Source organism: Pelecanus crispus, chromosome 1 (assembly GCF_030463565.1).
Source record: "Pelecanus crispus isolate bPelCri1 chromosome 1, bPelCri1.pri, whole genome shotgun sequence".
Lineage (NCBI taxonomy): Eukaryota > Metazoa > Chordata > Aves > Pelecaniformes > Pelecanidae > Pelecanus > Pelecanus crispus.
Genome location: NC_134643.1, coordinates 224654328 through 224726416, shown reverse-complemented (window position 1 = coordinate 224726416; position 72089 = coordinate 224654328). Strand labels below are relative to the sequence as shown.

At 47.6% G+C, this 72089-nt stretch overlaps 1 protein-coding gene across 1 annotated transcript; it reads right to left on the bottom strand.

The window, feature by feature from the left end:
* Nucleotides 1–13861: 13861 nt before the first annotated feature.
* Nucleotides 13862–61200, bottom strand: MAP6 (microtubule associated protein 6). Its single transcript, XM_075727719.1, has 4 exons — nt 60491–61200; nt 28853–29066; nt 26951–27147; nt 13862–13931 (listed from the first exon to the last, which is right to left on the bottom strand). The coding sequence occupies exons 1-4, from the start codon at nt 61198–61200 to the stop codon at nt 13862–13864; spliced, it is 1191 nt and encodes a 396-aa protein (XP_075583834.1).
* Nucleotides 61201–72089: the final 10889 nt, after the last annotated feature.

The window sequence follows — 72089 nt, the reverse complement described above, 5'->3', positions numbered from 1 at the left end:
AACAGTTTGCTCAGAGAGGCTCTGGAATCTCCATCCTCAGAGGTGTTTGAAACCCAGCTAGACAATGACCTGATCAACCTTCTCCAGCTGACTCCACTTTGAGCAGGGGGTTTGGACTAGATCATCTCCAGAGGTCCCTGCCCACCTCAGCAATGATCTTAGAATCACAGAATAGAATCATAGAATCGATTAGGTTGGAAAAGACCTTTAAGATCATCCAGTCCAACAATTAACCTAACACTACCAAGTCCACCACTAAACCAGTTAAGGGGAGACTAATAAATTAATCTTTCCTGCCTTGGTGGCTGGATTATTTTTAATGAAAGTAAAAACTAGGAATCATTAAGATTGGAAAGGACCTCTAAGATCATCAGTCCAACCATCAACCCAACACCACCATGCCCACTAAACCATGTCCCAAAGTGCCACATCTACCCGTTTTTTGAACACTTCCAGGGATGGTGACTCCACCACCTCTCTGGGCAGCCTGTTCCAATGCTTAACTGCTCTTTCTATGAAGAAATTTTTCCTAATATCCAATCTAAAGCTCCCCTGGCGCAGCTTGAGCCCATTTCCTCTCATCCTATCGCTAACTACTTGGGAAATCTTAAAGGTATTTTCCAACCTAAATGATTCTATGATTCTATGATCTCTTTGGGAGAGGGTATAGGATACATCCATGGAGGGGAAAACAGGGTAAACAGGGCTGTTTCTCAGCAGCCCCTGGTGGGGGCTGGTGCTGCTGGCTAATTACTGCAGCTGCATGCAATATTTTTTGTCATCATTTTAAATGAAATCTTGTCACAGACTCCACACAGCCTGATGCTGTGGTTTTCTCATGAAAAACTCAGAATAATTATCAGTCTTAAACATTGACTAATTCTCATAACAACACCTCACGACAGAAAAAAAGGAACTAAGTCTGCTGCATATATATCACTGTTGAAGCAAAAAGGTCAAATAATACATCCAAGATGAGGCACGAAATGAATGGCAGAGTGAGGAACAGAGTTATGGGGTTTCTGGCTTCCAGGTCATACTTTGCATCATATTTATGGCGTTGGTGTTTCTTCAGAGTTAGGGGAAAAAAAGTACATTAATATGGGAGAAACACAACTGCAAGAATAAATGTTTTTCTGGGAATGAAGTGGAAAATGTGAAGAAGCTAGAGGAAGGGACCAACTTCTGCATTTTTGGTTTGACTTGAGGCTGGAAGTGCTGAAAATATCACAGGTGGGCTCAGGCTGTGCCAGCATTTCCAGAAATCTGCTGCCACCTCGGAGTCTGGGATCACAGAAGATTTTGGAAAAGAACCCAAATTGTTATCAAATGAGACGGCTGACATTTTAGCCAAAAATGTCAAACCTGCAATTTTCTGTTCCTTAATGGAGATAAATCTATTTTAGAGGGGAAAAAACATAGTGCCTGATCGATAAGGAGGTGGTGAATGGAGGGAGAAAGACTCTATTGCCAGTTATAGGCAAATACAGTATTTTTTAAAATCCCCTGTTCCTGGAGTCACATGAAATGCCCAGCTCCCATTTCTCATCATCTCACTCAGTGCACTTTTGTTTCTTGAGACAATCTTAAGAATTACACGGGAGGCCCCTGAAGACTTATATCAGCAACCCACACTTTCATGAGCAAAAAAGCCTCCAAACAAGTAGTTTTTACAGACAGTCTCCTGAGTTGGAGGGGACAAGGGTGTGAAGTTTAAGTTCCTGACAAGCTGTTGGGGAGCAGGGCAGTGAGCCCAGGGCAGAGAGGAGGAAAGGATAGAGACCTGCTCCAGCGTGAGGACACAGGGATGTCTCATCTGACCTGGCCAAGCCGGTGGCAGTGGTGATCTGCAGGCTGTCAGGAGCCAAACACTGGGAGGCTGTCCCTGTCCTTCGCATCCTGGCAAAGACCCACTGGGGACATGCTCAGTGCCACTCCTTGGCAGCAATTCTGCTGTCACCTCATTCCTTCACCTCAGCCCAGCACCCCAGCAGAAAGCTTGCTTTTATTTATCTATGATGATAGGATGGTTTGGGTTGGAAGGGACCTTTAAAGGTCACCTAGTCCAACCCCCCTTCCATGAGCAGGGACATCTTCAACTTAACTAGATCAGGTTGGCTCAGAGCCCTGTCCAACCTGACCTCAAACACTTCCTATCATAAGGCATCTACAGCTTCTCTGGGCAGCCTGTTCCCATGTCTCACCACCCTCATTGTAAAGAATTTCTTCCTTATATCCAGTCTAAATCTACCCTCTTGCAGTTTAAAACCATTGCCCCTTGTCTTGTCACTACAGATTTTGGTAAAAAGTCTGTCCCCATCTTTCTTACAAGCCCCTTTCAGCACTGCAAGGCTGCACTAAGGTCTCCCCGCAGCCTTCTCTTCTCCAGGCTGAACAACCCCAACTCCCCCAGCCTGGCCTCGGAGCAGAGGGGCTCCAGCCCTCGGATCATTTTGGTGGCCTCCTCTGGACCCGCTCCAACAGCTCCGTGTCCTCCTCGTGCTGAGGGCCCCAGAGCTGGGCGCAGGGCTGCAGGTGGGGTCTGCCCAGAGCGGAGCAGAGGGGCAGAATCCCCTCCCTCGCCCTGCTGGCCACGCTGCTGGGGATGCAGCCCAGGATGGGGTTGGCTTGCTGGGCTGCCAGTGCACATTGCCGGCTCATGTCCAGCTTTTATCCACCAGTACCCCAAAGTCCTTCTCTGTTTTCACTTTATTTTTTTGCCAGCTTTCCCGTCCTCTCCGTTCATAATCCACATCTTTGCAGAAAAGTAATCTTTGCTGCAAAATTGCCTTTCCCCATAGAGAAGGAAGAGGCAGGGAGACCATATCAGGGAATATTTCTTGTGATTTAGAGCATTATTATCACAGTTTCACATTTCCAAATGGAAACTTCATTTGTGGCACGAGTAGGGCTGTTGCCTATTTAAAATGCTGCCCAAGCCAAAGGTGCATTTCTATGTACACTCTTTACAGAGCCCCTTGAAAGCACTGGAGATGGCACCAGTTGGTACCTCCTCGTCCTGTGTTTGCTTGTCATGATTAAACGTGGCAGGATTTTTTTCCAAAGAGATCGGCCTCCATTCAGTTGCCTGGTGTTTCAGTAGTGCCCAACGTACCTATGTGCTGCCCAGATCTGTCCACTGAAAACAGCTGAGGAGCTGATCAGCCTTTCCAAAAATGAAGTCCCAACTGCACAGATATACTCTTGGCTTGCTTCACATTAGCACTAAAACAAAATCCAAACCACATCTTGTCGGGTGATTGAAGAACTCAAAGTTACAAATTGCAACTCATATATTTTTAAGCAGATTAAGAACACTACATTCATCCTTCTGATATAAAAAAATTTGCTTTTTTCCCTCCTTGCATTAGCAATTGATTGAGATATCTCCTTCCTCTGCACAGAGGAATAAGGTAGATGAGATGAACCAAGGGGGAAAATTCAGCCTAGGAAAATGTGGATGATATCTAGGAGCTTTTCAGCAAGAGCCAATAAGATATCTAAAATATTTTGGTTTGTAACAGAAGAGGACTGCCCAGAATCAAAACCTTCTCCACTTAGTGTCCACAATCAGAAATGCTAAAAAACAATGGCAAAAAGGAAAGCATGTACCTTCTATTATATATAGTGGCAAAGTAGGGGAGAAAAAGAATAAGAGAAGCTGAAGGCTGCAAGGAAAAATACACGATGACTGGGGAAAAGAGAGCAAAGAGGTGCTGCAATGGGAACGGAGGGATCCCAGCAATGGGTTGGAGCTGTCACTAAATAGAGATTAGAAATACATCTTGGATGCTGTATTTCCCCAGCATGACAATGACCAAATATTTCTATGTCATCAGCAACAACAGGAGATGTTAATCAATGATACAAGCAATCAACAGGTTTCAATCAGCAGATACCAGCTGCATGACCTGGCTGGTTTGAAATCTATGACTGCCTGTGGAGCTTTTGAGCAGAGATCCACAGAGACTGCTACAAGGCTTGATGCTCTTCAACATTTTTCTCAATGATCTGGAAATAAATATAAAATTATCACTGACATAACTCACAGACAACACAAAGACAGCCAGCACAAAAAATATGATGAATCACACAGAGCAATCTGGATCACTTGGGTCTGTAGAGCCAAAATGCATGCTAATAAAGCCAAAAGCTAAGCCAGAATCTGGGAAAATGCAGAAGGTTGTGGCCTGAGATCTGGAGATATCTTGAGAAGGGTTCTGAATAGGCTTTTGGGGTCACCAAGAGCAGGTAATTAGTGTGATCTCCTGGGGAAAAAGGGCTAGTGCCATCCTTCAAAAGAGGAAAGCATTGCCATCAAGAGAAGCTCCTAGAGATTCAGTGGGGCTATTTATTATCAGAAATAATAAAGCAATGCCTATTTAGTGTCAAGGGAGAAGAGCTTCGTGAGGTAAGTGGTAGTTTCCTCATCTCCTGGGGCATGAGATCAAGATGAGATGCCCTCCTGGATGAGCACGATTAACTCTGAGCTCTGTTCAGAGGATAACTGGGAAGGGTGGAAAAGCCTTGGCCACAGAGCCTGCCCAGAGAGGAATCATCTGACCACGCATTGCCATGGTGGGAATTGCAGGATCTTCCTATTTCTTCAAACCCACTAACCTATTTTTATTTCTGCATGACTGGAAAGCTGAACTATATGCATGGTCGCCCACACATCGCATTTCCTCCTTATGCAACTGTTCCAAAAACCAAGCCCCATCACACAAGGCAAAGGCAGGCTTGTCTTCTCCTGCCAGAGATACACCTTGTGCTACATATTGGGCAGGATGGAGGAGCTTTGCTGCTACTAGCCCAGAAAGGTGAGCTGAGGAATTAAAATGGTGTTAATTCAGTTTTGATGAAGGAACTAAGACCTGTTTTTTTGTTCTGTGTTTAATGGCTGGTCTGGGACATGACTGTCACACGCAGTCCCATCAGCTGGGTGGTGGCACCCATTTGCACAGAAGTATGGACCACACAGACCCCAGCTGGGCATAAGGGCTTGCAGGACTGGAGGTCTTTTGGATGACCAGACTAACAAGAAATGCTCCAAGACTGCTTGGAGCGGGGATCCCCTCTTGGGAGAAAATTCTAGCACTGAGGCACTTGCATCTAGGGCCTGTCATCTTGAGCGATGGAGTGCCACTACCATGATGTCCCATTAGGGACAGTGGAAGTCACTGAGTTGCTGTATTGGATAAAACTGGTCATCTCTCTAAGTGTCCTAGTGCTAATGGGGCCAGGTCTAGAAAAATCAGAGAAGAGGCAGCAAAAACACTGAAAGAATAACAGGGACAACATAGGCTCGCAGAAGGCCTGGAGTCTCTTTCAGAGAACAACCATGTTGAATGTTTCCTCATTTTGTGTTCTCCTACGGACAGGCTCAGTCTGTCCTTAAGAGGGAATGTACATCCATTTTCCTGCACTGCCAGCCAGCATGTCCTGCAGCAGAAATCTGATCAGAAGGTGACAGAACTGTTGGTCATGGTGGAGGTAGAAAAAAAGTGGTACGTTTCAGTGTAAGTCTCAGAGTCAGCAGAGCTGGGAGTTAAGTTTTCATGCAGAGAAATTTTAATGAGCTGGAGAAGGCCAGAACCTCAGGGTTCAAATTTGGTAATGGAGACACCAACTCAACCATAGATATTAGCAGTTAAACAGTGGCCTGGCCAGTAACAAGCACCCCCTCCCAGAAATAATTGATGAATGCACAAGGTTGGATGTTTGCACCAGTGCAGACATTATAAGGAGACAGATTTTTCTCCAATGATATTTCTTGCTTTGCATGTATATCTGAAATTATCTCACTGCAGGAGAAAGCTAGGGAGACTCCTTCTACCATGCATAACATGAAGTGACTTCAACATCTGAAGCATGCAAGTGGGATGCTCAAATGCTGTATATGAGCAGGGCTCTGCTGAAATTCAGGGGAGTATGGACAAGGATCTTCTTCCCTCACCGTTTCAATCCAAAATCCATATAGCTACACCGCGTATAAGGAATTATAAACATATAAACAAGAGGCAGGCTGGTTATTTCTCACAACTGGAAATCTAGCATCCTATTATTCTTTTGGTTTTAAGTAAAGGCTATGAGAGATTTCAGGCAGTTAGAAATCCAGCAGTAAAGAACTGGATTTTTTATGCTGGAAGAGAAGGTATTGCCCCTACTGTCCATTACAACACCCCTAATGACTGATGTCTGCTATTTCAGAGAAAACTGAAGGATAACAGTCTAGAAGGAACGTTTCAAAAATGGCCTATCATGATGGGAAGTGGCTTTCCAATGTCTATCCTGAAACCTTTAAACACAGTGTTTTAAAATAAAAAGCCTATCCTAATTAAAGTTAGAGCACATATTTTCATGTCTATACAGATATTTGTGAAGACTTCTAAGGTTTTGAGCCCAAAGTCTGCCTGGGAAAAGTGGTGGACACTCTGGAGAGGGTGGACAGATAAGGAGCACCAAGTCCTTCCCAAACTTTGAAGTACAGCTTCAGTTTAACCTTTTCCTTGGACTTTTCACTGGGAAATCAAGCGCATCATTTCCATTATGCCATGCAAATTAAGACAAATGAAAATGTCACTGAAGTAATTATGAATAATATCTGTGTAGCTAGACGGAAGCAGAAAACCTGTTAGTCACCCATTTCTGAGCTGCTGGGTTGCTTTCAGGAGGGAGAAAACCGCACATTTCTGAAGCCAGCGCTTACAGAAAGTATTTCTTGAGGTAAGACTAATGCTGGACTGAGATTCGGAGATGTGCTATAGTTGCACTATAGCAACTTGGGAAAGAGATTAAGTTCTTTCTGCTTCAGTTTTCTATTTGCAAAATAGCAAAAAAAGTATTTTGCTTTTCTACAGCATCAGGGCAGATGATCCAATATTGTGTTAACAGCTGCAGTCCAATCATCGTTTGGGGCTGGTGTGTGCATTTATTAAACAAAGATGCAATGAATCCACACTTTGCTCTTACAGAAAGGCTTTTTCCTCCATTTTTGTGCAATCTCTGATGCAATGCAAACTTTACACAAGAAATTACCAGACTTTTGCATATGCTTCTCTGGGGCACAGGATGCCAACATTGGAGATTCAACTCCCTGGACATCAGACATCTAAATATAAATTTAAATATTTGAGATGGTCATCCCTGGCTCGGCTCTCTAGAACACGATTCATCCAAGCTATTGTTACCATTTCCCTTAGGATGAGATGTGTTGTCTCCTGAAAGTGCCCATTTCTCTCCTTTGGCTGTGAAGGAGACTGGAGTGAACATCTCAGATGGTGAGGGCTCGTGTGCTTGGATAAATCCCTCCTTGCAATTTCCAGCCTGCTGCCCTTCCCTTCTGCTGCCTGTCTCCCAGGTCACTGCCTGGACCAGTGCCTGGGCCTGCTGCGCTGTCTGTCTCTCTTTCCACCTCCTTCTAGGGGAAGGTTGGACCAGTCTTCTTTTCAGGATATCTATAGTCACACTAATTCCAAATGAGGTTCAATAGATGCATTTTTTATAAACCTAGAAGAAGAATCTGAATCAAACATGGCTTTTGGTGATGCTCTCACCTCCTGGTTGCATCTACTTGTGCATGGGGGATGGAGACCAAAGCCCATGCGTACGTGGGGAAATGTGGTATAGCGGGTAGCGTGGATGGGAAAAGGCCATTTACACACTTCCCTGAGGACCATTTTCAAAACTTACTGAGAGCTTACATGCCCCTGAAAGTAGTGCAATTAGCATTTGAAGACCAATGGAGATTTTAGCTCTGTTCATATGACCTTGGCTCTGAAAAGACAATTCCATGTCATACACATCTCCTATGACAACCCGTGAGGATACTTACAGTTAAGCTGGATTTCTGGAGAACGTCCTTCTCCTCCTAAAATGCACCCACCCTAAACACCTTGCCATGGACTTTGTTTGCATTTTATTAGCTTGCCTTGGTTTGAGAAGCTTTCTGTTTTGTTACTGCTTTGGGTTTTGCTTCCTGGGTTGAATAGCTGGTTTATCATATTTCTGCTAGACAGGAACGAATAACTGAGTTCTTCTGTCATGATGCTAACTTCTACTGGACAATAATGGCTATTGTCAGTGCCCCGCATAATACATTAATGCTTAATACAAAAATAGTCCACCTTCAAAAACGTGCTGTTCTGGGATTTGTGATTGTGCGGCTTCATAAATATATTTTCATTGTTCTTCCCGAGGAAATATAAACAAGGAATAATTAATCAGAAATGAGATACACAGAAGACAGGGGAAAATCAATTATGTTTTCTTGAGCTGCCTTATTTAATGACTTCTATGAAGATTTATATATTCACATAATAAATACTGAGGAACCAGGCAAAAAAAGAGTCATTCCTTTCATGTTTACTTCCACACAAAAATATTCCTTTATGTTTTTCTCCTAGGGCAATTTAGGAAATTATTTTTGAAGGAACATTTATTTTTGCAGCTGCTAGACTCTGTTGGATTGTTAAATATCTCTGCTTCCATTGGTTTAAAAAAAAGTGATTACAGAGAAAAGCTTAAAGAGATGACTGGAGAATAAAGGATGAAAACACAAAAAATAATCCAATATCAGCTTTAATTTAATTATTTTTAATAACTTGTGAACTCTGGGTGCATGAGATAAAATGTTTAAATACTTGGGGATTTGGTACTTCTTTGAATGAGGCTCTCCTGAGCGATGGGCTCCAGCTGCCGAGCCTGGATCCAAGGCTGTTATTCCATTGGTCGGGATCACTGGGATCTGGCAGTTTGGTTTTGCTGAACATCAGGAAGGAACAAGCTGCATCCTTTGGATCCTAGTTTTGACATCCCCAGATCCTCTGCTGTGTTGTCATCCATATTCCTCCAAAGCCAAGGTTCAAAGCAATGCGATGGTGCTGTTTTACACCAGGATTTGGCCCACACACTTTCCTGCCATGTCAGCAGAAAATTAAGAGGACTTTGGTTGTACCTTACAACTGGTTCTGCCCATTAAAACACTGCATGTGTGCGTTTGACTCCTTAATTAACCCATCCTAAGGCACTGCAAGGGTCTGGACCAACAGCCTCAACTTGATTTGATGCAGCAGTTGTGATCCTGAGAAAATGTCCTCTCAAATTGTTCCTCTTCCAATAAAAGATAACACAGCTTCCAGCCTTGCCTCATAGCATCCCTAGATCACCAGGACTACAGCAGCTCTCCCACCACCATGAGTCCATGATATAGTGAGGGTCATAAGCCTCAGTTACATCTTGTGATCCATTTTGGACCACAGTGGGGAAATTTGCAGCTCAGGGAAGGTAAGTGATGGAGTGGTTTTGGCATCCCAAGATGTGTGAATATGACTTTTTGGGCAGGATATTTTGGGTATTGCTATTTTTGGTGTTTCATCTCCATGCTGGTTAGCTCTGAGCCAAAGGCCACCAGTGAGAGTATCGTGGTGGTTCATGTGACTCCTGATGCTTTACACTACAGGCAAAGTAAAGGCAGGTCCATTCCTTTCTCTTCTGATCCAGACCCCAAACAACAGCATCTTCCCAGCTATTTCAGCTTTCTCTTTCCCCTGAAACTTGTGGCTTATCTTGCACCAAAATACCATCTGAGGATAGTACCTTCCAGCCCATCTCTGTTCCATTACCTTAACATGGAAAAGCCATTTCAGGATGGTGATTTCATTATACATCATTGATGGGGGATAAATTATTAAAGCACATTCATAAAAAATGAAAGACATTTTACACAGAGGAGGAGTCCTGACAGTAACCTAGATATGTCACAAAACCTGATTGCCACCAAACAGGAAAACCTGCCCCTCGCCAGAGCAGAGGGGTAAACTATGAAAGATGCACAAGGGTAGAAGGAGACATGAAGTGACTGGAATGACAGAATGGGAGATAAACACATCAAAGTAAAGGAAACGAAAGAGAAAAGACAATGGAGGAAAGGGGGAGTGAACAGAGGTTAAATAATTCAGGTCAGGATTTTTAAGAGCCTTGAAGAAACAAGGGAACATAAGTCACGTAGGAATCGTTGTGGGGGGAAAACAACCCAAACCCATCACACTCTTCACAGCATTAAAAAGAGCTGTCGGATATGCTGTGCCATTTGGACAGACCTTGGCTGGTGTGAATGAGCAAGGACTCAGTACAACTAGGGGTATTTACACCCTTCTGAGGAAGCGACCCATAAATCGGAAGGGCAAATCCAACAGATGCAATACCAGCAGTTTCGGCCACTTTACACCATGGATGCTGTTGCCCTCAAATCCTAATTGAATCTCCCCTCAGCTCTGCCCTGGTCCTCAATGGATCTGTCTGGGAGCTCTCCCCAGCCACCAAGCTCTTTCAGTCACTGCTTCATTAAATGGAAATAACCCATCAGATAAGGAGTTTTGCAGCATTAATCCATGTTCATGCTGCCAGTGCCGCTGGTGGGCAAAGCATCTGCTGCGAACTTTACATGTCTCCTCTGGGACATGTAGTCCCTGGGCTATGCTTTTCCCTGAAAATCAGCAAAAGTTTTCAAAGCTGTGAAGCCCAGGACCTACAAAGGGTGAAATTGAGTCAGAAACACCCTCCTGAACACTTTCCTCTTCTTTGCCAGTACTGCTGCTCCTCTTCTCTAGGGGATACATCCTCCCTGAACCAGTTTTATTACGCAGCTCCTGGAAGGGGGAACAGAAAATTTTGCCTCCTGTCTCTATCTCCCTCCATTGCATTTAATTTCTGATCTGGAACTATTCCTTTTCTTTCCTTGCTCTAATTTCTGGTCTCCTGTGTTGCTCCTATTTTAGTCTTGGCTTTGCTTGCTTGCGGGATTCCCTTCTCAGCCTTACCGATTTACACCGCTGCCGATACAAAGCACAGCCAAAGCTGAAAGGGTGTACCAAGTATGCTACAGATAAAAGCAATCATGCAAAATTCTGCTGCATTGAATTAGTCTTGCTGGTGGGAGGATAATTCCTATTAATCACATCTATTACAGTAATACCTCAGGATAAGCGAAAGACAGGCAGAGCAGTGAATAGCACAAAATGAGGGAAACTCCCAGCCACAAATACTTTGCAATCTAAAAAGAGAAGCACGGTAGGAAATACATAATATGTCAGGTGGGCAATACGACATTTGGTAAATCAATTATTTTTGAGAGTGGGTGGAACCTGAGTGGGGCATATCAGGTAGAGGGAGAAAAGCTAAATGGAAAGAGAAGTAGAAGGAAGCAAAAGTCTGAGGATAGCAGCTGACACCAGGAGGAAGGGGAGGGAAATATTAGCAGTGGAGAACAGAATCTGTCAAGGTATAGAAATTATTACAATTTCTTAACGAGTAAATATTCCAGCTTGTGGCAAAATGAAAATTTTGGGCTAAGTGAAATCAGTGCATTGCATTTCTATATGAGATGAAATTTGGATTAGGTTTTTTTTTTTTTTTTTTGGTCGGTCTGCAATATCATACCCAGTCTGGTGGAAAAATTTGTGGTTATTTATGAGTTACATAAATTTTTTCTAAAGTGGGCATCTTCTGCCTTGATTTGGGTCAGTGTTTAAATTGACTCCACCATTTCAAAACTGACCTCTGTGAAATTTCACCTTTCTACTTCGGACACATTTCCCCGCAGTTTCCACAGGTGAAATGAAAGTTGGTGGCCACTTGTTCCTGCTCTCACCCTGTGCTGAGCCGCTTCAGGGAGCTGAAGAGGCAGGAAAACTGTCTGTATTTTGGTGAACGTTAGGGCTGGGTTTTCTGCCCCTCCAAGCCAGCTACCTGAAGATCAGATACTGATGGGAGAACAAGCCTTTTCTCTCATGTTTTCCACCATGGACGTCTGGATTACTACAAATAACTGCGTACAGATAAGATCCTTGGCTGGATCTATGCTGCCTTTTTTCCTCAGGTGCATCTGATTCAGAGCCAAGTGATGGGCTCTGAGACATCAGAGAGCAACAGCCAGACACCTGCCAGCTCCTGCTTCCCCAGGACACCAGCAGCTCCAGGGATGTGGAGCAAAACCTCCTGCAGGCCACCGACGTCTGGCGCTGGAGCTTTGGACTGAGCTCCTCTCTAATAATTGTGTGATCATGGTAATCATACACAAAAAAAGTTAATTACTTAATCATGTGTAACAAGGACCCTTCAGCTATTGAGCGAGGCACATACTTGGCGCAATTATTCCCAGGCATGTAATCTACTTCCCTTTGTATTGAGTATTTCATTAGTTACTATTCACATCTTCTCGCAGGTGCTTTGCAATGGTTCAGTGATTGGATTTACCCTCATTTCTTCTTGGCTTGTACAAACGCTGTCACTACAAATATTCCTCTGTATTTTATCCCTTTAACAAGGAGGTTCTTTCCAACCTTCCTGTTGCCAAAGAGAATTCACCACAATGTGAACATCAGGAGCATGAGGCAATTCCTGCTTTGCCTTCAAGGTCCTTTGGGTGGATCCCCATGTTTTTTGTCCTGTGTCTGTACAGCTTTTGGCACCCTTGGGATTTTGGTCATCACAGGGTGCCTTAGCAGTGGTATAATATGAATAGCAAATAGCAGTAGTAACCAAGTAGTAACCAAGGGTCTCTGCAAGTGAAGGAGATTGGATCTCCTAAAACATACACTCATTTTAAAGTTGATCCAGCCATTGCTGCAATCACTCTTGATTTACTCCTACACAGGACAGGAGTCTGTATAGGAGGAGTAGTTATATAGGAGGAGTATAAGGTATATCATGGACTTGCATTTTCACTTTGAAATACTTGCATGACTTCTCCAAGGCAGTTTCATTCTGAACTACACCCAGCAAACCATGCCCTCTGGTTTTGGAGGGCTTTGGAGCTCCATGGATGCTGTCCAGCTCTCCCCACCTCTGATGAAGTAGCAGCCTTGCATAAATAATTTGGGAAGGAAGAGCAGCCTTTTGCTTAAAGTTAGCACTTGCGGAAAGTAAAGCAAATCCCGGCTCTAAGTGTTATAACACTTCAGCCTAAACCTAGAACTATTTATTGGAGTGTGTCAGGCCAGTGCCTTGCTGGAACTGCAGTCTGGGTACTTCATGCACTTGGCTATCTATAGGGGACAGGCTGTAGGGCTGGACTGCATCTCCCATCATGTGCTGCATGTCATATGGACATAGAGAGCCTCACCCAGAAAAGACAGACATACAGAACAACCAGACCTGCTAATCTCATGAACCAGCTGCATTCCTCCTACAACATTTCCAGTTCCTACTTGACAATTTTTCAATCAAACATTTTTTGAAAAATGCTGAGAAGAAATACTAATTTGCCAGCACATTTTGGTGTCTCGTCCAGCATTTGCCCTAAACGGCAAATTGAACAAACTGAAAAAGGTCTGAGATGTTCTTGGCTATGACACAATGACAAGGGGATCTGCCAGATGTTGCACAAGGCCTACTTAACCTGGCGACGTCCAAATGTGAGTTCCTGACAGCAGTTAAGAATTTATAGTCATTAAACCTTCCAAGGATTTTTGAAAAGAGTTGCTGATCCTGTCAACTAGGCTTCCGGGATAATCTCAGAAATCCAGTATGAAACTTCCATGCATTATGGAAGTGAATCTGATCTCTCTATTGCCCATGTAAACTAGAAAGCCCATTGAAACCAGTGCCATTTCACAGCTATGAATAAAAGGAGAATTGGACCCATTTTTCTTTCTCTGACTTTACTGAATATAAATCAAGGCACAGACATGCTAACTGCATTACACAGATCCTGGTGACAGCGATTTCTCAGTGCCTGAGAGACAAGAGAAATTGTTGTTCAACTCTGATCATCAGCTTTATTGTATGCCAGCCAGACGATACACATTTCATGCAGACTATACGTTTGCTCCAACTGCTGCTCAGAAGAAAGTGGCCAACTTCATGTGCGTTGCTCCTGCACTAAGGTACTTGGTTCTTGGTCTGTAGCACCAGCGGTTTTTTCAGGGCTCCTGGAAGCAGAGAAAGAGCATCACTGCAAAGCTGTCAGAGCAATGGGCTGGAGCACAACAACAAAATGCCACCCCCAAGTTGGTATTTGCCCCGTGACAAGTGGCTCTGCAGAGCGCTCCCCAAGCAGCCCGCACTTGTTTGGTATGTCCTCAGGCTGGTGGGTGAACCTGGTCCTGGTCCAAAACCCACGGATGTCCACAAAATTGGGAACGCTGAGGCTCTTGACTTTTTGACCAGCCCCTGGTTCAACTGGGACCAGAATCAGGCCCACCCATCAGCTATGAAAAATGCTTGCCAATTGATTATAACCTGCATCGAACGAGCACCTCACTGTAAAATTGTCTCACAAAGAAGCAGTTTGTTTCCCTCAGGGCGGATGGTGAAAGCCCTGTAATGCAGGGGAGCCGGAGCTCTTGTGCTGCTCAGGAAGCACCTGGTGCCTGTTAAAACAACCAACAGGAAAGCAAGGCCAGCTAACACATGCTAACCCCCATTTGAGAGCACCCCTCCTCCTCAGTGTCCCCAGGAGACAGCAGGAGGTGATGGTGGTGGCACCAAGGCACTGAATCCCTGTTGGGACGAGCTCTGGGGCCAGCTCTGTCCCTGGGGTAAAACAGCAGAGCTGCATCAGCCTACGCACCAAGTTTTGATTATGCTTTCCATGTTATAGGCAAACTATAGCTCCTGTAGAGTGGATTTGGGGTAGTCTTGGATGGCAGCATAAGAGAACAAACCCTGGGAGTTAGGGTAGATGCTGCCAGGAGAAGCTCTGGACAGGTGCTGGAGGGAAGTTCAGGTCTAGTTGAAATGCAGAGGGAGAGATGGGGAATGAAAGGCCTGTAGGGAATGAGGGAATCAATCTTCATTAGGAGAGACAAAGAGAAGGAGGATCTCCAGGGATGAGAAGAGGTGTGTGATGGATGGGGAGGGATCTGTGAGGCCGCACAAAGCAGATGGAGAGGCAGGAGCAACCTGCTCAGCTTCAAAATGGGCACCTTTGCGCAGCAGTTGCATTAAGGGACTGTGGAAGTCCCCTTTGTCCCCCAGCCTGATGTTGGCTTTGTGTAGGGAATGGTTCCAGCCTGCAGGTTAAGGGAGGGAAGGAGAGGCTGACAGCAGGGCCAGGAGAAGAAATGCTAGTTACCATCTCCTTGGCCCATGAAACCAGCCCAACCCAGATATGTAAGACCATCCCTGCGTGAGAGGCTCATGGGGAAGGACCATGTGGAGAGCCCTCGCAGGACAGCTCTTGCTCAAATACTCACCCTCATCCTGCCCTTTGTGCTTACAGTGAAGAGACATTTGCTGCTGGAAGATGTTGGCAGAGGCTGACATGGCCTTTCCCCTGTGCCCCAATGTAGGAAAACTGCTGAGTCCTTCCAACCTGCCAGTTCCTATGGGAATGACGTGAACCCAGCACTGTAAATCAGGGATTAGGGGAAAATGCTGGGCAGGTCCTCTTTGGAAAGATGCCCCACTGTCAGGTCAGACCAGGTCCATGCTGCTCATGCACAGACATCTACTAGGACAGGACCTGTTGCCTGGTCTCTGGAGAAGGCTGCAGATGCCTGCACATCCTTGCCAGCAGCTACTCCAGATGCCAAGCCACCCCCTCCAAGCATATTTTCACATCTGGTCTAGTAAGGGAGGATGCAGTAACTATGGAGCCTGAGCTCAGGTCTTCTGTGCCAGTGCTCAAGTGATGCTCCCCGTTGTAGGTGGGTGAACGCCAGATTAATCCCACCTCTTCCCTGGGCTTGGTGTCCAACCCTGCTCTTGCTGTTGTCCTGCACTTCAGAATAGAGTTTGAAAGCCAAAATAATCCCTCCATGGAGGAACATAAACTGTTTGAAATCACCCTCCATCAACATTTCACCAGGGGAATTCACTCCTCTCAGCAGCCTTGGTGTGGTACCTCTCTGTTGAGGCAGCCATGAAAGCTGGTGCATGCTGTGCACGTTTGCATGGTGGATACGTCTTCATTTTAATCTGTTGGTTCTTTTCTCATGAGTGTGTGCATCCTTCAGCCATGTATTGCAGGCTGGCTATAAGACCCAGTCTCCTGGAGGAGAAAGAGGCTGTGTCCCATCCCCATCCCCTGGCTTCCTCTTTGTTTGCGTTGAATACAGTTAATTGTGTGATTGTCTCAGTAAAGCTCATTCCGAACCTGTTTTAAACTGGAAAGAGTGTGAGGGAGAGGTAATTACATTATTTCCCCCAGCAACTGGTATCCAGGGACAACACAGCATTGCACAGTCTCTCACCAGGAGAACAGCCTTGGCTGCTCTCTGCAGGGCTGCACAGTGAGGTCCAGCCCTGGGTGCCAGTCTTGGGAAGAGTGAGCTGGGAGGGTGAAAATTGAAGGGCTGAAAGGAAAGCCTGATCCTGAAAAGTAACAAGACCTAACACAGAAACAGCAACATTTGCAAATGATCTTTGTCTTAGCCAAGCGAGGAAAGAGTTTGGAGATGTTTGCTCTCACGAGGGCTGTCGGTGGCAAACCATTGCCTGGTGAAACTCATGTGTGCAGCAGAGGTTAATTATGTGACGTGACAAGGTGAGAAATGGAGAAGAGATGGACTGGAGGTGACAGATCATTACTCAGGTTACGGCTGAGAAAGAGTACAAAATTCAGCAGGGATTCATTTCCCAGAGGCAGCACCTGGTGTCTGGAAACAATGAAAGGATCACGACCACAAGCACACATAGCATGGTCTCCTCTTCGCTGGTCCTGGTGTACAGCAGGGAGCTGGGCTCTTGTGACTTGGGGTCTAAACTTGCCTCTGATGGTGATGGGCTCCAGCAATGTTATCCCGTTCTTCACACATGTGGAGGACCTGCTCACAGCTCACCCCTGTTCCTTTGCAGATTTGGGTCTTGGTGTTTTGGTGGCCTCATATCAAAACAGAGCTGATGATGTTTATCCTCCTCTGCAAAATTGTCTTCATTGAAAGCAGTTTAACTATCGGGGAGCTGTTATGAGTCTGTATAGACAGAGCCAACTCCAGGCACATGGAAAATTAAAAGCTGACTTCGAGAGCAACTAGAAGCACCAGGAATCCTCTCCTGATGGCTCAGGAACAGCAACACAACCCCAGGCACATCTAGCTGTGAATTTTGGCACTGAAGGTCCATTTTTTGGAAGAACCATGAAATATGGCCTTTCTTTCCCAGAGAATTCAGATGAGGGGAGAGCTCTCCTCTGTGGAGGAACTGATCTTTTGGTTAGGGCCCTCACCCAGGAGGACAGTGGCAGATTCATGTTCCTCAGAAGATACGAACTCATCAAGTCCTGGGCAAATGCAATTAACAACTAGGTTACAGGACATGGAGAGTTGCTTCTCTCTGCTGAATGCTTTATGGCCCTTTGTGCATCAAAGTTTGCTGTCTGTGATAACAGCGACAAAAATACAGGTCTTCTTTGTCCTGGCAAATGGCCTTAATGTTGTACTCAATATGTGGTCTCAGTTACATTCCTTGGAAAAGGCAACAGCATCAAATAGTGGGGCTAAAGCTGTAAGTTAGAGCAGGGAAATGAAGAATTTCAGCCTGGGTCTGTATCTAAGCAAGCAGAGGGGTTGCTATCGCTTGCATAGGTTGGGTGTGCCCTGGAAATGTGGACCAGTTTGGGGGCAGCAAGGGCTGAAGGAGAAGAAAGTGTCCGGTTGTGAAGTCTGACCTGATGTAGGCGTGAGCAGCAAGGAGCTCAGCATTTCAGAGTTTAAACAAATGTCCACCTGCAAAGCAGCAGTTATACAAAGCACTTACAAAGAGCTCTGCTAGCAGGAATTTAGATGTTGGAAGACTTCATTGTACCCCCAAGGTCAGCTAGGGACCCCAGTGGCATGCAGGAATATTGTCCCAAATACCATTCAGTCCCTAAAACTGTGCAGCTGAGATTTTTGGCTGCTGTCTTAGGTTGTTCTATAGCTTCTTCAGTCTTGGAGTCCAGAGTTTGGAGAAGGAGGTGTCAGCACTGTGAAAGCACGGCCGGTGGGCCATGGTGACACATGGGAAAGGAGACAGGGCATTACCTACACCAAGGGATCCTCTTTCCCACTGCTGCTTTCCAGTATCTACACTGAAATCCCTAGAGCCTGGAGATGTCAAGCACAACCCAGCTGCAGGTCTCACTTGTCCTAGATGAAATCTCCAGGCTCCTCACTGAGGAGGATTGGACCTCCCCACATATTTCATCTCTTCTGTCTGCTCTTGCACAGCACCACTGAAGGAAGCCCAGGGGACCGAGCACTGCTTGATCCTTCTCCCATCCATGTCCACCAACCAGCTTGAGTTTGGCCTTGAGTTAGGTCTTCAGACCTAACTTCTGCAGATGGCCCATGAAACCAGACTGATGGCCATGCTGTGAGCTCAGCTGCTCACTCAGCATGATAAGGAGTCTCTGCTTTCTGGCAGGGTGGTGTCACACCACTGGCAGTGAGGGTCACAGTAAGGATAGAGGACCTGAGCTGCTCCTGCATCTTTCCATATGTGTGTGGAGCAGAGCTGGGAAGAAGCGCCATCTCCATAGCTCCAGCCAGCACAAACCAAACTAGCATGTTCAGGCAACAAATTAGGACAAGGAAGGAGAAAGGATCCACCTGGGACTCAGTCGCAGTCGGGTCCCTGCTGTACTCACAGGTTGAAGGGACCATGGGCAGGTCTAGTCGAGCCTGGGATGGAGGAAGCAGGTGTTCAGGGCACCTTCTGAACCACAAGAAGCCTCCTGGGCATCCACCTCTGAAACATATCTTGCTGCTAAGCCAGCTTCTGCTTCTTCCCGAGAGGTGCATCTGCTTGGATTTCCACTGACACACTTCTGCCCACTGTGTTCTGTACTGCACTGGGAAATGCAGTTCCTTTAACATTGGCTGCTTCTGCTCTGGGCTACAAGATTTCTCCTTTATTCTCCCAAGTTGCTGCATTTGTTGAGCCACCTGGCAGCCCAGGACACCTCTGCATGAAGCTGGAGAAAGGCCAACCTCTTTATCAGATGCACCAGAATTGCAAAGGACAGAAGGTCATGCAGCTCTGAATATGCTGGGCTCCAACATAGACAACAAAGCTTGTCTCTGTGGCTGTAAAAAAGAAAGGAAAGTACCAGGGAACAAAAACATGAGCACAGCCACCCCAAAAGACTATGGATAGAGCTGTGGCAGCAAGACCGACTGCTGAACTGGCCACGAGGACAGACACACAGTGCACTTGCAGACACATCTACTGAAGCCACACCAAGAAACGAGAGAGAGAAAGGGCAGTTGGTAGGTGAGGTATTGTTTATTCTAAGCAGTAAGCGTTATGACACAGTACAGGCAAAGAAAAAGGCTTACAGTCCAAGAGAGACAAGACCGGACATGAGACAGTAACTCGGGGAGGATGGGAAGGAGAAGGTCCCTGGTAGAGTTGGGTATTTAGGATGACCTGGATAGGAAAGGTGCTGGAGGGGGAGAGATGGGCGAAAGCAAAGGGTTGGAGAAGCAGCTGTGGGACTGACACTGAAAAGCTGACAGGGAAGATGGAGGGAAAATGATTTTGAAGGCAAGAAGAAATAGTGGCGTGGCGGGTAGATGGGGTCTGGTGGGGTGGCGAGGGCATTGAAGACTGCATGGGAAGGAGCCAACAGGGACAGAGAAGTCTGATCAGCGATGAGACTTGGGGAGAGGGGAGGGAGCAGGGGCAATGGGACACTGCCCTGCGACTCCAAAGCACTAGCTATTTCATTAGATTAAAGGTGCCTTGCTGGCTCATGTCCCTGCTGATAAATCTCTTGGTTCCAAACAAGGTGGCCACAGCTGAACTGGTCCTCAGTTGGGTACTAACTCATGAACAAGGCCCAGGAGCAGGTCAGTCCAATGACCAAGGACTACTCTCAGGATTTCCCTACTGGCACCATCAAGTGCTCCCAGGTGCTGTTTAACCGATGAGGACAGACCTGCCTGCCACAGCCGTTGAGTGGTCAGCTCCCCTCCACCACGCACCGTGGAGGATGCTCCTCACCCTCGGTGGTGACCCGGCTCTCCAAACTTCTCTCAGAGCCAGGCAGGGCATGCAGGTCTCTGGCTCCCCAAGGAGATACGGGAATAGCTAGCTTTGCTCAGGGGCTTGAGGTTGCTGCGTGTCTTAGGCTAGGGTGGCGTGGAGGTGGGCAGATGACGACAAGGGGGTTTCAGAAATGTTTCCCCCTTTCCATCTGTCATACCACTGAACTGCTGGCATTGAAGGAACGGTTATTATTCCTCAGTGGTCTCACATATCGCTAAGATCTGTCACTACTCTTCACCCATCGTTTTTGTGGCGGCTGGTCCTTGCTGCCGGTTTCTGTGGAGAAGACTCCCTGCAGGGAAAGCTGGTGTTTTCGAAAGCATGAAGATGCCTTCAATCCATTAGCAGGCTTTTCTTTTATCCTTGGGCTCACAACTCCTGCACGTGACACTCATGATTAGGGAACTGTTTCCAAGGCACCCTGCAACAGAAATTAAGACTGTTTACAAGCAATCTCCATAGTTCACAATAAACCATCAGTCCTGAAGTACTCAGAGCTGTGTTACCCCTCATTGCAGACCTCTGAGCTTGTGAGTAGACCCAGTGGCATTAGTGGAATTGCTCCCAACCCAGAAAGCTCACATGAATAAGGGCAAATGGAAGTGGGCTGTCAAATCACCAGTTGGATCAAACTTACCATGACACTGCTGGAAACAGGGAGAGCTGAAGCCCATGTCTAACATCACGATATTTTCCAACTGTGCAAAAGATACTGTTCTTAGTGCTGAACGTGGCCATGTCATCACGTTCATACTAGGGAATTTCTTCTTCCTGTAGAGCTCCTCTTCTTTAGTTGATGTTGCCATTGCTGTTGGGGATGGTGGTTATTCCTCGGACGTTGTGAGGTACCAGCTATGACAGAGACATCTTCTTAAAAAGTCTCTTTCTCTCCTGCACTGGCACATCTCTAAATAAACCCTAAATCCAAAGGTTATTGTGACACAAGAGGCTGCATTTGTACAAGGGCTGACATGTCAGCTGATGAAATATCCGTACTCATCCTTTGACCTTACTTTACCAGTCAGGGCTGTAATAATGAAAACTGAGGTTTTCAAAGGAAGCTCAGAGATTTGGAAGTGGTAGAATCAGTGAATCTCAGTCCCATGCCCAAGGCACTTAAGTTCCCATCTGATGCAGGGGAACGGGATGGAGGGATGAAAAGCATCAGGCAGGAACCTCTTCATCCACCCATGCACAAGTCTTCGGGGGTGTGTGCTGAAGCCCTCAGCACATGATGTATTTGAAAGCAACTGATTAAAATCAGAAATATGCTGGCCACCCCTCATGGGGCTGCTCACACCCTGTGCAATCGAAGCGACACCTCTGCAAAGCCACACTCAAGACGCTCCGTTATTAAGAGCATGAGAAGCAGGCTTGACTCTTTTAAATTCAACATGCCAATATTTTCTCTCCCCTCCTTGTCCCCTCACCAGACACCAACACTGACAATTAGGACTATTTTTACTCCAGCCAGCCCCTCCACACTAAATGCTTTTATAAGACAAAGCATTTCATTTTTAGTAACCCACCTCTAGTGCTTTGCACAGGCATCGTTCTCACAACAACCCTTGGAAAAAGGTGGGCAGTGCCAGTCATTAATGACTTGGCTAAGATTAAGGAGTGAGTCGGTAGCAGCGGGTTCAGACAGCGATGGTTAAAGACCAGGGAGCCCAGGTCCCCATGCCTGTCATCAGCCCAGTAGGTCCTACTGTCTCTTAGAAACGCATCTTGCCCCTTTGGGTGTTTAGGCTTTGCAATGCTGAGGAAGTTCAGAGCGCAATAGGACAGCAAGGGCACATTTTCCAGCACTGAGTGTGGGCAGCTGGGTGGGACCAGATGGATCACCCATCCATGCTGCAGTATGGAACAGACCCCATACCTGTGTCACGGGAGAAACATTTTGTTGGCCAACATGGATTGTTACAGATAAGCCCCATCAACGACCAGTCTTTTAAGAATGAACATTTTCTCCAATACCAGCTGTGGAGGGGTGAAATGATAAATTCCCGGACCTGAAGCTCAGCTGAAACACTTTGAAGATCATATAGTTATGTGTGATCGATGAATGGATGAAGCTGGTGGGGAAGGGAGAGGGAAGGCAGGGTGATACGGCAGGACATCAGAAAGCAGCACTGTTAGCATGTAGTCACAGATGGAATAAATTCAGAAAGTGATTTCTAAACCAGGCAGGGATGAGAAATAGCACCCAGAAACGGTAAGGCAGAAAAGGGTCGGTGCTCCATGGAAGTCAGCAGAGCTATGTTGGAGGAAAGATTTCAAAATACAACCCCAATGCAGACAATTTTCCCCAGGTTGGTGGGGATGCTATTGGCATATTCATTAAAAGAGAAAACATGATTAAAAATAAAAATTGCAGGTAGGAGCTTACGGGCTAATTAAAAGAAAAAAGAGATGAAACTAAGATTAGGGTTCACCATTTAAAATAAAATTGTGCCCTCAGCCCTACCTTCTTCTCAACCATCATTTTCTCCAGATAGCAAACGCTTTCATTAATATAAAATCAGTGCTTTGCACTTCCACAGACACTGCCAAATGCCTGTTCAACGGTGGCTAGGCTTGCAGCACGCTGAAACTGCTCAACCCAAGAATTTGCCACCTCCTTTCAATAAGGATTCTTGACCCCTCTCATGGGCCTTTCAGGTGGTTTTGGGCCAAAGCAAAAGCTGTAGGCAGTTGGAAAAGGGTATGTGATTAAGTGACCTCATCCACAGCACCTCCCCTCCCTCCAGCTCTCCATGGGGCTCAGTTTCTGCTCCCTGATCCAGCGCAACGTGGACACGAGCAAGGTGCAGCAGCAGCCTGCGTGCAGGGCACTCGCCGCACCAACCCTCTGCTCGAGACGCCATATGTACAGAAAATAAAAGCAAACTACCTGCTCCGTCCACATGACTTCACTGTCCATCTTCACATTTGCAAACGCTTAGCTCTCGCGTCAGGCTAGTCTGAGGTTAGCAGCCATCTAAAGAGTCAGACTGTGACAGCTCAGTTGTCCCTACGGCAGGCATGGAAGTGGCGGCTCTAAGCAACACAAATCTGATTACAGTTGGAAGGGGTTTCTTTCACTTAACTGCGCTTCTTATCGAGAAAACAAGATCAAGGAGGTGGTATTCGTCTTTAGCATTTATTTATCATTGGAAAAAAAAAACCCTTTGAGCAAGCAAAGATCACAAGCACGTCACAATCAATTGGCTATACATTAATTTGTGTGTGTGTGTGTTTGTGTGTGTGTGTCATTCTCATTAGAACAGCAAGAATGAAAAAGCACCACGAGGAGGTGTGCTTAACACATTACAAGAGACAATTTGTGATATGCAACCAAACCCAGGCCACAAAATATTAATTAGACACTTCCTATCTGCCTCCAAGAGGCAAGAGTTTGTGGAATTCATGGGAGCCATGTTTTTACACTAGACGCGTTGCAAATGAAGAAGCAGGTGATCGGTGTGCAAAGCAGTCAGAAGACAGGAGCTCAGTCAGCAATTAGCACCATTTTGCAGAAAGGAGTAACAGTACAATACAGTGAAAATGAGAAAGCAAGCAATAGACAGCATAGGAACTTTCACAGGGTAAAAAGCAAAACATTTCTCTTTTTTTTACAAGGAAAGCAAAACATATTACAAATTAGCGGTGAAACAGAATCAGCATTGTGGTAGCTGGAAACACAGAACAGCAGAGCACTCTTTCCCAGTGGGATCGACAAGCTCAGAGTCCAAAGTGAACTTGAAACAGCAGAGATTTGGTCTCCTTTCTGATAAACCTGAGTGAGTCGGATGGGCATAAAGTCTGTGGAAGGTAGAGCAATGCAGGATTTCACCCTGAGGCCTGACTCTGCTGCACTTCCTGGCATTCAATGTAATGCTAAACTGTGTGCTTGGATGCTGAGGACCTGGTGCACATGGAGCAAAGGGCAGGATTTATCTCCCTATTTTCTTGCTGTCTGAGAGGGAGGTCCCCAGGCCCTACCAGTCTTCCAGGTTCTTTCTGCAAAGATTGAAACCTTCCAAGGATCATTCATCCCACCCAAAGAGAGGTGTCCAAAATAGGTAGTTCAATGGCCCTTGGAAAGTTCCTTCACTAGAGAGGGAATTTAGACCACTGGCTAGCACATCATACCTAGCTTTGTAGTTATGTGCCACCAAAAACTTCATGTATTAAGGAAACATAAGGCCAAATTCTGACCACTCACTGTGCATGTTTCATTCAAACACCGTGATGGATGCTCTTCATTGAGAAGAAGCAACCCTGAAGCCCTAGATGATGAGCAGTTGTTCCAGAGTCACGGAGATGCTTCGATTAGGTGGTCTGAGCATCTTAATGATGTTCCTTGGGCAAAATTTGGTTACCCTTTAAGTCAAGGGCTAAATTCCCATTGAATTCAAGGTGAAATGGTGGCAGGTGTGCTGTCTCTTTGAATGTGAAGCTTTGGGCCAAAAAATAATTGGAAGAATCGTTTGGCATGGTCTTTCCTTATGTACAGTGAGATTGGTGTGTTGGACTATTGGTAACTGTCTACGTGCCTTCCTGACATGTCCTGCCTGCTGTGACCCATCATCTTCACGGCTGTTGCTATATCCCATGATAGGAAAGGACATTACTGAGGAGTGTGAAGATAGATGAGGCATCTAAATGCCAAGGAATCACACCAAGTCTTGGAAGCTCAGGCTTCTCTGGCCAGTTGTCCCTTGGGCGACGGGGTGGGAAGAGCTGTGAGCGGCACTCCTCTCCACCAGCTCAATGCAAGCCTTTCGCTGAGCTGCTCTGGAGACAGAGCTGAGCTCTGCACTCAAGCGGTGCTGCAGGGGCTTCTGAGCACTCAGAAAAGCAATGGTCAATATGGACAGGTCAGCGTCTCCATGGAGCATGCACATCAAAAAATGCACCACATTCGCAAAGATTTCCACAGTTTTACTTCCTGGAGGATTTCCCTGGTTTCCTCCTAAACATTGGAGGTTTAAATATATATATTTCTATATATGAATATATATTTTCCACATACACAACCTGACTAGCTCATAGCACACAGTTCTAACACAGCTAAGCTTGGAAATACACCACTGAATTCAGAACACTACACTTATACTCAAAGCTTTAGGCTGTTAGCGCAAGGCAAACAGGACACATCACACAATACACTGAACTTGGCATTTATTCATTACTAAGGCCAGCAAATGTCACTATCTGTATACCGCAGAGCTTTCCTCCTCTTTGGAAACTTTCTCTCAGCCTTGTAGCCCACCAGTCATTTATGTTTCCAAAAGACCCAATTCTGATGGGGTGAGACCCCAGATATGGGTCTCCTCACTCTCCTGGCCCATCCCTTTTTCTGTTAGATAGTTTCACATTTCTAAAATATCCTAGCAGCAAGACTTGCCTCATTCAAACACCTCTACAGCAACACAGATCTGATACTCTCCTCTTACACCGCCTCTCTACCCTACTTCCCATCTCTCTCTTCGTTCTTCCCAATTGTCTGTTCTCTGAAAGTTTCAAGCTGGACTGTGCATTAGGATAGAAATATTGAGCTGCAAAAATAAAGACGAACCGTGCATCTTGACTTGCAGCTACTCTGCTACTGGAGAGTTTAACAGCTCGGTTTGGTGGGATCAAGATTAATCCTTGCATATTTAGGACCCAATCCAGGAGCTAGGCACGCAAATTTGGATTGGGACTGTACCTCTCCCAGCTCCCATTGACTCAATGGCCCAAATTTTGGGGTATGCAATGCCAGTCTGTTGGGCTAGTTCATACTCGCTGACCAATGGTCCCACTGTTTCTACAGCTTCCAAGCTGGTCTTGCTGGGCATGGGGATTTCATAGAGTAAGAGCACAATAAATAGGATTGAAACCCTGAGATCTTGCCTGGAGGGAGTCTGGGGATCCCAGCAACTGGTTTACGGCCCTCTTAGGATGCTTACGAGCCAACATGAACTCCAACAGCTGGTAGAATCAAAACAATGGGGGCTGACAGCTCTAGCCAACCTTGGTGACTTCTTTCTTTCTACCCCTTGGAAGGCCACGTCTGCAAACTAAACCTCTTTCTGAAACCTAGCTCTGTCTACTGGCACCCCAGAAGTGAAGAAAGCAGACCAAGATTCAAAACAAACCAGGAATAACAAAAAAGATCCATAACCTAGGGAAAACAATAGGGAAGAACAGCCTGCTGATAACCTAGTCTGACCTGCCACATGCTTGGGAAGTCTTCACTGCTCTCTGCGCCTTCCCTCACTCTTTTTTTTTTTTTAAATCAAGTCTTTTGAGTGGTGTTAATGGGTGAAGCTGCCTTGATGCAGCTAGAACTAACCCCCAGCTACCATGGGGGAAGAACAGGCCCTTTATTTGCATGGGATCTCTGTCCCTGTTGCTTCTTGGAGCAAAAGTCCCACTGGTGTCACCAGGGGAATTTGCTCTTGGCCACACCGATTCTAGCGGATTTATGGCCAATCCATGGCACCACAAATGAACCTCTGATCCTCTCTGCCTCCAAAACCTTTCACCTGCTGACACCAGTGGGAGATGACCAAACAACGGCCAACCTCAAAAGGGCCTCATGGGATGACAGCACAGCCTCCATGGCTCGACGGGCACTTCCGTGCCGTCAACATGTTGAAGGACCAAGCCTGAGGAAAGGGACAGGCTGTTGGATGCAATCACGGTTGATCCATCATCTTCATCTCCTACGACCCCACTTGTGCATTCCCACATCCCTCACTCTGTGCAGAGCCGTGTTGTGCAGGCAAAGCAGAACAACCTGACCTCAGAAACAAGGATTCCCTAATCCTCCTTGGAAATAAAACAGAAAAGCTTCTAATAGAATCAGAACAAAAAGCAGATTAGAAGCCTCTAATTAATTTTGTGGCCTTTATTTAATCAAAGGAAAAAGAAAGGAAAGAAAGAAAGAAAGGAAAGAAAGAAAAGGAAAAAAAAGAGAAAGAAAGGAAAGTGCAGTGACATTTACTCTTTTGCCTCAGCCAGTTTATTGTTCATCTCTTTACTTTTCTCCTTGTCCTCTGGCTTTGCTGTGTTGGAGGTCTCGGCGCTCTTTTTCTTGGCAGCCCGGCCAGATGCAATCTGCTTGTCTTTGGCCTTTTTCAGGGGTTTATGGCTTGTTGTGGTCTTTTTTGGTTTGGAAGGCTTTACGCTAGGCTTTTCCACCTGCATGGAGGGCGACATGCAAAACGACAACATAGAGATGGAGAGAGAGAGAGAGAAAGAGAGACACAAGGACAGGTAGGAAACAGGATTTAGATCAGAAACAGCATGAATGTTACTTATGTACTCAGCTACACCCTGCCCTCCAACTTCAAGAGGGGTTTTGCAAGCCCAGAGGGGATTGTCTCTCCCTGGATTTGAAGCAGAGAAATGATGCTCAGGACAATGAGGCTGGTACAAATCCCCACGACTCTTCCAGGACATGACTCCTCAGTGTGCTTGTCCCTAACAGATTGATACAATACATTGTTTGTGGTAGCTGGGGCATAGGACACCGAGTTGCACCTGAGCAAAGTCCACAACACCGTCTTGCATCCACTTGTTTCTACAGCCCCCAAAGTAGGGAGGACACTTTCAAAATTAAGGAGGAACAGAAGCCTTCAGCTCCTCCATGCTGGCCCTGACATCCCTCTGACACCTCACAAATCTAAGCACTTACAAACTCTGGGAAAGACTAAAACTGCACAGACTGACTCCATTTATATGCAGATCCTCCACTGCTACTAGAAAACAAGGCTGGAAGACATTTCAGCCCAGACCCTTCTCGAGACATGTCCTCCATCTAATCAAAGCCAAAAATGCTTACTGTCAAAATCTGTGAAGCACTCTGAATTAATTGCAGATGAAGAACTGGCTCTTACCATGTCGTTCCTGGGATAAAGTGTGATGTGGGGTGCCTATAGTTTTGGAGGGAGAAAGAGAAAGCTGCCTAGATAATCACCTGGGAAATGACAACACAAAAACCTCTTCAGTTGGGCCCTACCCTCACTTCTTTACAGCTTGATGTAGGGCAGTATTCTCTCCAAAGTACATCAACCTGTACTAGAGCCCATAAAATCACGGAATGGTTTGGGTTGGAAGGGACCTTAAAGATCATCTAGCCCACCCCCCCTGCAGTGAGCAGGGACAGCTTTAACCAGATTAGATTGCTCAAAGCCCTGTCCAACCTGGCCTTGAACACTGGAGGGGGCATCCACAACTTCTCTGGGCAACCTGTGCCAGTGCCTCACCACCCTCACAGTAAAGAATTTCTTCCTAATATCTAATCTAAATCTACAATCTACCCTCTTTCAGTTTAAAACTGTTACCCCTCACCCTATCCCTCCACTCCCTGATGAGTCCCTCTCCGTCTTTCCTGTAGGCCCCACTTAAGTACTGGAAGGCTGCTATAAGGTCTTCCTGGAGCCTTTTCCTCTAGGCTGAACAACCCCAACTCCCCCAGCCTGGCCTCGGAGCAGAGGGGCTCCAGCCCTCGGATCATTTTGGTGGCCTCCTCTGGCCCCGCTCCAACAGCTCCGTGTCCTCCTTGTGCTGAGGGCCCCAGAGCTGGGCGCAGGGCTGCAGGTGGGGTCTGCCCAGAGCGGAGCAGAGGGGCAGAATCCCCTCCCTCGCCCTGCTGGCCACGCTGCTGGGGATGCAGCCCAGGGTGGGGTTGGCTTGCTGGGCTGCCAGCGCACATTGCCGGTTCATGTTCAGTTTTTCATCCACCACCACCTCCAAGGTGGATCCCCAGAAGCACCCGCTGGCTGGAAATGAAGACGCTGCACAGGGGAATGACAGCAGGCAGCGTTCAGCCCAGCCTTACTGTGTTGGACATGTCCCACCAGGAGCAGTGACGGCCCTGGGTCCCTTCTGCCGCATTTCTCACCTTTGGCGGTTCTTTGTAGGGTTCGCTGTAGAGAGTGCGTATCCTTCTGCGCTCCAGGAATTTATTATCAGCTGGAGCAGGCTTACTGGTTTCCCCCTTGAACTGAGCGCTGTAACTGGTTTCATGGGTCATTTTCTCCTCTGGTGGTTTGTACTGGGCCTTCGCTTTTATAGCTTTCACAGGTTTGACATCTACCCAGGGTCTGAACTCGTTTCTGAAGATCAAAAAAGAAAGTGGTTCAGGAATTAAACCAACAGGAAAGTAGTGGTAATGTGGGAATGAAAGCCCTCATTGCTCAGCAAAGTCTACTTGGAAGGGTTTTTGCCTCCATCCACTCAGGTTTACAAAGAAACTGACTCCCAACAGCTCATTTTTGACCTCATCTAAAACCCACTGACACATTTAGAAGTTCAAATGAAATTTGGCCTGTTAAAATCAGGCAATCGTGGGCACTAGACAGCTTGCTACTTGTGTGACAATGGTCGGGTGCTCTCCAAACAGCTGACCTCAGATGTGACTGTGATCCTTTTTTTGAAAACATAGATACTTTTTTGTTTCTACAGCTTCATCTCTGCACTGAAGCTACCTGCCAGCAGTTCCTGACTCTTGCAGTAAGGGTGGAAAAGAATATTTAGAAAGGAACATCAAAATTCATGTTCTGCAACTCAACACAGGACACACACTTCTCAGCAAACTTCCCTGCAGGCAAGCTAGCTGGGTGATTCAGAAATGTAAGGAGCCAAGATTTTCTACAGCCACCCCTTACCCATGCCTGTAAATAGTGAATTGTATCGTTTTGCCTATATTGCACCAAATTATGCACAACAGCTTTTGTTAATTCCATAAAGGAACAGTTTAAGATAAAGCTGTCTTAGATGTAAACTCAAGCAGAGCAGGAAACGCACAGTTTATCAGGTATTGCGAGCTATGGCTTCTCTTTATTAGCTGATGGTGAATTCCTGAGTTACTGGAAAAAATAACACCATCTTTCATTTCTTTTGGACAGAGCTGTGACTTTTTCAGAAAAAAACCAAACACATTTCGAAGATTTTTAGCATCTGCTGGACGCATTCTGGTTCCCATCCACAGTCTCCTTCTCGTGCATTTTTTGTTCTTCCCAATGGAGTACCAACATCTTTCTAGTTTTGAAGCAAACCATTTCATTTTCTCTCTAAAAATTGCCATTCATCTGAGAATGGGGATAGAGAAACCCCAAGTGTGTTGCTAGCCTAGATGGGTCATGCTCAGACATAGTCCCAGGCAGTGTTTAGATCCTTAAGATTCCAGTGCAAGCCAGGAGCTATCCTAACGGTGGTGATACAAGCCCTCTGCAAAGGGGTGAATTTTCCTTGGAAATCAAAGCCCTTGTCTTAATTTTGGGACCTCTGAGGCAATGGGACCTCTAAGTTGCAGAGCCTGTCCCTCCTGCCCTGTTCCGCTCAACCACCTTTGGGTTGTGTTATTCATCTTCAGCCTGGTTTATCAGGGAAATGAACTCTGTGTCACTGGTACTGCCAGTCAATCCCTTCCCATAATAGCTTTGAACATATTAATCAGCTTCAACCAAATTTGACAAATGGTCATGGAGTTATTCAGCTTTTACTTTTATGCAGATAAGCAATTGGACTGAGTCCAGAGGCTCAGGAAAGCTTCAGTATGGACATGCACACTTCATCGGGCATCATGAGGACCCGCTTAGACAGGGAGGCTAGGCTGCAGAAGTTCTTCTGTTGTCCTCAGGGACCAGTAATAAATGATTCCTTCACGTGCAGGATCAGTGCAGCTCCCCGCCCACCCGGTACTGCATTTCCCATTCACATAATCCCACTGCAAAGATGGAAAAAACCTTTCTCTTCCAAGATAACTGCTGGTTGCAACAGTCTCCTGGGTGTGTTCCTCCTCCTAAGACACCTATGTTCAGGTCTCACCACATCTGCAGAGTGACTGTGTCCCTGTGGTAGTCAATGCAGCGGTAGGCCAACACAGTCAGTGGAGCTTGGAGAGCCCTCCCCTATGCCAAAGATGGGTGACTGCTTTAGGGTGAGCTGAATGCCTCTCTGGGCTCTGTTAACTGACTAGATCTCCACTGATGGGAATACAAACACCCAGCACACATGAAGACACTCACACATACACCCCTAAATGTAGGTATCTTAATCGATGAGCCAAATCCCATCTCCAACTCTCCATCCTTTTTTAGTGTTGATTCTACCTCCATCTACTTTTTATTTTCCCTGTATTTCTTCATTTCCCTCCCCCCTCTTTTACTATTCAGCCCTTCTTGGGCTTGGATAATACTGCCAAAGGCCCAGGGAGAAGGATGCTTGAAGAGGTGTTTGAAGGATGCTATTCTTCATGAAACTGTTGCACTGAACGAGCAATACAGGAATGGGCTCATCTGTGTCCCTTTCTTTCCTTTTCAGTGAGCGTCACCCATTTGTCCACAGATATTTCTCTGCAGTCCATTGTTAAAATATCCCTCCTGCACGAAGAGTTGGGAGAAAGGAAGAGGAAACATCTTTAGCAAACTGGATTAAAGATGTGAATACATTACTGACACACTCAAAGTTCAACCCAAGTTCCTCAGAAGATGAGGCTTCTTCCTAGGATCCACTTTTGTTCCAAAGTAGACTATATATTTTCAACTGCTTTCTAAAGCAAATAAAATCATGCACTAATTCTCTCTGCCCATGTCTATGTGTCACTCGGGTTCCTTCCTAGCAACTTCTGAACCTGGTAGCTATTTTCTGTTGTATTTGTGGCAGAGGTAGATATCTCAGAGGTGAAAATCACACCACCTTTCCTCAAAATCAGTGAGTGGGCACAGGAGAAAAATCCAAACAGTGTTCTTCAACTGAGCAAAAGCCTGGTAAAGTTCATTTTCTTACTTATTGTAAGGCCAGCTGGCCAACCAGCCCACATGGACCACCAGGTCAATCAGCAAACCTAAGCGCAGCTTGCGTCTACAGAACCAGAGACAACGGATGGAGGCTGTACTACCGTACACATAGGAGGTGGACTTTAAGACAGAACACAACCAGGATTTATTCATTCTGCTGCTTATAAAATGCTGGTTTATATGGAAGTGAGCTTTGAAGCAGTGTGATCGTATTTGTTACCATAGTGCCTGGCAACCTCATTACGCACCGCATTACGCAAACATACAGAAAGAGATGGGCTGTTCCCTGAAAAGCCTGTGATCTCTGTAGAGAAAGCAGACACACGAGGCAGGGAAAAGGGAGAAAAAAGCCTTGTGCTACCTGTGGGCTGGCAGGGAATGCATTTCTGCACTCCCATGGGCTGGTTCCTGAAATGCTAAAGCAAGAGATCATGCAATAGAGCTGGGCTGTTAATGCGACAACCAATCTCATCTGACTGTTAAAAATGAGCACGAATTCCTCTGCTCTTCTCCATCCTTGCTTTGCTGGTTGTAATACAGATGTAACAATTCTGTGAGTACTCAGCTCCGCTGTACTTGGCGACAGGACCCTTGACTACCCTGCAGCTCCCAAGATGAGCCTGGCTTTGCAGGCAAAGGATAGACCAATAGCCATTCTTAGGTGGATGCATGCTGATGCACTATGTCCACCAGCTCTGAAATAGCTCAGCCACGATCTTCTCCGGAAGTGGAGGATAGAATGCTATTGATCTTGAAATATTTTACAGTGTTGACAAAGAAGTTGTAAATACCAGGTATGTCATACAGATTCAGTGCACATCTAGAAATAACAGATTGCCCAGAGAGGTGGTAGATGCCCCACCCCCCCCATCCCTGGAAAAATTCCAAGTCAGGTTGGACAGGGCTGTGAGCAACCTGATCTAGTGGAAGATGTCCCTGCCCATGGCAGGGGGGTTGGACTAGATGACCTTTAAACGTCCCTTCCCACCCAAACCATTCTATGATTCTATGATTCTACTCTAAATCCTTTTCAGGCAATTGAGCATGATTTCACATCACCAGCTATTACACTAGAGCTGGTCCTTTCAAGCATGTGAGAGAGCATGGCCCACGTTTGTATGGAGTCCTACCACACATGGGATGAATCAGCTTCTCCCTGCTGTGACCATGCTCGAGCACCCAGTGTGCCCAATTCTGCATATTTGCTATCCAGAGCTTGCAGAGCAGTGGAAGGAGGAGAGAAACTCAGACCATTTACTACAGCTACGTCTGGTGCAGCAAGCTGATCTCAGTGCCTATTTTTGATATTCAGGCAACACATAAACTGCAAAAAAGCGTTACTAGAACAGACACAGGCTATTCTGTGCTGGTTGCATCAGTGCCAGAAATGCAGCTTACCATGGTTAATTAGCACAAAAGTACTAATCCCTAAATCAGTTCGTCTCCACTACAGATGAGTGAGGGAAAAGAGCCCGCTGGGAACTGCCCTTGGAATATGCCAGCTCCTGAACCCAGCCCAACAATTGCTTAGAAAAGTACTAGTTACCCTGAGCCAAAAATGTAGGCAGGAGTGTGCTAGCAACTTCACAGCCTGGATCACCACATTTGAGTGCCAGGCACATCGAATTTAGTAATGCAAAAGTACGAACGAGGAGACAGGTGCCCTACTTGGGGTCTGTATCTCTGTTGATTGTAGGGATGGGGGAACACCTCAGGAAGTTGACCTAAATCCCCTTTCTAGGTCTGGTGACTCTCCATCAAATGTCTGTCTGATACAGTCCTATGTCACCATGAGCTCATGTTGTCCAAACAGTGCACGGCACGGGTACAACCTCTTAGGGCAGTTGCACTGTGCTCTCTAGAACTGGCCTGATGCTCCAGGATATTTACATCACTCAGAGATGCTGTCTTATAAATTTATACACTCCTTATATGCAGCAAAGAAGCGAGACGAAAAGCAGCAGCTTTAAGACTTAATTTTTTTTTTTGGCATTCTGGGACTAGGTAAAATATCTGTTCTCTAAGGTATCATATCAGTTGCTCCTCTAATACTAAAACTAACGCTGGCTTGCAGAAAGCCCCTTCAGTTCTGAGACCTCCCTCTTCATTCTGAGACCTCCCTCATTACTACTTAACATCCCAAGGCCAATTTGTGGAGAAGGTGCCCAAAAGTTACAAATTCCAGCTGCAATCTGAAATGAGCCCTGAAAATGTTATTCTTCCCCTGTTTTGAGAACAACAGGTCATGGTGTCTGGACCACTGCAGACTGCTCTGCACAAAATTAGCTCTGAAAGTATTTCAGGAGCGTGTTAGATCCCATCCTAAAAGAGCTCAGCCTCAAGGCTCACCTAAAACCTGAGCAAAAACCTTTGCTCACGCTGCAAGGATGAGTTATGATCATGGACTAGCACCAGTAAGGACATACCCAACAGGCACAGCTTAGTCCAGCTCTATAATTCTTCATCTAAGGGAATTTCATTGCTCTTCATTTTGCTGAGGAAGATTTTAAGAATTGCTATCTTGGCATGAAATGGAGGGGTTGACCTGAAATAGCAGCAAATTACACGTCTCCTAATTTTCTGCCTAGCTCTGGTCCCAGCCTTACAAAGAATAATTAGAATCAATCGGGAAACCAGTGCTGACCTGAAATGGAAATCGAAATGAAACTCAGCAAAAAGGAGTATATGAGGCATGAGATGACCTTTTGCAAGCCAAGTCCAACAGGAAAAATTCCCAGTGAAGATAAAGGGAGTTTAGCCATCTACAGACCTGATGAGAACATAGGGCTGCATAGGATGGGGCAGACGTTTTGCAAATTAATAGGTAGCAGATCTTTTTATAAGATGACAGTGGCCTGGAGAGGTGGTGGCCTGATCTATATCCATTAAAGCCAAGAGTTGCTCTCCACATATATCAGTGGATACCACGCTGCTCGTGCATGGGGCTTCATCCACCCTGGTTATTTTATTTTAATTGCATTTTCCCCTTGGCTGAGGATTGCTAAAGATGGCCGCAGGTGAAGGTGACCTCAACATCTTCCTCCACCCCAGCCAGGGGGCATGGAGTTGACGTGAGCTCCAAGCTATGGCATGCAGCTGTCTCTGGAGATGCTCACCAACACTCATGTAGGTATTAATTGCCTTCATCTATTGATGCCAGAGCAAAGCCAAGAGGGGGAAGGAAGGGAAGATGGGGACAGGTTTAACCACTTCAAAGCTTCCACCTACTTTAAAGGACTTTAAAGAGGTTATATTTGTTAAATGTATTCTGCTGACAGCAGTTTTACCAGCACTGAGCCAGCCCAATTCCCTCATCCTGATGGGCATATATGAAATAATGAATAGTGCAGAAAAGGGAGACCAGGAACTTCATGGTGGAGTCCTGCACAGAAGGGATATTTCTAGTTTAATTTGAAAAACTATGGCTCAACCAAAAATGAAAAATATTCAGATTTTTCACTGGAAAAAAAAAATCCTTTACAAAATGTTTGGCCCAAAATGTTTCATTCATTCTAAAATTAAAATTTAACTTTCTTTTTTAGTTTCTTTAATTCTTTTCCATCCCATTTTTTCCTTATTCTACTCAAGACAAACACGAAAGGACTATGAATCCCCTTATGAAGCAAAACATCAAACTGCTTCACAAGCAATATTTCAGAACATCACATTTCTCCCTCATATTCCTCTAAACAAAACAGCAATGAAAAAAAATACATTTTCCAAACTAAGCAGCCAATTTGTCTGCTATTTTCAAATTATTTTGCCTTTCTGGAATACAGTATCATTTGCTTCCAAATATACTCCAGCTCCCTTTTCCCTGTTAATGCAGGAAAAGAGATGTTCAGTGAAATGCAACAGTGGGAAACTCAAAGTCAATGATAATGCCTGGCTGAACTCTGGAACTCAGTGCCAAAGGAGGTCACTGAAGTCCAGCATGTAATGAGATTTAATTAAGTCGTGGCTGTTTACATGGATATTGAGAATATTCAGAGGTATCAAAGGAAATTTCGGCAACACATCCTCAAGATAATCATCAACACCGCTCTTCAGCATTTAGCTGTCCTCTACAAACTATGGGCTGAAGCAGGAGTTATTCCACACTGTAGGAATCTCCTCCAATCTCCCTCCAGTTGTCTGGTCCTGGCCACGATCAGCCAGAAAATATTGGACTAGCTGGACTGCGAGGAAATTCTGCTCACAAAGGATTGCTCATATGAGGAGCCGCTGAGGGAACTGGGGTTGTTTAGTCTGGAGAAGAGGAGGCTGAGGGGAGACCTTATCGCTCTCTACAACTACCTGAAAGGAGGGTGTAGTGAGGTGGGTGTTGGTCTCTTCTCCCAAGTAGTTAGCGATAGGATGAGAGGAAATGGGCTCAAGCTGCATCAGGGGAGGTTTAGATTGGATATTAGGAAAAATTTCTTTACGGAAAGGGTAGTCAAGCATTGGACCAGGCTGCCCAGAGAGGTGGTGGAGTCACCAACCCTGGAAGCGTTCAAAAAACGGGTAGACGTGGCACTTTGAGACATGGTTTAGTCTAGTCTACGCTTAATTGGTTTAGTGTGGACTTGGTAATGTTAGGTTAATGGTTGGACTGGATGATCTTAAAGGTCTTTTCCAAGCTAAACGATTCTATGATTCTATGAGAAGCATGCACATGTTTAGATCCTAAAGCTGTTTTCTTTTCTAATGTGAACAGAAAAATTCCATTTGGACTCAATATAAACAGGCTGTGTATCCTCTTGCAAACACAATTACTTTTAAAGGTAAGCCTGATCAATGGTTACTGTTCTGCAAGAGCCAAAACATGACTCCTAACACATTTTAAGCAATAAAGGAACACTGCCCCATGCTGAGGTCCCTTGCGCAATAGTAAATGGCACGACGTGTACTTGCCTCCCAGAGAAGTAAGTCTAAAATCATGGACCCGGATGATTCCTTGCTGCTTCTGACAGCCTGACATGTTAGTGCAACACAGTATGTCCCCTGTGCCCCAAGACACTGGCTTCAACCATTTCCTCCTATCTCCCACCTCAGCCCCCTTTGGTTAAAAGGTCAATTCCAACCAACTCCTATTGCAATGGTCTTGCCAACATACAAAATTTGCCACTGCAAGTGCAAGAACTACCCCCTCATTGTCTGCTGCCAGACAGTGCCCTGTCTCCAACTCCTACATGGATGCTTAATGACAGCTTTATCCTCTAATGCCCATGCTATTATCTTGTACACAATAATTTACTGTAAAGCTGCACTGAGACTGTGAATGGTATAATGAATCTCCTGGCACCGAAGATTATTTTTTCCCAAACATTAATAATCAGCATCTAAGACATACACACGCACACATATATATACATATACAGAGCAAGTCAGTTTGGACGAGCCAATATCTAATTGTGTATGAAGACTAAAACAATGTGATATATTAATGCATGAATTTGAATCTTGGACAATGCACAGTGGAGTAAGTGTGAGCAGGATGGGGAGGGACCAGTATCCGTGGACATCCCTGGTTAGAGCCCATCAAGTACAGCAGTAGCGTAGAAGGGGAGGAAAGTGCTGAGCCTTCAACAAGGCGACTTTAGCACTGGCTGAAGCAGGCTATGAGCAAGATATGATTAATGTACTGAAAAGGATGAGGTCAAGTCATCTGGCAGAGCAGAACCATGCTGCAATCCATTTATAAAAGCTGCTTGAGTCAGCAGCCCACAAATCATGGATATTGCATTGCCCGAGGGCCGTGGAGCACCGCCTTTCAAGGAGGCAGAATTACTGCACGTGTTGTCATACCTAAAACGTCATAAATACATGACTGAAGGTGATGGTGAACACGGCAGAGGGCCAAGGAGCTGAGAGAGCAACGTAGCTGTGGGAGAGTAACCCCAAGAGCAACAGCCCTGCCACTGCTCATGTCTCAGCACAGAGAAACAGGAGGGTTGTGGACGATCCGTGAGGAATAGCCAGCCACTGGGATACTAAGCGGCGTGGAGAGGTCCATGTGTGATAGGAAAGGGTGAGATAAATCCCCACACTCAGAGGGGGGGCACATCTGGGCACCTTTGACACACAAAGTCCACTTTGCAGACCTCAGGGTAAACACCAGCACCCCCACGATCATCTCACCTTAGCTCCGCTCTTCAGCCTGCAGCGTGCACCCAAGTCCCTGTGCTCAGCCAGCCATGGGCGAAGCACAGTCCGAGCCAGATAAAGGTTATCCACCAGCATCTGCTACAGCCCAGCAGCCCAAGGCCCTCCCTACCTCCTGGCTCCTGGTGGCAAAATACCCTCCAAAGGGAAAAGCGTGGACTCTGGGGAAAATAACACCGGGAGATGCCACTGCAGAAATGCCAGAAACCAGAGAAAGGTCTGGTTCTGATCTGGAGATCTGAAGAGAGGTTAAACCCAACGGCAGTGAGACCTCAGGAACCCTCCTGGTGTGATTCACAGCCCCATGGAGATTTGCCAGTTTACACCTCTCTGAATGTCCCTTGATGTTATAAACTTATGGGTCCTGCTGATGAAGGGACACGTTGGCCATTCCATACAGAAGCTGCTGCGGTATCTTCATACATGCTCAAGCCCATAAAGTTGGTGAATTCAATATTGGTGTCACCAATGAAGCCAGTTGATGCAGCCAGTTAGGAAAGCCCCCAGGGTGATCACAGCCTGACATTTCTGAGCATGCTTGCAGAAACAATTAATCTGTAAATGTCATGTTCACCCCTGGAAAATGGGTGAAGGCTAGGTCAAAGCTCTGCGAACATCCCATTTAATGGCCTGTATGTCTGTTCTCCAGTTGGTTGGAGCAAAAGCAGTGTCTCATCCCCCTTGTCCTCCAAATGGGCAGATGACTAAAATTTGCCACACGGTTAAACAAACAAAGCAGCTCATGGCATAGATGCTTTGACACAAAAGGATCTTTACCAACAGGGTGCTGTAGCAAGGTTAGGATTGGGCAAAGTGCTGCCACAGGCAGATCTGGATGGGCTGCAGAAACCTGAACAGTGTAAGAGGAGCCAAAGTGCTCCTGTGAGAGTTTGTGGGGCCAAAGAGCATCATGTGTCTGACTCTCTTGCAAGGCAACGTGCACAACCGCACAGCTCCATCAAAGTACAGACACATGAATTAACTAGGCTCATCCATTAAGGTCCCAGGGGAAGAAAACCCTTGAGAAGAAACCCTCGTATTAGGAAAAGGGGAAGAACCTGCAAAGACAACACAGCATTGTAAATTCTGCTCTTCTTCAAGTGCAAAGATTTTTCAGTGCAATTCATGCTGAGTGCAATGAACTCAAATATCCGATGGGATACAAAGAAACTGGCAGCTGCCTGCGGTGCCGCTGCACGCTGGGTCTGCCTCCAGCTAAAGTCTGCCTGCCTCTGCCCATCCCCACGCAAAACGGCACGCTGAAGCTGTGCTTGGGTGGTGCCTTGTGGGCCTTTGGCTCCAGTGGGATTCTTGGTGAAGAGATGTTTTCAGCACCTCGTTTCAAGTGTCTGAAGACACAAACAAGAGACGAATTAAAAATGCATTATTTCAGTTCAGCAAAACACTTCAGCACATGCACAGTGGCTCTTAGCTGCTCCTTACATGTAAATATGGGCATAAATGACTTCCTGAATCAGGCCTTGGTGGACCACACTGCAAAAGCTTTATGTGAATGCATGATGTGACTTGTAAGAGGGGAATCTGGTGCAGCAAGATGTGCTAACTGAGGCTGGGGAAAATGAAGCTTTTTAGGTCAATGAAGCGATTGCATTTCACGAACTCATAGGATGATCAGACCACCCCAGAGATCCGGCAGCGGGATGGGGAGGGAATCCAAAGGCATCACCTTTCAGCAATGACAGGCCAGATGGTTACAGAACTGAAGAGCTGCTGCCCAAGGAGCTGAAGGACAGTGCATCTCACTGACCAGCACTGCTGAACACAGCTCTGGTCCAAATTGCTCCATTTGCACTGCTGGGGGTTTTCATGAAGACCCTCATAATGCTGGGCAGGGACTGCTGGGGAAACCCTCCTGCCCTGACTTTCCTGGAAGCTCTGGCATGAAGCTGCTTCAGCTCATCACCAGCTCCTGTTCCCTAGATCCTGGCCCTTCTCCAACCTGGAGATGCTTCAGTGATACTGCAGTTCAGCTGCATAGGAACTGCAAGGTTTGCCCTTGAGGCAAAAGATGGAGACGGGTGGTGCTGGGGACGACAGGTAAGATTTTGTCTGAATTTCTTCAGTTATCATCCAAATCACGGATGCAGAAGGATGGGTGTCTCCGAAGAAAGGTCAGGACATAGCTGTTTGACATGAAATAGCTCTTCTGTGGCAGCAATGTTATTCGACTAGCTGTATTTTTCTGCTCCCTTCAGGGAATCATGACTTCCCTTCTTTCTGTGTTTCCAATGCAGCTCGAAATCAGCGTTGCTCTTTGATTTAATTTCTAGTCTGCATGACAGTGTAATTACTCATCCTGGCACGGGAGTAGAAATAGATTCAGCAGTAAAGGGGGTAAAGGAGGAAGATGGTGAAACTTAAATAGCAGCTATTGTTTTGCCACTGCATTGATGACTTGGGGCATTATTATTTGCTCCTCACTGTAGTAGCTACTATACGACTGTATCTGAATATCCTTCATACACTGATTGGGCACCAGGTGTCCCAAAACTTAATCGTACACATGAAAAATGAAGAAACTAGTTAGTCACAGTCTGAGTTTCAGTTAATAGAATCATAGAATCATAGAATCGTTTAGGTTGGAAAAGACCTTTAAGATCATCCAGTCCTTCTCCCATGTAGTTAGTGACAGGACGAGAGGAAATGGGCTCAAGCTGTGCCAGGGGAGGTTTAGGCTGGAAATTAGGAAAAATTTCTTTATGGAAAGGGTGGTCAAGAATTGGAACAGGCTGCCCAGAAAGGTGGTGGAGTCACCATCCCTGGAAGCGTTCAAAAAACAGGTAGATGTGGCACTTGGGGACATGGTTTAGTCTAGTCTACCCTTGATTGGCTTAGAGTAGACTTGGTAGTGTAGGTTAATGGTTGGACTGGATGATCTTAAAGGTCTTTTCCAACCTAAACGATTCTATGATTCTATAACAATTAACCTAACACTACCAAATCCACCACTAAACCAATTAAGGGGAGAGTCATAATTTAATCTTTCCTAGCTTGGTGGCTGGATTATTTTTTAATGAAAGTAAAAACTAGGAATCATTAAGGTTGGAAAGGATCTCTAAGATCATCAGTCTAATCATCAACCCAACACCACCGTGCCCACTAAACCATGTCCCAGATTGCCACGTCTACCCATTTTTTTGAACCCCTCCAGGGATGGTGACTCCACCACCTCTCTGGGCAGCCTGTTCCAATGCTTGACTACTCTTTCTGTGAAGAAATTTTTCCTAATATCCAATCTAAATATGAAATATATGAATATATGAAAGCAATTCTGGTGTGGGCTTTTACAGAAGATGTAGTCACCTGATTTCAAAAGGTTTACATGTCCAAGGTGGCAACAAGGCAAACGCTAGGAAAAGGGAGATCATGGATCAGGATCCCCATTAACATTCATGAAGGATGCATTGAGGAACAAGGACCTTTACCACTAAGTACAAGAGCAGTAAACCAAGCCCCATGGCAAATTTAGTGCCCAGAATATATGGTATTCAAGTTTTCCTTGCACTGGGCTGGAGCAGTAACATGCTGCTGAAAGCCCAATGCAAAGGAAATCTTGAATACCATGTATTTCTTTTGTACATACTGCCCGTGGCAGGTAAACGCATGGTCTAACCCTGTTGTCTCCTGGCAGCATTCCCCTTCAGTGCTTCTGCAGAGCTGATGGAGATACTGATGCAAGGTCACAGCCTCAACTGCTCCTCACACCAATGGATGTGTCTCCTGGATGCCTACAAGATAGAGAAGCCTGCAGGCCAGCTTAGAGGCCAAGCTGTAACCAGGATGGCCTCCTATTTTCTGTTAGATGACTGAAATCTGAGTGTAGTAACAACCAAGTACCTCCTAAGTGATCTTACACTTCAACAGCTCGCAGCCTCCAAGCTAAAATATTGCCCGTAAAAGCAAAGAGCACACATATATTTGGGTTCCAAAGACACCCAATTTGATCCTATTTTAGTCTACAAAGTAAAATACAGAAAATAACATGTAATCCAAATGTCTTATGTATACATGCTTTGGATGCATAATATCTTATTCTCAGAAAAGGAAAGAGAATTCAAATCTATGACCTTATATACATCACCCACCCACAAGGCATGCCTGCGCGTGGCATGCCCACCGCACACAGGTTTGTGGTTTCCCACTGACCAGTGCAGATACTTTTTGCAAGAACTACTCCGGCAGAAATCCCACGAACCCATCAGCTGGGGTACCAGATCCAGAACGATGAATATTTCACAGCAAACAGTTCTGCAGCTCAATGAGCTGCATTTCCACTGTGTCCCAAGCGTGTAACACAAGGAAGTGAAGGCAGGCATAGGGAGATGTGCTACACATGACACAGGCAGTGTGACAACCACACAGCCTTGAATAATGCAATAGAGAACCCGGATGAATGCAGATTAACCTACATTTGGTCCGATCACCTGCCCTCTGCTGTGCCTATATGTGTGTATGTATTAGAGCTCGTGCTATTTCTTTACAAGATTTTATATAGATAATGAATCTAAAGTATTTTTTAGCATACAAAAGTGACAAGCCAGTTCCTGGCTTTGACAGAGGGCTGAATTCTGCTTTCCATTTTACGCCTTCCTCTGCAATGTACCCACTGAACATTTCTCTAGTTGAAATCAACAGGTTGTAATTCTTTTTAACTGGAAGAACCACAACAGAGCTGGGTGTGAACTAAGTAGATGAAAGAGGACAGCTGAGGCTTGAGCAAGGATCTTAAGATAAAGGATTACTGAGCTAAGGGAAAGCAATGAAAGGCTGAGTCGGATTTCCCCCCCCCATCTTTACCCTTAATACTGTCTTATTTCAAGGGCTGCAAAATCTAGACGTAAATTCAATTTGTGCTGTGGATGGTAAGGTGCAGAGCTCCTGCTCCAGAGTTTGCATGACACATGTAGATTTATGGGGGAGGAAACACGGGTAAAATGCATTGAAATTGCCCTGGGTGCTGTGGGGAAGGTTGCTTCTAAAGCTTCACGGAAAGACTAAACTGGGCTGAGCTGATGGGCACACAATTTAAGGGGCAGCGTGGGAGCACCGGGAGGTAGCTTCTTTGGGAAGAGAAGAGGACAAAGCTTAATACACCCATGCATTTTTTTAGGAAACCATAAAACACACCACCACAAGTCACCGGGGCTTCACAGGTGTAAGAGGGGGCAGAATGAGGTCCATTAAAGCACATCCCTTTTAACAGTGTAATACTCAAGTCCATGCCACTTCCAGTCAACCCATCTTTCTTTAGAAGCTATCCCTGCCTGCAGGAGGCACAAAAGCAGATGAATTGTAGGAAATGAGAAAATGAGTGTAGAAAACAATCTCTGTTTCCCCACGCCCCCCTCTGCAAGCTTGGGAAACCATCACCATCACTTGTGCATCAGTAACGATGCAATGGGGAGGACCTGACGACTCCAGCTCCCCAACAACTGGATTAGTCCCATGGTACCAAATCGGTATATACTGGGACCATCAAAGCTGTCTTGGGGGAGTCTGGGAAAGAGAGAGCACAAGGCATTGGAGCAGATGGTTGTATTGTGAAATCTCCTCCTAATTACGTAAAACAAGGACCGATGTGAGTGAACGAAGCAATTACTGGTCACTGCTGGTACCACACTGTCTGCACGAAAGCTGTCATGAAATAAGAGGATAAGGAGGACTGTCCGAAAGGTTTATAAGGGAAATGGTGAGAAGGTAGGTTCTGGAAGAAGGTTATTTTATAATTTTTGTTTATATTATTTATTTTTTATACATGTATTTATTTTGTAATGTTAAAATGGCTGTTTTCAAGGGCTTTTCCAGTGTTTGCAAGGAGTGGAAAGCCCTGAAAGCGAAGCACAGACAAAATGGGTTGTGTATTTACATCAAAGGTGCTCACATTCAGAGGTCCCTCTCTGGGCTTGATCACAAGCATCGCTCTAGCACACTGAAACAATCAGGGAAATAACTGTTCACATGTCCGTGACGATGGCCCTGTGCTACCAAGGCTGGTGCTCTGCTCCGGAGGAGAGGCATGAAGCCAAAAGGAGCCCTGAAATCAGAGTGTCTAGAAACGAGAGGCATGGTACTCAGCAATAAGCAGCATGCAAATTGTAGGATTTACTCCCTTTGGAGGAAAAAGTGAAGTAGAGACGTGTTTTTCTGTTTCCAGACACAGGGAGTCTGTGTGTAACATGCACTGGGGAGCTAAAACCAAGAAGAGATGAAAGAAAATCCCAGGGCGTGTGCATGGCTGCCTGTGCCAGCAAAGGGGATTTAGAAATGCTGTGTGCAGAAAACAAAGCCCAAAGAGCTGCACAGGCTGGGACAAACCCCAGAAACCTGGGAGACTCAGAGACCATGCCAATTTTCGGGACCATCTTGCATCAACATGGTTTTGGAAGCCAATGGGACATTATCACCCAGAGGTCTGACATCCTGGGGTCTTTTTTGGCACCTCCAGACCCAACCTAGAGCATTTGGGAGGAGGCTGCAAATGGGCCACTTGCTTTGACAGTGCTGCACGGATGCTCGTGTGTGCAGAGACACGCGGTCCAGAGGACGGTGCCACTGGAACGTGGCTGTGCAGCTCCCAGAGCCGCCCAGCCTTGTGTCAACTTGGCTAAAATAACCCCAAAAATACATCTGGATCATGGAAACCCACTTCCCAAGAAGGATATCGTTAACATAGGACTGACTATAAAAATACCCCTGCCACTGCACGCTCTCTGCAAGCATCTGCAATCACAGACCTACCTGCCAATACCCAGACCCAGCTGCAGGCGCACAAATGTGTGCACTGAGATTCCTTTCTTAAAGCAAAAAAAAAAAAAAAAAAACCCAAAGCTCCCAGGCAGTAAATTTGGGGACTAAAAATTAAAAGCACCGGTTTTATAACTCTTCTGCAAAGAACTGGAAGGAGGATTTGCTATTACTAAGCACTTTTGTGCGCGGAGCGAATGTTTACAGCTTCTCTGAGCCATTTATATCCACTGGGTAAATAGTAAGCATTTGGAAATGAGAGGATCTGCAAATACTTCTTTCTTTTGGAGCTGTTCCAAGCTTAATCGAGAAATGAAACATGCTAGGGACAAATGTATTAAGCAGGTACTTAATTGAGAGACGAGACGAGAGAAGACGGCACTGTTCTTGTCTCCCAGGCAGAGCGTTCATGTTTTAAACACACTCCTAGATTGATATTTATTGCAACCAACAGTGCAGAAAGGCTCAGAAAAAGCACTCCTTCCCCTCCCATAAATAATTCACCCCTTGTAACAGTTCATAAAATGTTTATATTAAGTAATAATTAAATATTGCATTACAAAAAAATAACTAACATTCCAGCCAAGAGAAAAATCAACCTGAAGGAGGGTGGGGAAAATGATTGCCTTGAAGCTGTCATGTTGGGTTTTCTCTGCTGAGAGCAAAGCTAAAGCAGTTAAAAGGGGAGATTCTGGGCTGCACTCGATGCTCCCTCTGCTCTGTTGGATCAAGTCCTGATCTTGCCCCAAATGATAGATAGGGTTTTTCCATCGATCTCTGTGATATCCACATGGAGCCTGCTCTCATGTCTACACAAGCTCTCGCCATGCGGTGGTTGGCAGCCAGGCAGGGCAGCGTCAGCGGTCCCATAGTAACCTCTGCCGTCGAGCGATGACCCTTTTGACTTCAAATCATCAGCTACGCATGCACATTAGCAGGCTTTGAGCCCGCTAACAGCTTATTGGGTCTCGGTCGTGAAGACACACAAGGTCCAACATGGGATAAGACTCCAACAGTTGGACCCCAACACAGGATAAAGGACAAGGAGCGTGGCAGGGAGGAGAGAGGGTAGTGGGGTAATGATTGAGGATCAGCAGAAGCCATCAAGATAATATGAATCAAATGTTGTCACGCATACAGCCAGGCACCTTTTATTAAAACTATAATTGCTTGATCCAACCTGTGCCCTGGGGAGCATACAGAAAAGCAAGCAGCACCAAGGTCACTGCAGACAGAAAATCAATGCAGGGAACGAATGGTAATGACTTTTTTTTTCCCTAGTTTCAAAGAGAAGGACTGAGGAGGCATCCTGCTGGCATCTCCAGAGATGCACAATATCCCTCGGACTTGCTCCAGCAAAGCACTTAGTACATTTTTAACTTTCAACATCCAAGTCTTGCTCCTCTTGAATGTGACTACAGCAGGTTCAAGCATCCCAGTGGACCGTTATATTTCATATATACAATTATCCACCTCTCTGTGGTGCTCTGTTCTCTGTCCAAAACCATCCAATAGTTTCCAGCTTTCTGCAATGACCATGTCTTCTGCACTCCTGACCTCTCTAATGGGTGTCTCTCAGGACTTTCTCTGGTCCACAGCTATGCTGAAGTATAAAGCCAAAACCTGAATAAAATAGTCTACCTGAGGCTTTACTAATGTGGAAGGATGTCACGTCTTACATGTTAAATTCCTCTACATACATCTCAGTACACTACTTGCCCAAAAGTCTTTTTTTTTTTTTTTTTGAGTGGTTTGGTTGGTTGATTATCTTTTTTTCAATGCAATAACATAACTGACATCTGATTTATGATTCACTGCAGAACTGCTCCTGCACCAGTACCGCTGATAATTCCTACCTCTATGTCATACCATCCTCACCTCTCCTGAACTGCTTCTTATTTATTTCAGGCTATTTCTCCAATATGTCAAGATCTCTTTGAATTCCAATTCCAGCATGCAAAAGGATTTAGCCAGATACAAGTGAAGGACTCAGTACAAGCTTATCTGGATGAAATACGGCGCTGTACAGGCACTCAGATGGGATGGTCCTAATGCCCCTTTCTGCCCTAAAAAAAATCTCTTAACTGCAATAAGGTATCCGTTACAACCACAGGAGGAAAGTAGTGCTGTAAATTTTAATTGCCTGTGGGATATTTAAGGCAGGTTGCATCCTACACAGAAGGGATGAAACAGCTCCTTCTCTGCACTGTGCTGTGAGCTTGAGCAGACCTCAGCTCTTCTCCAACCCAGCAATGCCAGGTCCATGTGATGTAGGAGCTAAGTGAGTAGTATTGCTAGCTGAAACTGCCATGTAACTGTGATGTTCATGCAGAAATAGATCCATGCTCCAAGCTGAGTATAGGGGTTTTTTTTCATCGACTCCACTGAGATTTGGATCAAGCTCTTGGGAGATGTCTCTAGAGCTCCAGAGAGTCCTATCAATGGGCTACCAAGGGTGATGCTGAGATCAGTAACCCCTAAGTGATATAAAAGATCTGTCCAAAAATGAGTTCGTAGTCATCAGCCAAGAAAAACCCAAGAGGTTAAATGAGGACTCAAAAGCTGGTGTCCCTTAGCCTATACACCGCCCATCAGTGATATTGGCCAGACCACCTGAACACGGACATCTTGGCACCTGTGAGTATGGGGTGAGTGTAAATGAATGAAATCTATGAAAGAAAGGGGAAAAATCAACTTATTTATATATTTTGTAAATAAATATCTTCTTCTATATGGTCTTACACTGAACATTATATACTAACATCCTACAATATCATATTTCATGAGTATATGATCACCTGGGCATGCTTCTAGCCATGCAATTGCAGCACAACAGCTCTTTCACCCCGTAGTGCATTGAGGCGTGTTCATTTGTCCCTGCAGAAGCTCTGAACACATCTGCAGCTTCCCAAGGGATGTCTCCACATCTGCCAATGCAGCAGAGGGATGGAGTGTGCACAGCAACTGGGGTCACAATGACTCCCCCTCATTTCTCCTTCTGCATAACACATCCATGCAGCTTCTATACCAAGGGCATAGCCCCAAACCTAGACTCTGGTCTTGCGCCGAGCAATACTCATATGGGCTGGAACATGGTGTCTGCTGACATCCAGAATGGGGACCAGGTTAAATCAGAATTGTTTGCAAGCCTTTTGAGGCCTTAAAAGAAAATACATCCTCTATGTATTTCAGTGCTTATAGCTCCCCCTGACACTAGAGAAAGAGGCTACGAAAGCGGCCCATACAGCAACGTACCACCTTCAGACGTTCTTGCCCTTTCCATGCCATAATAACAATACAAGCCCCTGTTTCCTCATATTTTGCATCACATCAAAAGTCTCATGTGAAAGCACCATGTCCTCGCTCCCTTCCAATTTTACACATCATCCAGTTTGACTTCCCACCCAACTTCAGTTTCAAACATCAGTGTGACATGGTCAAAAGTCTGGTTTCCAGATCTCAGCATTAACTTTTGGGAGCATCCCTCATAGAATCACAGAATTGTTTAGGTTGGAAAAGACCTTTCAGATCATCAAGTCCAACCAGTAACCTAACACTACCAAGGCCACCACTAAACCAATTAAGGGGAGAGTATTAATTAAGTTCATGTTTCCTGGCTTGGTGGATGGATTATTTTTTAATGAAAGTAAAACTAGGAATCATTAAGGTTGGAAAGGATCTCTAAGATCATCAGTCCAACCGTCAACCCAACACCACCATGTCCACTAAACCATGCCCCAAAGTGCCACGTCTGCCCATTTTTTGAACCCCTCCAGGGATGGTGACTCCACCACCTCTCTGGGCAGCCCGTTCCAATGCTTGACTACTCTTTCCGTGAAGAAATTTTTCCTTATATCGAATCTAAACCCCTCCTCCCCAACAGGGTGCAAAAAAGATGATCACATGTATGTCACCACTGAAAGACTACTAGACATGCCTGAAGAGCCACTGGAAGACCAAACACTGAGATAGGAAAAGCTGGAAAGACACACCTGGCTGCAACTCACAGCAATGGCATGTTGAGTTTAAAGAAACATCTTCCAGTTCTTCACTACCAGCTTTGCACATCAGACCACTCTGCAAGACCCTTGGTCTACACTGAAGCTAAGGGACTCCCATAACCACTTAACTCCAGGAGCCAGGCTTTGCAAAAGCTGATCAAAAGTGCTACCAAGACTTCAGATGTGTCTAGAGGTACCAGCAGAAGCCCAACCAGAAAACCATCCTCTAAGCCAACAGACATGCCTGTGTTTTCTGAGGGTTTCCAGCTCTCAGAGCGGCCAAGGAGAGACAAATTGCAACTGGTCATAAAAAAGAAACCTCTTTTTCCTCCATGAACAGAGATCAGCATGTTAGTTAGCAGCCCTAGAACAAGCAAGAGGGGAAATCATGGCAAACGGGGCTGGGGAGAACCTCAAAAAAACACCCAGTTCAGCCCATGGTCTGGGGCAGGATCAAGCAATGGACGTTTGCATATCCTCCGAAGGCTGGCACACTTTCTGGAGATGCTACAGCCAGTCAATGGCTGAAATAACCTGTTCAGAAATCACACCAGCCAAACGCAGCAGACCCTTCCAGCCTTGTAGGTTATAGCAGAGCTGTGGGAGCATTTCTATGAGACACAATGAAATCACTTCTCCCCTTATAGCATCCTGCACCAAGCTTTGCTCCAACGCCACTGCAATGCCGCAGCGCTGCCAGAGGCTTTCACCCCACCAATGGAGGAAAAAGCACCGCAACTTTCAGCGACAGCATCTCCCCCGCTCTCTGCACGATGATGCAGCCAAAACCCGTCCCAGCTCCCCAGAGGGAACACGTGGTTTTCCTTGTGTCCTCCCTCCGCCGGGCTGCTTGCCAACACATCCCTCTCCGGGAATCCTCTGCGCGAGTTGCCATAGCTACCGGCCAACACCACGACAAGCTCTGCCCCTCGGCTGAGACCGGCGCATTCGTCCCCTGGATGCGTGGGGTACCTGGCGGGAGGCTGTCGCCCAGCCACGGCACGTCAGCCCCATGCAAACCCAAGCCAGGGCTTTCCGTACCTTCGTAGGATCTTGCATAGGCAACTTCTGATCTCCCCTTTCTTCCCCCATCTCAGAGTTTCTGCACATCCATTTTATATCCGAATAATGAGAGCAAAAAGCAAGGTCCAAGTCCTGATCTGCAACTCAGCATGCTGGCCTCCACAAATCCAGCAAAGCAGAAAAATCAGACCTTTGCATCTAATTCCTGCATTAGTTTTAGGAACTCCACCAACAAAGAGTTTGCTCTGTTGCACTGGTAGTAAAGCGTGGCTCAGGCTGCAAAAGATTTTGCAAGACATGGAGCATCCTTTCAGCCTCCTGCTGGGGCTCAGGCTGATAGAGCTCCACAGTCAAAGTGGATGTGAGAAGGGAAAGGGACCCCTCTTCACAGCGAAATGGCATCCTGAGGGCACGTGCAGCTTCTCCTTGAAAGTCTCAGCCAATAAACCAACCACCAGCCCCACTGCTGCCCAAATCTGGGAATGGGACAAGTCAGGATTCATGCCCCTGCCTGTGTTTCCAGCCCATCTGAGCGTGACGCACTGATTTCTTTTAGGCAAAGCTGCCTGCCTGAGAGCAGATGTGCAGCCTCCTTCAAGGTGAAAGGCAAAGGGAAATGTGGGAGGAAGCCTGAAGCTCAGCAATCAGGGCTGATCCTGAAGGGTTTCCTCCTCTTACATCTGGATAACATCTCCCCTTACCATTCACCCAGCACCCAGACACAAAATTGAGGTTTCTTTAGTGCAACCCACTGCCCTGGCCAGCTCCAACCTTCCCAAAGCCAAGTTTTTAGCTGGTCTAACTGGATTTCTGGCAAACCCAAACTGTCCAGCTCCCCATAAATGTACGCTTTCTAAGATGTCTGCTCATCTTTGCTTTGGAAGAAATAGATTGGATCACTTTCTTTGGGAGATGAGCTATCTGCCCATCTTCCCTCCTACATATGTGGCGACAATACCTTCCGTAGCTGATTTAATGGGAAGGAACTGGAAGAAAAAGGACAAAGTGGAGGAAGACATTAACTAATTCACCTAATAATTAATTGCACATAAGCATCATTTAATTGACAGCTAGTCCTTACACACCGGAGTCCCACAAGAAGCATATTGTTCATAACTCGCTCAAGGGGAGCAAGAGTGGGATGAGCATGGAAATCTGAGACATCAACTCCAGGGTGTGAGCTTTTAATCTGGCAGGAGAGCAGGGATCCTGCAAGAGGACACGCTGGTCCTGCAGGGCTTTGGGGACAGAAAGGAGACCTGATCTGGGCTTTGGGCTACGTTAAGACCCCAGTGCCAATGCTGGCACTCTTGGGAATAGGCCTGTTCATTTCTACAAGCAGAATAACCTTGCCATTCGCAATTAATATATAGCTCCACTCCAGAAGGATATTGTTTTCTTTAACCACCACCTTCATTTTTCTTCCCTTTCCGAGGTAGATCAGCAGCAAAGCACCTGCACAGACCACATACCTTCAACCCTTTTAACGAACAAGAAAAGAAAAGCAGCAGCCAAGCAACATTAGCAGGGCACCAGCGACCTTGCAAAGTATTTCAGTGAGAAGTCTCTGGCTGCTTTCCAAGACGGTACCTGCAAGGTTGGGCAGATAAACACCATGCAAAAGCTAATTGATATGGGGAGGATGTTGCCGTGCAGGAGAAAGCTGACTGCAGTCAGTGGGAGTCCTATGGATAGATGCGGGGCTGCCGTGAGCCAGCCCACGGCTCACAACAGCCTGGATTTCCTTGCCCGTACAATGGAGATGGAGTAACCGATGCCAAAATGGTTTATTTACAGCTCTGTGGTGGTATTTTTAGAGTTAAAACCAGATGAATGTAAAGCCTGGTGTTAAGCAACCACGCACCAGCCAAACAGCAAGGCTTTACAAATCTGCTGGCAGCACGGACAAGCTGGGAGATGCTTCCTTGATAATAAAGTGATAAGCAAAAATCCCTGTCAGGGATATTATTTTGTGCTGCTGAATTGCAGCCTGGAAAAGAGACCCTGGTGAGTCCCTGCAGATGGAGACGGATGGGGATGCTGGGGTCCCCGGGCTGTACCCCAATGCCAGCCCGTCCCTGCACGGGGCACGCTGCTCATCAACTCCTTGTTTTGCACCACACAGCACCATCCCCGGCTGCACATCCTGGGCAGGCTGTGGAGCAGGAATATTTGCTTCCCTGCTCCACTACACAGCAGTGATAAGTGCTTTCTGAAACAAGCTGCTCTCCTAGGACCACTGGTTAAATTCCCCTCTTCAAGGTGTCTTTTTGTGCAGCTGGCATCCTCACGGACAGGGGCAGCTGCCTGAGGGCCATATCCTCACCCCCAGGTAATTCTGCTTGTGTTACAGGGGCTGAAGTGATTTTTACCGCTGGAGTCAGCCCCCTTCTTTCCAGGCACGAGCAGCACATCATTTCAGACAACCCACCCATCAACCCAACAACATCGCTCAAACGCATCTTCCTCATAGCCTCAAGTTGCATCAGCAGAGGTTTAGATTGGATATTAGGAAAAATTTCTTCAAGGAAAGAGTAGTCAAGCATTGGAACGGGCTGCCCAGAGAGGTGGTGGAGTCACCATCCCTGGAGGGGTCCAAAAAGCGGGTAGATGTGGCACTTTGGGACATGGTTTAGTGGGCATGGTGGTGTTGGGTTGATGGTTGGACTGATGATCTTAGAGGTCCTTTCCAACCTTAATGATTCCTAGTTTTATTTTCATTAAAAAATGATTCCTAGTTTTACTCATTAAAAAATAATCCATCCACCAAGCCAGGAAATATGAAATTAATTCTTACTCTCCCCTTAATTGGTTTAGTGGTGGACTTGGTAGTGTTAGGTTAATGGTTGGACTTGATGATCTTAAAGGTCTTTTCCAACCTAAATGATTCTATGATGCTATTCCTTTGCAAAACTGAATTACAGCTCCACCAAAAATAAAAAAAAAAGATTTTAAATGTAAAAAAAAAAAGAAAGAAAAGCAGCCTCCCCACCTTCCCAGCACCAAAACACCCTGTTTTGTAGTCTCAACAGCACAGCTTGCAGCCAGGTCCCCAAAGCAGCAGGAGTCTCTCTGTACGCGCATCATGTTTGCAAAGTGCTGCGGGGTCCCTTCAGGTGAAGGCACCATTTGAGCAAAAGGAATTATTAATAGAAAGCTAAATGTGTTCGCTATATAACACCTGCAACGTTGGACTTGGGGAGGAGAGACGAGTTGGAGGTTAAAGCACTAACTTGGTGAACAGCTTGGTTTGTGTGTGTGCATATGTGTGTGTGTATATATATACACACACATACATATATTAAAAAAAAAAAAAAATAAAGGACATCCAAAGGATATCCAGACTGCTGAGTTATAAATCAAGAGAAATACAGCTTCCATCCTATAAAACTTTCCTAACACTGCCTTTCCCCTCCTGGCTGGTGCTGATGGTCATGCTAGCAGGAGAGCATCCGTGCTCTTGCCCCAGCGTGGCAAGGCTTAGCTGAAGGTATCAGTGTTAGTGCTATGAATACATTCAACTAAGAGCAAAGCAAAGCAAGATTGATGTAGGATAGAGTGCAGAAGTACTTAAAAAGTGAAGGCTTGTTCAGCTGGTAGGAGACAGGAAAAGCAAAGGTCATGCTCTAAATGTGAGAGAAGGCAAATTTACAATGGCTGTTTGTGATTTATTTGGCAAAGGAAGGACAAGGAAAGTCTTACTGTCTAAATTAGCTGATCCCTCTTCTCTCTTGTCTTTATTTATTGTTTGTGTTACAGCGGTAGCTTGAAGCCGCCAAGTGAAAGTGGGGTCTGCTCTGCAGCATCTGCTCCTGCATCCAGGAGAAGCTGGTGGTCTAAACAGACATGGCAGTAAATGGAAGGGGAGAAGGAGAAATGTTTGACATGTCCTTTGATAGGATAACTGACTTAGCAGACAAAAGAAATGTGAAAATCTATCTGGTTTCAGTAAAGCATCTGATACAGGGCCACGTGGGAAATTATTAATTAAGCCAGTGAACATGAACATCAGCAGAACGGGAAACTGGGCAAGGAAAATGACAACGGTGAGTGTTGGAAGGCTGAGCTGCAGCCTGGAAGGAGGTTAGCAGGGTTTAACATTTTTAAGGTTGACTTTGGCACAAAAAAGTAGGGCAACACTGATGAGACCTCCTAATGACACAACGTTGTAGGCAGCACCAATACGGAGGAGGATCGGGATATCAGAGAGGAAGAAAGGGATTGACCTTGACTGCTGTGTTTGAAATGGGATGAAAATTATTCGTACTACATTCTAGGCTTGGTACTCATCACCAGTATTGTTTGGCATAGGGTGGGAGCTCCATGGCTGGAATTGCCTAAGGGGAAGACCGATGTGGGGGTCCTGGTTATCAAAGGGTAAGTGAGGGATTCATAACGCATCTGTGATGCCCACAAACTTCAGCAAGAGCTTCAGCAAGATCGGGACCTCATCTCCAAAGGGCAACAGTTCTGCATCTGTGTTTAAGAAACAGTGATTTCATCTAGGAAGAGCGGGAGAGAAGTAGTTGATACAGGGAGTAAAAAGGAGACTAAAAAAAACTTCTGACTTGCTAGCTCCAGAACCAAATGATATGGATACTGTACTTGGAGACACCGAGCAGCGACCTCCAGATAGGAGAAAAGCAGTAAGTAACCCAGTGCCAACAAAAGAGCAAACTATAACCTGTCCACTGACTCAGACTGGAAAAGAGATGATGGTTGCAAACCATCAGAGACTGAGGTCTTGGCACACCCTGCCAGCTGGCATCGTGCAACTAAAAATTCCCTATTTCTGAGACAGAGCCTCGGGTGTTACTTGTAAAGACTAAATAACAAACTAAATAATTGGACTTACTGGTTCAGAGGGTCCCATCCAGCCCTGTGTGCCTAAAGGTCCCTGCTGAGGTGACACAGCTGAGCAGGAGCAGAGGAAAAATTGCTCAAGTATATTGAGTTCATCACCTGAATGCCACCTCCATCTCTTCCTCCTGCTCAACCCCGTCCTATGGCACGCACAGCCCAGCTCCAGCTTGCACACAGTCGAAGCAGCAAAATTCAGTATTGCCTACACTGCTGAGCAGCTCCCAGTTGGCTTTTGGGGCTGGATATTGTCCACCTTAATGTGATGGCAGGGAATATGTTGGCAAATAGTCTAACTTGGAGATACCACCAGCCTTTCTCAGCTGGTGGACTACATCCAGAGGAGATCAAGACGCAGAGCGTGGCAGGATAGCTGCCTATCTGCAACACCCATCTCCATCCTCTTCATGTCTTAGTAAATACAAGGGCTTCCTCCACGCACAGGTATTACATACTCATAAGACCGGTCCTTGGGGTATCAGCAGACATCCTGTCTCCTCCTCCTGCTAAAGGTACATATCAAGTAACTGCTGAGCCCGAGCTCAGCCTTAGCCAAAGCTGCCAAACATCTCTTTGAACAGCCTTTTCTGGATGGAAACATCCTGCCCCTTCCCTTCCAGCTGAGAGCAAAATTGGATCCATTTGCCTACATCGGTTACTTTAATGGCACTCTCATCCAAACTGGGAGTTCGTAGCTGAAATGACACTGGGAAATGAAGTCTGCCCAGTAATGTTCTCTGGCACTGAAGTCTGGGACAGCCCACACTCACACTATTACACCCCTTCGACTCCCAAACCAAGGTGGTTGCACCCAAGCTGCTCGCTGGGATCAGTTCTTGGCTCATACCCACTGCCAAACAAGCCCGGGGAGAGTGCTAGGGACTATTTCAACAACTGAAGAGTGTAGATGATCATGTCCCCGTGCCCAGGCATGTGTTCTGGAACTGTTTAATTTACTAATTCGGACTCAGCCTGTGGATCTGATCAGAAATTTCAGAAGGCAATGGAAAATTTCCCACCGTTTGGCACACCTGAAAACACGAGAGATGTTACTGAGGGTCTCACCAAGATGGGACACGTCCTCCACTGGAGACTTTCAAGAATAGGTTAGATAAAATCAACCTAGAGTGGTCTGGACATATCATCCCCTTCCCCAGAAATGGGATGTGGACCAGATGATCTCAGAAGGTCCTTCAAACCCTACATTTCCACAACTATAATGATGCAGTATGAATCCCCCGCCCTCACAGAGCTTGCTCCAGCCCTCCTGTGTGGACATCCCTCCCTAAATTAGCTCCTCTGTATCTCAGAAAAATACACAGCAAGTCTCCAGCACCGTCTCATTCATCTCTGCAGCTACTACAAATTCTCATTTGCTCCACATCTTTAGTACCTCCAGGGCTTGAGATGAATGACAGAACATTAGCAACAGGCAATTCATTAATAGTAGAGGCAAAATTTTCCATTGAAGCCTTTCTTGTTTTGTTTCCTCTGATAGGAAAGGAAATTGGTGGGGGAAAAAAATAATTGCTTTCGTTAAAAAAAAGAGATAGATCCCTTTTTGGTGAAGAACTTAAAAACTAGGTTTTGCAATATTACTTCTCTGGGGAAAATTCATTGCCTTACTACTCATTTCAACACTCTGCACAGGGGGTGAAATTTCCCCTTTCCCTTTTATATCTTTTTTCCTTCAGGGAAAAACAGGTAACAAAAGGAGAAGAATACAAGACAAAGAAGAAGAAGGAAAAAAACCCACCCAGGAAACACCCAATTCTAACATTTTCCCATCATTTTCAAACAAAAATGGAAAACATTCATTCCTTCTTGCATTTCTGCCAAACGTGATTCTAATTGTTCCACTTCCACCAGCAAATGCACATTTTCTCACCTACTCTCTCTGCTCCCAGACCCCCAGGGTCAAGCCCAGCCCCCTCCATCCCCCTCCATCCTTGGGTGCAGCAGGGAGAAGAGCTCTGCCCGTCCCTTCCAGGAGTTCAGGGGGCAAAATCCCCTCCCAAGCACTCAAGTACTGGGGTCACCAGGGCCAGCTCTGTGCCCAATACAGATAAAGCCCTCAATGATGCCACCAGATCCTCCTACGGGATGTCAGAGAATTGAACAAGAAAAGGCTCCACCCAGCAGGAACAGCTTTCCAAGCAGCTGAAAAGTCCCCCCCAGGCTGGGGGATCCAGCTGAAGGATGCCCTGGTCCTTACTTGGTCCCTCAGGGTCCACAGGCCACCACGAGAAGCAGGACTGCAGAGAAGAGGAGTTGAAGGGAGATGCAACCTGCCCCTGTAACGCTGCTCGGGCAGTTTGGGGAGGGAAACTGAGGCAAGAAGCAGCTCGGTGCTGGAACCTGTGTCACACCCGCTCACGGCGGTGGCTTCCAGCACCACTGGAAGACCCCAGAAGAACAACAGCAAACAGGAGAACGATGCCCCAGAGCTGCACTCTGACCCCTGCCCTGATGCACCGTGTAGGTCACTCAGCACCTCTGCCTCAGTTTCCCCACAGCCAAAGAGGAATAGGGCACTAATTGGCAAGCAGATACCATCATGCACAACTTGATCACCTTCAAACCTACTTGCTATCGATGGCTTCAAACCAGATCTTGCTATGGAAGTCACTTAACTTTTGGAAACCGTTAGGAATGAGCATGTTCTCCCACTGCTTCCCTTGGTTTGCCAAGGGAATTTATTTGGGCGTAAGTACCTAAATGAATCCTATAGATAAATGAGTATTTAATAAATATATAAAATATAAATCACATTAATATAAATATTATGAATAATAGAAATAAATAATGTAAAGAAATCCTGTTTATTCTGTAGGATCTCTGGGCACAGGCTCTTGCGGACATGCACAGCCCTGCCATTGCTGCTCTGGCCTCGCTGAAGGATTCCGGGCTCAAATGCTAACGCAAACAAATCATCCATCGCTCGGGCTGGGAGTAGCCTCCATGGCCATCACCGCCGGGCATCGCCTCTGCTCCGCAGGTCTGGGCAGGGAGGTCGCAGGCGCATGGTCTCCGCAATATTCATTTGTCTCGGTATAAAGAGGTTAGAACAGGGAATTCCTCCCTTTAGCCTGGACTTCCCTGATGACCTTGGGCTAGTTGCTTACTCCATCCCATGCTCTGTTCCCCCACCTGTAAATAACACCCAGGGGAACTGCGTGAATTTAAAAACCGTTACCAGTGAGCTCTTTGGTTTCACGGAGGAATTGTTTCCCAGCCTTGGAGCATCACATTACGCCGATTTGCAGCAGTGGCAGAGGACTGTAAGAAGATCTGCCCCTGCTCTCTGCTGCTGGGGAGCGGTCACCCATGCACAAGCACAGCAAAGGCCATGGAGGACAAATCCCACATGAGCCATAGAATCATCGAATCGTTCAGGTTGGAAAAGACCTTTAAGATCATCCAGTCCAACCATTAACCCACACTACCAAGGCCACCACTAAACCAGTTAAGGGGAGAGTAGCAACCTCACACCTCCTGGCTTGGTGGCTGGATCATTTATAATGAAAGTAAAAACTAGTAATCATTAAGATTGGAAAGGACCTCTAAGATCATCAGTCCAACCATCAACCCAACACCCCCATGCCCACTAAACCATGTCCCACCGTGCCACGTCTGCCCGTTTTTTGAACTCTTCCAGGGATGGGGACTCCACCACGTCTCTGGGCAGCCTGTTCCAATGCTTGACTACCCAAAAGGTCACTAGGAGATAATTTGGGCTGCTGGGTGGCCCATAAGGTTGCCCATATAGGCTGTGGAGTCTCCATCCTTGGAGATGTTCAAAACCCACCCAGCAGGGACTCCTGCGAGCAGCAAGGTTCTTGACAGTAATAGGGATTTGGAGAATTTGGCTTTTAAAAAGAACCCAAACAATAAACAACACTTAAAAGATGCCTAATTTGAACAGAACATGAGAACAATTAGCCACAACATCACTTATGCATTAATGAAGAGGCGCTCATGTTCCAGGGCTGAGCATCAGCGCAAACACTTCTCTTGCAATACACTGCAAGGAAGAAAAATGTGGAAGTGGGAGACCAGAAGGAGGACCCCGGGGGGAAGACAAGCCCTAGGGGTGTCCTGAAAGAGAAGGAGCAACACAGGGAGGGCTGAAGCCTTCAGGTTCCTCTTGCGTTCAACATCTGACCTGACGCAAACCCTTTGCTTGGGGAGGAAACCAGCCCAGCCCAGCCTGCCCTGCTGCAACGGCGGCCGTCTGAATTTGCTGGAGCAGACAGGAGGGATGCTACGTGGAGGGATGGGAGGGTGAGCAATCTGTATTTAAATAGGCAAGTAAATAAGCCGAATTATCCTTTGCACCAGTGGAGGAGAGCAACACAACAGCTCTCCAGCTCTAGGACAGCTTTCTGCTTTAGTCCTGCCATCACTGACATGAGCCCAGACCTGGGAACATGACCAGACAAAAAGCCAAAGCAAAAATCACGCCTGGCCAAAGCAGATTAAAAGACTGTGTCACTTCTGGAAAAGCCTTGCTCCACACCCTCCAAAATTCCCTGGCCATTTTCTCATGTCTCAGCCGACCGCCGTCGTCACACCTAGATGCACCCGAGCCCACGGCATCACCCGCATCCCCAGTAAAAGCCAGAGCCGACGCCGAACTACAGCAAAAAAAAAAAATAAAAATCTCGCTGCTTGAACCGTTTGCCACCCAGGGACATGGGAAAGGAGATGATTGCCAGCTCTGCCATGCCACACGGTCACCGGTGGGACAGAGGAGTCAAATCCCAGCTTCATTTTAAATCTGCATGAATTTACTACCTGTTCAATGGCAGGGCGTCACCCCTAAATCTCCCTAGGGCAGAAAATCCATCACTCGAAGGCATAAGCACCTTGGCATTCACACGGGCACGGGGAGAAGCAAAAAGGCTGTGATTACACTTTTGTCACAACAAACCCCAGCTTTGCTCTCTGCCACCTCCACCCCGGCGGCGGTGGGCTCTGCCAAAGAAAGCTCTGGAAAACACAATCGCAGCAAACCCTCTTTTGCAAGTGTACGCGCAGGGCAGCCACCCCATCACTTTTGTTTCGTATTCCCGACACATCCAAGCCCTTCAGCCCGAGAGAAATAACAACGGCGGCTCGCAGCAAGGAGTTTCCGCGCTCCGAATCCCAAACGGGGTCTGTTCTTGGGGTGAAATAAGGGCGCCCCTTTCTAGCCCGGTGTGGGGGGATGATGGGAGGGGGGCCGGGGACAGAGGGATGTGCCACCCCTCGTCGTGCTGCGTTAAAACATGGCAGCATCCGAAGGCTGCCCCACCCAAAGCGGCCTAGGACGCGCGTCACCCGCATCCCGCCGCGTCGCCGGGACGCTTTGTCTCGGGGATGCTGGGGGCCTGGGATGCTGCGCGGGACCCTGCCAGGCGTGGGGTACCCCGCGGGCGCGTGGGACCTCCGCCTGCCCGCGAGCCCCCCAGGATGCAGCGATGCGGCGGGGCTGCCGGTCCTTCGGGTTCCTGGGCTGCCAGGGATGCGCTTGGGAAAGGAGAAGCGGCCACTTGCACATCCCAGGGAAGCGACCCAAACCGCGCCCTGCCAAAAGCTAAGGCGGCGGCGGGTGTCGCTGAATTTTGGGATGCTGGGGAGAGGCGGAGAGGGACACCCAAACCTGCTCTAAACCCACCCGTAAAAAGGACGGGTGGATGCGTTACCTGCAGAGCACCTTCCCACGCCCCATCAACGACACCCGGAGAGGTGGGGGATTTTAAGGACACCCCCCCCCCCCACGGGGCAGGAGATCCGCAAACACCCCTCCCACCCCCCCAAAATGTTTCGAAGCCGCATTCCCCCAGCTCCCAGGGTGGGGATGTCCCCCCCGGGGATGGGCAGAGGGGGACCGGGGGAGGGTGGGCGAGGAGCCGGCGGGTTGGGGGTCGGGATGGAGGGGTCTGGGGGGGGGGGGGGGCTGACCTGTAGGACGAGCTGACCCCCGCCGCCACCTCCTCCTTGATCTGCCTGTTGAGAGCATCGGCGGCCGCCCGGCCCCTGCCCGCCTCCGCCGGCTGCCCCCCCGCCTCCTCCGCCTTCTTCCGAGCCTTCTCTCTCGCATCCCCGGCTCGCAGGGCTTTGGGATGCTCATCCTCCCCCTCGGGGTCTTCCTCCTTCTTCTCGGCACCGGCGAGCACCTTCCGTCGCTTCTCCTGAGCCGCCTTCTCCGGGGACCCCCGCTCCAGGGCGAGGACGGGGGAAGGTCCCGGTTTGGGGATCCAGGGATGGTCCCCGCGCTTGGGGATGGGCCAGGCGCGGAAATCCTTCTGGTACTGCGTCTCCTTCTCGAAGGGGGTGTCCGAGGGCTGGTACTCGCTTTTGGGCTTGCAGCTCGGCTCCGGGCGCTGCACCTTCCAGGGCTTGTAGTCGTGCCGCATCACCGAGTCGGCCGGGGGGGAGGCGTGCGGGGCCGGGCCGGGCCGGGTGGCCCCGGGAGCCGGCTCGCCCCCCGCCTCGCCGCCGGGCTGGGTGTCGATGGGGGCGGCGGGGCGCGGGGGCTGGGCGGGGGCCGGGGGCTGCTCGGTGGCCTCCGAGTATTTGGTGAAGACGAGCGGGACGGCGATGTCCGCCTTGTCCAGCTGGTTCCAGAACCGGGCGATGCAGCAAGCGCGAGTGATGCAGGGCCACGCCATGGCGGCCCCGCGCGAGGAGCGCACCCGCCCCGCGCCCGCGACCGCCGCACGCAGCCAGGGAGGCGCGCGGGGGGGGGAGCGCGCGGGCGGCGCTGCGCCGGAGGGGGCGGGGCCTCGGCGGAGGGGGCGGGGCCTCGGCGGAGGGGGCGGGGCTTGCCTGGCACCGGGCGCGGGGGGGGGGGGGGGAGGCACGCGTGTGAGCACACACCTGCACGCGCGCGTGCAAGGCGCGCCTGGGCGTGTATTCACGCGCACGCGCAGTCACGCGCCCGCACGCGCGCGTGCAGGGCGCGCCCAGGCGTGCATGCACACGCACACACAGCTGCACGCGCAGTCACGCGCCCGTACCCACACGTGCAAGGCACACGCAGGCGTGCATTCACACGCACGCGCAGTCACACGCCCGTACCCACACATGCAAGGCGCGTGCGGGCGCGCATTCACACGCACGCGCAGTCACGCGCCCGCACGCGCACGTGCAAGGCGCGCCCCGGGCGTGCATTCACGCGCACGCCTTCACACGCCTGCATGCACGTGTGTGAGGTACGCCCGCGCGTGGGTGCTCGCACGCGGCTGCACATGCACGTGTGAGGCACACCCATGCGCGTCTCCGCATGCATGCACAGTCACGCGCCCGCACGCGTGCGTGCAAGGCGCGCCCGGGCATGCATTCACGCGCACGCGCAGGCACACGCCCGCATGTGGACGTGCAAGGCGCGCCCGGGCGTGCATTCACGCGCACGCGCAGTCACGCGCCCGCACGCGCACGTGCAAGGCGCGCCCAGGTGTGCATTCACACGCATGCGCAGTCGCATGCTCAGTCACACGCCTGTACCCACACGTGCAAGGTGCGCACAGGCGTGCATTCATGCGCACGCGCAGTCACACACCCGCACACGCACGTGCAAGGTGCACCCAGGCGTGCGTTCACACGCACGCACAGTCACACGCCTGCATGTACGCGTGCGAGGTATGCCCGCGCGTGGGTGCTTGCACGCGGCTGCACACGCACGTCTGAAGCGCACCCATGCGCGTCTCTGCATGCATGCACAGTCGCGCCCGTACGCGCACGTGCAAGGCGTGCCCAGGCGTGCATTTACATGCACGCGGTCGGGCGCCCGCACACGCACGTGCAAGGCGCGCGCAGGCGTGCATTCACACGCACGCTCAGTCACACGCCCGTACCCGCACATGCAAGGCGCGCGCAGGCGTGCATTTACACGCACGCGGTCGGGCACCTGCACACGCACGTGCAAGGCGCGCACAGGCGTGCATTCACGCGCATGCCGTCACACGCCTGCATGCACGCGTGTGAGGTACGCCCGCGCGTGGGTGCTCGCACACAGCTGCACACGCACGTGTGAGGCACGCCCATGCGCGTCTCCACATGCACGCACAGTCACGCGCCCGCGCGCACACGGGCAAGCATGCCAGTGCGTGCATTCGCATGCACGCTCACACGCCTGCATAGGCATGCCCATGCATACATGCACACACACTCACAAGCACACACGCTCACGTGCAAGGCACACCCACGCGTGTATTCCTATGGATGCACAGTCACACGCCTGCACACACACGTGCAAGCCTGCCCGTGCGTGCATTCACATGCACCCTGGCACACATGCATGCACGTGTGCAAGGCATGCCCATGCATACATGCACACACAGTCACACTCATGCACACGTGCAAGGCACACCCATACGTGTATTCCTTTGGATGCACAGGCACACGCCTGCACACACATGGGCAAGCATGCCCATGCCTGCATTTCAATGCACAGTCACAAGCCTGCATGCACACATGCAAGGCACACCCAGGCATGCATTCACATGCACGCACAGTCACACACCTGCACGCAGATGTGCAAGGCACACCCATGCATACACACGTGCACACAGTCCCACACCTGCATTCACATGCGCAAGGCAAGCCCATGCGTGTGTATGCACACACTCACACGGCTGCACACACGTGTGCAAGCATGCCCATGCCTGCGTGCATTTGCATGCACAGTCACACGCCTGCATGCACACGTGCAAGGCACACCCATGTGTGTGCGTGCACACACTCACACGCCTGCACACCCACATGCAAGGCACGCCCATGCACGTATTCGCATGCATGCACAGCCATACTCCCGCACGCACGTGTGCAAGCCTGCCCGTGCATGCATTCGCATGCACACTTGTACGCCTGCATGCGCACGTGCGAGACACGCCCATGCATACATGCACGCATGCTCACATGCACACACACACACGTGCAAGGCACACCCATGCATGTATTCGCACGCACAATCACAAGCCTGCACACACACGTGCAATGCACACCCGTGCATGTACTCACATGCACGCACACACACCTGTGTGCACAGTGCAAGGCACGCCCATGCATTCATGCACGCACTCACATGCACGCACAAACATGTCCAAGCATGCTCGTGCAAGCGTGCCCATATGTGCGTTCACATGCAGTCACAAGCCTGCATGCACATGTGCAAGACACACCCATGCATGCATTCACATGCATGCACAGTCACATGCCTGCACACAGACGTGCAAGACACACCCATGCATACACACGTGCACACAGTCACACACCCACACGCACACATGCAAGGCACGCCCATGCGTGTATTCACATGCACACCGTCACACACCCACACGGACACATGCAAGCATGCCCATGCATACATGCACACACAGTCACATGCACGCACACACGCATGCAAGCATGCCTATGCGTGCATTCACATGCACAGTCACATGCCTGCATGCATGTGTGCAAGCCACGCCATCCATGCACTCACATGCACGCAGTCACACACATGCACCCACATGCAGATATGCTCGCATGTGCACACACATGTACAATCGCATGCATGCACTGACATGCACACAGATATGTACACACGCATGCACATACACTAGCATGCACAGATGCATGCAGGCATACACGCATGCATTCAGATGTGTGCCAGCACACATGAACACACGTGTCAACACACATATATATGCACACACAGTCACACTTATGCACACTCAACGTGCACATGGCTGTGCACACCTGCATGCACACATACCTGCACAAACACGCATTTACATGGTCACACATGTACCTGCAAATTTATATGCACTACACATTGAAAGCTATATGTGAACACATGCGTGCGTGCACATATGTGCACATGCACATTCACATACATGTATGCACACTCCCACCTGCACATACATGTGCATACACACGAATGCAAACACACATGCAAGACACATCTGTGTGCACACATTTATGTGCGCATGCACACACTTGCACTTACACAGGTACACACGCCAAGCATGCACACACATTTGCACACAGACACATGCACAAACACACATGAACAAACTTATGTTCACACATGCGTGCACTCACGTAAGCGTACATGCACACTCACACTTGCACACACCTGCACACAGATATGCACACACATACGTGCCAATGCAAACACATGTACACTCACAGCTGTACACACAGGCACAAATGCATGCACATGGACAATTGTAAAAATGCACCCACTTGCACACATGTGCACACAGATGCATGCATGCAGACATCCACACAAACAGAAGTACGAACACATGCACACACGCAACTGGACGTGGCTGTCCACACATACGGATGCGCACATAGAGCCACGCTCACGCTTGCACACACACAGGCGCACACTGCATATGCACACCTGCGTGCACAAACACATGCACGTATGCACATGCATATGCACACATTTGCATGCACACAACTGCACATATCTATGCAATACACGTGCAAAGCCATATGTGAACAGACATGCGTGCATGCACAGATGTGCACATGTACATTCACATACATATATGCACGATCCCACCTGCACACACATGTGCATACACACAGATGCAAACACACATGCAAGATCCATCTGCATGCATGCACCTGCACACAAGTGCATGTGCATGCACACAAACGTGCATATGCAAGCACACACGTGCATACTGCACACATGCAGATGAACGCATGAACATATGCACACACACAGGCACGCGCAGGTGTGCTCCCACGCATGTGCGCACGTGCACAGACAAGACATGCACATGCACACACATGGACATGTACACACACGGACATGTACACACACGTGCGCAGTCATACATATTGTGACGGATACACTTGACCCCTTAACCAAACTAGCGCTGGGTTGGTGCGGGCTCCGAAGGAGGCAAAGGTCGGAGCCGCCACTGGGCCAAGAACTCCTCGGGATCCGGTCTGTTCTCTGGGAAGCCGCAAAGGAGCTGAGCGGCACGGAGAGCATCGGTGTGTACGAGCTCGGAACGCTGATCACGCCATTGACACATGAACAGCGGGTAGCTTTTCCAAGAGTCGTTTATCAAGGAACGAAAGTTGTGGGTGCGAGGAGCCTCACGCATACCTGTCCCATTGCATGTGATTTGCCTACAAGCCAACCACTTTATCCCATAAATATGACAGCCTGAGCGAGCCTTCTCAGAGCTCTACCTGCCAGGGAGCATGGCAGTGACCTCCCCTTGAGCTGGGGCACCTCTCAACGTCGTTCCTCAAGGCAGAGAGACCTTCTACAACAGCACAGAGACCTTCTACAATGGCAGATTGACCTTCTACAATGGCAGATCAACCTTCTACAATGGCAGATCAACCTTCTACCAACAGCAGATCGACCTTCTACCAACAGCAGATCGACCTTCTACAATGGCAGATCAACCTTCTACCAACAGCAGATCGACCTTCTACCAACAGCAGATCGACCTTCTACCAATGGCAGATCAACCTTCTACCAGCAGCAGATCGACCTTCTGCAATGGCAGATCAACTTTATACCAATGGTAGATCAACCTTCTACAATGGCAGATCAACCTCCTACCAACAGCAGATCAACCTTATACCAACAGCAGATCAACCTTCTACAATGGCAGATCGACCTTCCACCAATGGCAGATCGACCTTCTACCAATGGCAGATTGACCTTCTACCAATGGCATTGACCTTCTACAACGGCAGATCAACCTTCTACCGATGGCAGATCGACCTTCTACAACAGCAGACCAACCTTCTACAACGGCAGATCAACCTTCTACAACAACAGATCAACCTTCTACAATGGCAGATCGACCTTCTACCAACGGCAGATCGACCTTCCACCAACGGCAGATCGACCTTCCACCAACGGCAGATCGACCTTCTACCAATGGCAGATCGACCTTCTACCAATGGCATTGACCTTCTACAACGGCAGATCAACCTTCTACCAATGGCAGATCGACCTTCTACAACAGCAGACCAACCTTCTACCAACATCAGATCAACCTTCTACAACGGCAGATCAACCTTCTACAACAGCAGATCGACCTTCTACAATGACAGACCAACCTTCTACCAACGGCAGATCGAGCTTCTACCAATGGCAGACCAACCTTCTACCAACAGCAGATCGACCTTCTACAATGGCAGACCAACCTTCTACCAACGGCAGATCGAGCTTCTACCAATGGCAGGTCTTTGGTAAGCGACTGATAGGATGCCGAATTACTGCTAAGGAAACATTACTGATCCATGTAGCTATTAAATACTAATCACTATAAACTTTGCGTAGATAATTCCACTAGACATAGACCGTTGTCCAAGTCGGAGACTAAGATTGGACGTAGCTGCACTTAAGCTCCGTCAGGAGTTTAGAAAACAAGGGGGTCCACTCCGAACCTCGTGACTCAACGGGGAGGATCTTCCTTACCCTTTTCACCTCTGTGTGAATCATCCTAACTCGATTCAAACTTGATTTTCCTTCATGTGTTTCTTCCATGCGTGAATTAATAACGTGAACCTTGCCGTCAAACTTGCTGAACCTCGGTACACCACTGTTAAACTTTGTTAAATTCCATCGAATGTATTGAACCCCATCAAATTATTGTTCTACCACAAGAGAACATATTGCTGCTTCCATCTTTTGTGTGAGGTGCCTTCCACCCGTGTGTGACAAATTGGCGTAGGCGGCAGGACCCTAAATCAGGCTTCGCGACGCATCCGCACGTCTATATGCACAAATGTGGGCACACGTGTGCATGCAGATGTATGTGCGCAAGTGCACACGCACGCGCATGCGCAGACATGCACACAGAGCTGCATACCTGCACACACGTGCATGGACGTTCACCTGCACGCGCATATTCCTGCACACATATGCGCACATGTGTGCACGCAGACACGTGCACTAATATCTTCACATGTGCACACACAAAACACGCGTGCACACACAGACGCACGTGTGCATACACATTTGCGCACACATGCGCTCACACATGCAAACAGGAACACACGTATTCACATGTACACCAGCACACACGCACGTGCAATGTACCCGTGCATACAGAGGCATACATGTGCACACGCAAACACATCCTTACTCATGCACACACATGTGCACACACATACCTGCATTCAGATGTGCCCTCAGGTACACATACACACACAGACACATGCAGATGGACACACACACATGTATGCACAGACACTTGCACGTACATACGTGCACACACACACATCCTTGCGCACTTATGCTTGCATACCTACACACGTGCAGACGTTTGCACACACGTATATGTGCGCGCACACGCTTGTGTGCACAGGTACACATAGATACACACAGACATACAGATGTGCAAGCACGTATGTGCACACAGACCTGGACACCTATACACCCCCACCCATCCACACGTGCACACACACGCGCACAAATGCAGACGCAGGTCTCTCTGGATAAAGCCAAACACACGCACACACGCGTGCACAGCCATGTGCTTACGCAGGGTTTATGATTTTATTTTGGCTGGGGTTTTTTCATGTTTCATGGCAGGCTTGCAGCTGCAAAACCAAACCAACACCCCCCAATGCACTTTTGCTGTAAAGGCGGCTGACGGCTGCCTCCTAATGCTCATTCCCAGCGCGGATTCACATCCCAAATCCCGCCTGGGACTCCGCTCCCCACCCTCCTTTCCAGCCTTGCCTCCAACCTCCATCTCTCCTGCTCTGCCTGCACCTTTTTTTTGATTCTTTCTGTACTACCGAACCCAATAAAGTCCATTTTCAGCCCAATTGCATCCACCTTCTGGTCTAACCACGTGAAGATGCCCCCAGATTTGAAACTCTCGGGTCTTTATCAGCATGGCTGCACTGCCAGCGTTTCCACTGGCAACATAACTCCAATAAACCCAGTGATCCCAGTGCCCCCGAAAATCCGCGCCCTCAAATACTGAATTACAACGAGAAAAAACAATTCCCTCCAGGCAGCAACTGCAGCTGCTGGGAGTGCAGTGAAAAGCAGGATTACTCCTGCCGGGATTGTTTCTTTAATCCAACGCTTTGCATCCCCTTATTGACTCTTGGGCCCTGAGGGTTTTTTTTTTCTTTTTTTTGCTTGCTTTTGCCTTGATTTGCTTAATTTCATTCTTACCTGTAGGTAAATTGTGGAAACCCATTTTACAGATGGGATTGGAGCCCTCGCTGGTGGGGGTGGCTGAATGAAAGAGCTGCCTTTTTAAAAAAAAAAAAAAAAATTACAACTAGAGGTGTCTATACTTTGTTTTTTCCACATTGCTTCATCCACAAGGGTTATATTGTCCCTGCTATTACATCCAGTGCAATTAAAAGGGGTGATTATAAGTAAAGATTTAGGAAGCTCCTCGGTATCTCCCAGGTTGGGACCAAGCCATAATTTTCTGGGGCCTCAATGCACCACGTATTGCTTTTGTAAGCGTGGCGCGTGCTCCTTTGCACGCAGGATAGACGTGCTAATCTCCATTTAGGCCGATTTTTACCTTTAAAACCAGTATTATAAAGGTGCGTGGCTCCTGCCGCACTGCACTTTTCCTTTTGTAGAAGATGAAGCCATTGGCTCATCCAGGTCATGCAGCAAAGGTGGGACAGTCGTCCTGAAACTGCTGCTGTCCGACTCCAACCCTGTATTTCCAATGGACGCTGCTTTCCGCACAGGGTGAAGGCATACTGCTTTTTGCATCCGATGGACTGTGGTATTAAAAAAATTATATATAGGAACAGCAACAAGGAAAATTGGAAAAGCATCACCCTACGATGGTGACCCATGGTCTGCGAAGAACGAGAGGACGAGAGGAGATGGGCTTAAGCTGCACCAGGGGAGGTTTAGGTTGGAAATTAGGAAAAATTTCTTCATGGAAAGGGTGGTCAAGCATTGGAACAGGCTGCCCAGAGAGGTGGTGGAGTCCCCATCCCTGGAAGCGTTCAAAAAACGGGTAGACGTGGCACTTGGAGACATGGTTTAGTCTAGTCTACCCTTGACTGGCTTAGAGTAGACTTGGTAGTGTAGGTTAATGGTTGGACTGGATGATCTTAAAGGTCTTTTCCAACCTAAACGATTCTATGATTCTGTGATTCTATGATTCTATGATTCTAAGAAGACGTGCAACCAAAAGATTGCAATGGGATCAAGCCTGTCGGCTGCTGAACCTCAAGGATGTGCTTATTTTTAAACCCTCTCTGTAATTTCATTTCTCTCAAAGCTGCCACAGTGATTTTTGAGGGTGTAAAACCCACCTTGGCCTGAGATCTGATGCCCACTGAGGCTCCGCACGTGCTTGGGAGCTTTCTGGAATCTTTTTAACAAGGCCTGCTGTGACAGGACAAGGAATAATGGTTTTAAACTAAAGAAGAATAGATTTAGATTAGACATAAGAAAGAAATTTTTTACAATGAGGGTGGTCAAGCACTGGCACAGGTTGCCCAGAGAGGTGGTCGATGCCCCATCCCTGGCAACATCCCAGGCCAGGTTGGATGGGGCTCTGAGCACCCTGGTCTGGTTAAAGCTGTCCCTGCTCGCTGCAGGGGTTGGGCTGGGTGAGCTCTAAAGGTCCCTTCCAACCCAAAGTATTCTATGATTCTATGATTCTATGATTCTGCAGAAAACATTTTGAATTGCTGTTTCAGAGTTTGTTGTGCTAAGAGCTATTACAGTAATTAATTGCCTTTAGTATAGCGGGGAGGTAATATATTAGTGTGTTCCTGGTGGGTGCAAGCCCGTATGAACCCATTGGAACAGCTCCCATTTTGGGGCTGAGGGGTGTCCCAGCTCTGCGTCCAGCACCGCCTTCACACCGGGGTTTGCACAGCGCCTTGCACCCACTTAGGGGGCTGGGGATTTGCACACGCACAAAGTTATTTTGAACCTTTGTCTGAGCTTCCCTCATCTGCAACGAGCCTGGGCTCGTCTCACACAAAAATGCTCGGTCATGCACTACCCATCTTTTTTATTTTGTAAGAAAAAGACACAGGCAAAACTGCTCCGTGAGGTTTTGCAGCGTCAGGAGGCTCTTTGCTGCTCTGCAGATACTGGGCAGACCTGGATGGAGTTAGAAGCTGCGGAATGAAAAAAATTGCTTAGCGTCTCCTGCAGTGAAAGATGCAGTTATATATAAATCCTGAAGCATGGCCACTCATTCACTCTCAGGAATCAGCTATGGAAATAATTTAATCGCTTATGTCAAGTAAAATCCATTAGCTCTAATCAGCCGAATTGATTTGCTGGCTGCAAACCTCTCTCAGAGAGGATGGGAGTTAAATAAATAAATAATTAAATTACAGCTGCTGTGGCAGAAAGCAGGAGCAGCTTTTTCCTTCTCCAGCCTCTTCTGGGAAGAGGCCATGGCTGAGTATGATGCTACATGGTGGGACGTCAGTCTTGGGCATGGCCAAGGACATGGGTGTCACTCAGCGTTCGACTGTGCCAGTCTGGGGCTCCATCCTGGCCAAAAGTTTGCATGATGCTAGGGGCACCATGGTGGGGTGCAAATCAGACCAAGCCCGATATTTTACAGCACCCAAAATCAGCATTGACTTTGGGTAGACCCCAGGCAGTGGTTCCTGGTCCCATCCATGCTGGGATCCACTGGCATGGAGGCAGAGAATAGCTCCGAGCATTCCCTGTGCAATGATAACAGGGATATTTTGGGAGATGATCAATAGGGGGCCTGGTGAATCTTCTTCTGGCATCCTCAGATGAAGCCAGGATGCCTCTCAGTCATCCTTAAGCTACCGGAGACCATCCTGGGGCAGGTTTGATAGTCTCTCCTGCGTTTCATGATGGTGTGAAGAGCACGCCCACCTGCTAGACAATGCCGTTGGATGCTGCCACTGTAAAAGTTTGCCCAGATTTATGGTTTTCTCTGCTGGACCTGATGATAAAGAGGGATCAGCTTGTTTTCTCAGATCACCAGCTGACATCTCATCACATGCTCTCTGTAAATGTCCCATGTCGTGCCCCACTCCCCCACCCCCCCCGTCCCCAATTTTTGTAGGAAATAATGTTATGGCATTGTAGGAACGGCGTGGCTGTCGTGGTTTAGCCCCAGCCAGCAACTCAGCACCACGCAGCCGCTCGCTCACTCCCCCTGCCCCGATGGGATGGGGGAGAGAATCGGAGGAGTAAGAGTGAGAAAAGCTCCTGGGTTGAGATAAGAACAGTTTAATAATTGAAATAAAGTAAAATAGTAATGATAATAATAACAATATAATAATGATGATAGTAATAATATACAAAGCAAGTGATGCACCATGCAATTGCTCACCACCCGCCGACCGATACCCAGCCAGTTCCCAAGCAGCGATCGTTGCTCCCTGGCCAACCCCCCCCAGTTTACATACTGCCCATGACGCCATATGGTATGGAATAGCCCTTGGGCCAGTTTGGATCAACTATTCTGGCTGTGCCCCCTCCCAGTTTCTTGTGCACCTGGCAGAGCATGGGAAGCTGAAAAATCCTTGCTTAGCATAAGCAGTACTCAGCAACAACTAAACCATCAGCGTGTTATCAGCA

Excerpts from the sequence above, each read along its gene's own strand:
- MAP6 (XM_075727719.1), bottom strand. The coding sequence starts at position 61,200 with ATGGCGTGGCCCTGCATCACTCGCGCTTGCTGCATCGCCCGGTTCTGG. Across the intron at positions 29,067-60,490 it reads GGGGTCAGCTCGTCCTACAG|AAACGAGTTCAGACCCTGGG; the intron begins GTCAGCCCCCCC and ends TTTGATCTTCAG. Across the intron at positions 13,932-26,950 it reads AAACTGGCTGAGGCAAAAGA|GAGCCCTGAAAAAACCGCTG; the intron begins GTAAATGTCACT and ends CTCTGCTTCCAG.